The 72089-nt window shown below is 40.7% G+C and overlaps 1 protein-coding gene across 3 annotated transcripts; it reads left to right on the top strand.

Annotated features, from left to right (window-relative positions):
* The first annotated feature begins 16055 nt into the window (after positions 1 to 16055).
* ngfa (nerve growth factor a (beta polypeptide)) lies at positions 16056 to 60409 on the top strand. 3 transcript variants are annotated; one of them, XM_067446862.1, is made up of 3 exons: positions 16056 to 16213; positions 56650 to 56766; positions 59424 to 60409. In XM_067446862.1, exon 3 carries the CDS (start codon positions 59435 to 59437, stop codon positions 60122 to 60124), a length of 690 nt encoding a protein of 229 aa, XP_067302963.1. In that variant the 5' UTR covers positions 16056 to 16213; positions 56650 to 56766; positions 59424 to 59434; the 3' UTR covers positions 60125 to 60409. The 3 variants fall into 3 exon arrangements, with proteins under 3 accessions (XP_067302963.1, XP_067302964.1, XP_067302965.1); XM_067446863.1 differs by having other exon boundaries at positions 59421 to 60409; XM_067446864.1 differs by lacking the exon at positions 16056 to 16213 and adding an exon at positions 55896 to 55970.
* Positions 60410 to 72089: the final 11680 nt, after the last annotated feature.

Genomic DNA, 72089 nt, shown 5'->3' with positions numbered 1-72089 from the left:
AATTGATGCAGTATGTGGTCTGGCACTATCATGTTGGAAATTTTCTGCAGGGTTGTCTTTGAGCTCTTTAATCCAGATGTCATACCATCCCAGTTTTCCAAAAATAATTTAAAATGTTGATTTGTCTGACCACAGAACAGTTTTCCACTTTGCCACAGTCAATTTTAAAGGATCCATGGCCCAGAGAAAACACCTGCGCTTCTGGATCATGTTTAGATATGACTTCTTTTTTGACCTATAGGGTTTTAGCCGGCGACAGTGAATGGCACGGTGGATTGTGTTCACCGACAATGTTTTCTGGAAATATTCCTGAGCCCATGTTGTGATTTCCATTACAGTAGCATTCCTGTATGTGATGCAGTGCCGTCTAAAGGCCCGAAGATCACAGGCATCCAGTATGGTTTTCCGGCATTGACCCTTACACACAGAGATTGTTCCAGATTCTCTGAATCTTTGGATGATATTATGCTCTGGAGATGATGATAACTTCAAACTCTTTGCAATTTTTCTCTGAGAAACTCCTTTCTGATATTACTCCACTATTTTCCAAAGCAGCATTGAGGAATTGGTGATCCTCTGCCCATCTTGACTTCTGAGGGACACTGCCACTCTGAGAGGCTCTTTTATACCCAATCATGTTGCCAATTGACCTAATAAGTTGCAAATTGGTCCTCCAGCTGTTCCTTATATGTACATTTAACTTTTCCGACCGCTTATTGCTACCTGTCTCAACATTTTTAGAATGTGTCAATATTTGGCATGAGATTTCAAAATGTCTCACTTTCAACAATTGATATTTTATCTGTATTCTATACACTCTAAAAAAAATGCTGGGTTAAAACAACCCAATTTGGGTTATATTGGCAACCCAACTGGGTCAAATATGGACTAACCCAGCGGTGGGTTATTTTAACCCAACTGGTTGGGTTAAATCTTTGCCCCAACATGCTGGGTTGTTTTATTTAACTAAACTATTGATTAAAAATTACTACATTGCTGGTGAAAAAAAACCTGAAATATGTTTGAAAATAATGAGTGCAGAGAATTACCAGAGGAAACATCAATTACCAAAAGGAGAATATTTATTAATAAGAAAGAACATCCAAATGTAAGATAAAAGCAATATTTTCATGCTCAATGAACAATAAAACATTTCATTCCAATTTGTTTAGATTTTTTTTTTAAATAACAACGATAAATTAAATTAGCTTCACTTTTTTCATTTTCATTAAATAAGGTAATCAAAGTGGCACAAGTGCTTTATATATTAGTTTGACACCCCTTCATTTAAACTCAGCTTTTCAGAGAGTAAGGTTAACAAAGTGGCACAAGAATACAGTGGCACATGTAAAATGCTTCAGATATATGCATTAGCCTGACAATTTTCCTCTTCATATAAACTCATAACATTTTAGAGAGGGTTAGCTGTTGTGGTTCCAGTACTGCTTAACATGACAAATATCCACGGAGCAGTCTTACTGAAGGGGATTCCTTTCCTGGGAGTTTATAGACAACAGTCTGCAAAATTTCCCACACAGGTACGCACTGCATTGGGAAATAGATGTCCAAAACATAAAAAGTTTAAAACGTGTCCACAGCACCAAGGAGAGTGTTTTGCTGTAGTGCCTGTTTGCCAACAATTACAAAGGCCTGATGGCACTGATTGTCATCTCCAAGACCAAGGACAAAGGGGAAGGGTTTAGTGAGCCCAGCCTCCTTCAAGTATTCATCTATGTTGGTCCCAACCTGTTAAAAACAGAAGAATGTTAAAAACTCACAACACAATGCAGCATTATATACAAAATTAGGGGTGGGACAAAATCACTGCTAAAACGTTGTTATTTTTTTGAAGGCAAAATCACTAAAAGACAAAATTGATTGAATGTTGATATAACTAGATTTGCACCGCCCGCTCTGAGCGGGGCTCGAACTCAAGTCTTTTCCGTCACGGGAGTCTGACGCTCTAACGATGAGGCCAAATGCTGCGTAATTTTCCAAAGGCCACTAGACGAAGTGAGCGTCTCTTGAAATGACGGGAGTTTACCTGCACAGTTCTCATTAGCTCGCCTCTGTTACACTGAAAGATACATTTCAGAACCAGCCGCTATCAAAACAATCTGTCAGATTCGGCAGATGCGGGCGTGGGCCAGATATTGTCGCTGGCGGGCCACTTTTGGCCCGCGGGCCGCCAGTTGCCGACCACTGGTAGCATATAAGTAAAACTGCATATTATTCCGTCTGAAGAACATTGTAGTCGGCGCTACTTCTCTCTGTTTACAGATATTATATTTTACATATGTTAACTAACGTTATAGGTAACTTAACTTACTCGTCTAAAATAACATTACTCTGAAGTAGCTCGTCCAACAGGTCTTAAGTAAGACTATAAACAAAAAAGGCGATTTATGCTCGCCTTGTCGTGTGCGCTGGGAAGAAAGAACAGCAAGATCCAATAGCGAAAATAATAATGATTTATTTCTCTCAGTCACGTAGCAAATAACAGTATCTCTCATGAAAGTCAGGTAGATCGGTCTCAGGTGGTAATCAGGCAGTAAGGCAGCGCAGTCCGTGCGGGGAAGCCGGCAGGCACAGATGATCCGTGAGCAGGGAGGCAAGGGCAGACGCGGTTGGCGGAACCGTAACCGGAGCGAAGCAATCCCACGAAGAACATGAACACACAGGAACCCACAAGACACACTGCAACGATCTGACACAAGACTGAGTGAGACACAGGAATATATGAGCCCGGTAATGAGGTGCAGCAGGTGAGGGTGATCGTTGATGAGTAATCAGTGACCACGCCTCCAACAACACCACACAACACAGGCAGAAGGAGACAGTAGGCTTGTTCGAGATCCATTGGCGCTGCGCAGACCGATCGGTGCATGACATCAAAGTACCGCGAGAGAGATTCAAAAGCATAAGGAGTAGTTTGCTCTACAATCGTTCTCGCGGTTCTTTGATGTCATATGCTGATCAGTCTAAGCAGCGCCAATGGATCTCGAACAAGCCTACTGAATTCATGAACCGTGACACGCCTGACGCGAGTTTCGCATCATAAAGCAAACGACGCTTGCATATCGACTATCGACCTTAAAAAAAATATATATAAAGACACATAACGTTAGCGAACTAAATGACTCACATAAGTCACATATTTTAGGGGAAGTGTTGGCCAAAAGAGGCATTTTAATTATTCAAAAGGCAGGAAAAAGCTGTATAACAAAGTATATGCCTAACAATCCAACGAATGATGCTAGAGGTTACCTTTTAAGACTGTTGTGTCGTGTGAATCACCCTATTTTGGAAACTTTTGCATTTGTCTGGGGTACAGTAATACTTTTCTAGATTAAATACTCTAAAACATACCTTTTTTGTGTTTTCTTTTTTTCTCCTAGCGCTGTCCTCGCTGAAAAACGATACATTGACGTTACCTCCTGAGTCCTGAGGTGATTCAAAATGTCCGCAAAGATGATGGGGGAGGGGTGAGTTCTGTTTCAACTGTCAGTCCAACCAGTAACCCAACAATTGGGTTACACAAAAAAAACAACCCAACACTATAAAATAACCCAATAAAATGACCCAACAGTCTCAACCCAGCAGTTGGGTTAAAAAAATAACCCAGCATTTTTTAGAGTGTAGTGAATAAAATAAAATATAAGTTTATGAGATTTGTACATTATTACATTCTGTCACAGACACGCCAGGCTCCAACGCTACCCCCTCACAGCGCACACCCTCTTCTGAGTTCACCACCAGCACAAAAGACACACACACACTCTCAGTCACTGTCAGGTCTTGTCTTGAGAAGGTACTAAATATCTCTGTTTTACCTCAGGGACTCCTGTGAAGATATCTTTTATCTCCAGCTCCATCCATGCGCCTTCTTATCCCGGAAGTTCAGCCCGGCGGAGGTCAATTATGACATTCGAAATCGGGAGTTACTGGCCATCAAGATCGCCCTTGAGGAGTGGAGGCATTGGATGGAAGGCACTCAATACCCCTTCCTGGTACACACAGACCATAAGAACTATTTGAGTATTTGAGAGACGCCAAGCAACTGAACCCCCATCAAGCCCGTTGGGCCCTTTTCTTTACCCGGTTTAGCTTTACTATCTCATATCGACCTGGGCCCAAGAACTTGAAGGCGGACGCTCTCTCACGCCTGTACGCTTCCAAAGAGCACCCCGAGCGCACAGAATCCATACTACCCAGTAATATTTTCATGAGTCCCATTTCCTGGTCCGAGGTGACCCTGCCTTCCTCCAATGCCTCCACCACCTGTCCCCCCGACTTCCAGTACATCCCACGAGCACGACGCACACCCCTCATTCACACCGCTCACACTTCATTGGGCACTGGCCACCCTGGGGTCAATGAAACCCTCTTGCTGCTGCGATATCACTTCTGGTAGCCCAACATGGGAGGAGATGTCAGAAGATACGTGAGAGGGTGTCGGGAGTACGCCATGTCCAAGAGTCCCCGGCACCTCTCTGCAGGAAAGCTGCCCATTCCCAACCGTCCATGGTCACACCTAGGAGTGGATTTCATCGCCGACCTTCCTGTCTCAGATGGTAATACTTGCATCCTAGTGGTAGTTGACCGTTTCTCTAAGTCCTGTCGTCTCATCCCTCTGAGGGGCCTGCCCACAGCCCTAGAGACAGCAGAGGTGCTATTCAACGCCATCTTCCGATACTATGGGATTCCTGAGGACATTGTGTCGGACCGAGGCCCACAGTTTACATCCAGGGTATGGAAAGCCTTTTTTACGCTCCTAGGTTTGACCGTGAGTCTGTCCTCAGGCTACCACCCACAGACCAACGGGCAGACGGAGAGGAAGATCCAGGAGATAGGTCGATTCCTCCGTACCTTCTGCCATGGTCACCAGGACTCCTGGAACCAGTTCCTGGGTTGGGCCGAGTACGCCCAAAACTCCCTCCGACAAGCCACCACGAGATTGACCCCTTTCCAGTGCGTGCTCGGCTACCAACCTCCCCTGTTCCCCTGGTTGGGAGAACCATCAGATGTAACCGCCATCGACTACTGGTTCCGGCAGAGCGAGAGGGTCTGGGACTCAGCCCACCACCCACTTCAGCGAGCCTTGCGCAGGCGCAAGATGGCAGCCGACCTTCGGAGGTCCAACACTCCCACCTTCCAGCCGGGACAGAAGGTTTGGCTGTCCACCAGGGACATCAGGATGCGTCTGCCGTGCAAGAAGCTGAGTCACAGGTTCATTGGCCCCTATAAGATCCTGAAGCTGGTCAACCCGGTCACCTATCAGCTCCAAATCCCCCCTCAGTTACGCATACACCCCACATTCCATGTATCACTCCTCAAGCCTCACCACCTTTCTGTTCTTCCCCCCACAGAGCCTGGCGTGACCGAAGAGAACCCCCACTCATCGTCGAGGAAGGGCACCGTGGTGGTCTCCTAGAATACTTGGTGGACTGGGAGGGCTACGGTCCGCTCTTGGGTACCCAAAAATGACATTCTAGATCCCACTCTAATTGAACATTTCCATGCCTCTCATCCCAACAGACCTGCACCACGAGGCCGACCACCACGACATTGGGGTCCACGGCCCTCAGGAGCCTGTAAATAACCCAATAAAATGACCCAACAGTCTCAACCCAGCAGTTGGGTTAAAAAAATAACCCAGCATTTTTTAGAGTGTAGTGAATAAAATAAAATATAAGTTTATGAGATTTGTACATTATTACATTCTGTCACAGACACACCAGGCTCCAACGCCACCCACTCACAGTGCACACCCTCTTCTGAGTTCACCACCAGCACAAAAGACACACACACACTCTCAGTCACTGTCAGGTCTTGTCTTGAGAAGGTACTAACTATCTCTGTTTCACCTCAAGGACTCCCGCGAAGATATCTGTTATCTCCAGCGTCTCTTGTCAAGTCTCCCTGTGTTTCTAGTCCAATGTGTGTGTCCCAGCAAACTCTCCATCGAACTCTCCAGCAAACTCTCCAGTGCACTCTCCAGTGATCCCCCTCACAAGACATACCTCTCACCTGTTCACCTGCACTTCACCCCGTTATACTCTCTGGTGCTCAATAAACTCTGCTAACTAACATCTTTGTCTCTGCAGTCTCTGTACCGGTGACATTCCTTTTTTATTCACAATTTGTACATTGTCCCTTTTTTTGGAAACAAGTCTGTAGACCAATCACAACAGTCTAGGCCATCTGACCAATGAGAGAAGAGTAGACCAATCACAACAGACTGGACCATCAGACCAATCAGAGCAGAGTAGGCTCGAGGAAAGGAGGGGTTTAAAGAGATTGAATGTTCAAACAAACTGTTTTCAGACTTGCTGAGAAATGAGTTGATGTGCAATTTATATTATGAGAAAATGTTTTTAAAAAAATTATACCTTTCTTATATACACTCACCTAAAGGATTATTAGGAACACCATACTGATACTGTGTTTGATCCAATTTCACCTTCAGAACTGCCTTAATTCTACGTGGTGTTGATTCAACAAGGTGCTGAAAGCATTCTTTAGAAATGTTGGCCCATATTGATAGGATAGCATCTTGCAGTTGATGGAGATTTGTGGGATGCACATCCAGGGCACGAAGCTCCCATTCCACCACATCCCAAAGATGCTCTAGTGGGTTGAGATCTGGTGACTGTGGGGGTCATTTTATTACAGTGAACTCATTGTCATGTTCAAGAAACCAATTCTAAATGATTCAAGCTTTGTGACATGGTGCATTATCCTGCTTGAAGAAGCCATCAGAGGATGGGTACATGGTGGTCATAAAGGGATGGACATGGTCAGAAACAATGCTCAGGTAGGCCGTGGCATTTAAACAATTCCCAGTTGGCACTAAGGGGCCCTAAAGTGTGCCAAGAAAACATCCCCCACACCATTACACCACCACCGCCAGCCTGCACAGTGGTAACAAGGCATGATGGATCCATGTTCTCATTCTGTTTACACCAAATTCTGACTCTACCATCTGAATGTCTCAACCAAAATCGAGACTCATCAGACTAGGCAACATTTTTCCAGTCTTCAACTGTCCAATTTTGGTGAGTTTGTACAAATTGTAGCCTCTTTTTCCTATTTGTAGTGGAGATGAGTGGTACCCGGTGGGGTCTTCTGCTGTTGTAGCCCATCCACCTCAAGGTTGGCGTGTTGTGGCTTCACAAATGCTTTACTGCATACCTCGGTTGTTACGAGTGTTTATTTCAGTCAAAGTTGCTCTTCTATCAGCTTGAATCAGTCGGCCAATTCTCCTCTGACCTCTAGCATCAACGAGGCATTTTCGCCCACAGGACTGCCGCATACTGGATTTTTTCCCCTTTTCACACCATTCTTTGTAAACCCTAGAAATGGTTGTGCATGAAAATCCCAGTAACTGAGCAAATTGTGAAATACTCAGAATAGCCCGTCTGGCACAGACAACCATGCCACGCTTAAAATTGCTTAAATCACCTTTCTTTCCCATTCTGACATTCAGTTTGGAGTTCAGGAGATTGTCTTGACCAGGACCACACCCCTAAATGCATTAAAGCAACTGCCATGTGATTGCTTGATTAGATAATTGCATTAATGAGAAATTGAGCAGGTTTTCCTAATAATCCTTTAGGTAAGTATATATATATCTATTGTAGGAAACTTTCAAAACAAAATTAGGAACTTTTAAAATAACATAATAGGGTCAGGTTAAATAGCATTATTTCCGTAACAAGTATCCTTTTTAAAAGTATGTTAAAGAGCATTATCCCTGTGACAAGAAGACATTAGGTATTGAGTAAGTCATTGATAGCACCACGCACAGTATGTGAATGAGAACTCCCTATTTGCCCTGCAGGATTTGTGGGTTGACTAGGCATTTGAGGAATGCGTCTAATTGCTGTCACTTTGACTCGGCTTGTCTGTTCTGAGGCAGTTAAATATGCCAAAAACCCTGTGTGTGACGCATTTAAGTTTATTGTTTAATAACTGGTAATAAATACAGTGCTTCACAATTTATAGTAAACAATATTTTTATTCATAATTGACTCTGTCAGTAAAGTGCTGCATTCTTGAATAAACTAACATCATAGTTATACTTTATTGAATCCATAGCAACCACAAAAACACAAGCGAACATAATTTCAAAAACATTTTTCCTTTTTTTTCTTTTTTTTTGTGGTTACCTTTATCTAAATGTTACTGAGAACAACAGTGATGTCCCACATGTTTCTTGGTTTTGGAAATATTCTTTCCCTTAATTTTCTCCATAGGGGTTTTAAAAATTCTTCCTCAGACAGTTATGAACTTTTAACCAAACAACCCAGCTCTGAGATAGAGTGCAACATTGCAAACTGATTTGGGGTGATGAATAAACTGAAGGGGTGATGAATTGAGACATCAACTTTCCCTTGAGCTTTTGATATATAAAGGGTCATGGTATTATAATAATATCCTGTAAGTTTCAGAGCTGAAAACATCCTTGTTAGTCAAAGAAAAGCTTTTATAGACACCAGGCTAAGCAAACGGTCTTGTGCTTCATACTGACGTCAGTGCGCGACGAAACACACTCCTCTACCGCGCGTCTAATCCAGTAACCGACTCATGGAGGGCTTGTGCTAGCTGGTCAACAGCAATAAACATGCAGAGGAAGATTAAGATATTGAGCTATTCCTGGTTGTGGAAGAACACAGTCACTGCATAAACTTCCTTCGGATCCTAATATTAGGAATGAGCGGTTGAACTTTATTTTTAATGAAGTTCCAGCTCACGTGGGGAAGACGTTCACTTCAGTTCACTGCGGGATCGTTTGTAAACAAATCTTTGGTCGATGCTGGATTTGGATCCGACAGGAATGGTGCAACACACTTATGTGAGTAAAACGTGCTTTTATATGTAAGTTCTGCATTGTTATAGATTGTTTTTCTTACGTGTACGTGTCTAACAGAACATACCTTTAGCACGCTGGACTCAGGCACGTATGGGCCAGGGCTCGCAAAGCCCGGCAGACCGATCAATCTCATTATATTCCGTTCATGATCTGCTATTCTCTCTCTCTCTCTCTCTCTCTCTCTCTCTCTCTCTCTCTCTCTCTCTCTCTCTCTCTCTCTCTCTCTCTCTCTCTCACATTGACATCTGAAGGGCGGCGCGCACATAAAAACCACACAAACATCCTTAGTTGAAATCAGACAACAGTAAAAAATATATAAGTATAAAAAAATTAAAAAGCCAGTCCATGACAACTTTAAAGCAAAAAGTATATATCATGACTAAATAAATGATTAAATTAATAAACATAACTTTTTTACGTCAAATTAATTAAAAAAATAGGTCTGCACTGAAAATGTTTGTTTATAAAGGTCTTTTAATTGCTATGTGTCTAAAATAATATGACTTGCATTGTCTTTGTTGTATTTGTTTATTTAGCTTAATCCTTCTATCCGGCAGTGTCTGGAGAGCAGGCGAATGTGAAGAGCTCAATGGGTGTGTGGAGGAGGGTGTTTGTTCTCTGCTGCCGGCCTTGGCGGGACAATAGCGAGCTTCTGAAGCGCAGAGTGGTGGGATGAAGAAGATGAGGAGTCAATGAGTGAAGAGGAGGCAGCGATATGTCAGCTCTTGACCTAGCCATGAATGTAGGAGGCATGATTCAATTACACAGTACAACCCAGGACTGGAATATGGGATACATATCCTGGTCATTATTTTGCAACAAATATCAGTTTCCTGTTTTGTTTTGTTGCAATTCGACTTAAATATGTTGATGAAGTGCAACACTGTGGCGCTATTAGAAATGACACACACTTTAAATGTGTCCATTATTAAGTGGATAGTTCACCTAAAAATGAAAATGAATGTGTCATTTACTCACCCTGGAGTTTTTTTAATAGAATATATGATATGTGTAACATCGGATCATTAAGTGATAGACATCTTTTTTCAAGCTTGATTCTGGTCGCTATTCACTGCCATTATATAGATAAGCTAGAGCGAAATTTTGTTTAGTTTTTAAATTTCTCATTTTGTGGTCTAAAAAAGGAAGAAGGCTGCATTAGAACAACACCAGGGTAAGTAAATTATTATTTAATTTTCATTTTGAAGTGAACTAGCCCTTTAACGGTATGATAAAACATTAACCCCCTGAAATCAATTTGATTTCTTTTGAAAAAAAATAACCGTACATAAATTATATAGACTCCCATCACACTATTTTTTTTCATACATGTGTCATTTTCTAAGAGGTTTGCTATATTGATACCAAAATATATTAGCCTTGAAATCTAGACGTACCCTAGCGGCAGCAAATTTAATTCATCTAGCAACTCTCAATACCCTTCTGAGCTGTAATCGCCTAACTCTTGTCGGACCAATTACATCGTGTATAGAATCGGTGGGCGGGGCCATAATGACCCCTTGTTTGTGTTTGCGTGCTTCTAGTAAACACAGAAGCAAGCGAACGGTCTTTCGAATCAGCTTTGACCGCGACTCTGGAAGACTTGGAGTTAAGCTTTTCTCTAAGAAAAGAAAAAAGAACGGCACTGAAGTAATTCTTAAGAAGGGAAGATGTGTTCGGAGTTTTGCTGACCAGAAACGGCGAATGTTTAATCTATCAATAAGCTCTGTTTCACTTTCGTTGCTCTGATTGGTGTAGCGCTATCCTATTGCGTGCAGAGGGAGTTTGAAAGACCCGTTTATCTGATCTGCCCCTCGGATTGAGCCCTGCCAATGGTGAGTTTCCAGACCAAACATCTTGTTGTGGGTCTGGCTTGTCCCTGAAAAGTCTGAAAAGTTGGACTGAGTTTGAATACCCCAGCAGAAACCATAAAAAGATTGTAGAATTTCTCAAATGTATGTGTTTGCTGCAAGGAAAAGATTACACCATTTGCTTAAAGAGATATCTCTAAGACAACATCTTCGCATTTTAGTTCATTCATACACTGAGGAGTTTCTTCCACAGTCGATCGCGATTCCATTGTCTGGCATCAGAGCCGAGAAAGAACTGCAGGAGATCTGAGATCTAGCATGAAAGATCTTCATCACGGACTAGTTTTTTCTCAGAATCTTCCTTTCGTTGCCTCCAGCTCTCTGGGCATGGAGCCAGCACATGGAAGCCATAAACATGAAAACACCTTGGGCCTCTCCCTCTGCCTTGATCCTTGAATCAGAGGGCTTGTGCCTCCACGCCCCACTGACGTTACAAACCGCTCCAACCTCAGCCAGTGACTCAACCTTATGGCCCAATAGGAGTTACAGTGTTTGAATACAATCAATGACTTACTAAGGTAAACCCCCTAGAGAGAACTCCAGGCTTGAGAATATTGATTGGCAGGTTGTCAAATTCGCATGCTCGACTACATTGTGGAAAAAAAGTGCGCATTCAGGTTCACATACCCTAAAGACTGTAATGTGCATCGCCCACATCATTCGGGGGAAAACCTGTCCAACCACTTTCATTAACCACAACCCTCACTGCAGTGAATATTGCATATGCTCCTTGTGGTATAGCAGTTAAGGGGACAATAAGACTTAGGACAATAAAGCTTCTGTAAAGTGAATCTCCATCCATGTTCTGATGGGACATGTGCATGTAAGACTGTTTTTACACTTGTTTTGATTGATTTGTCTAAACCCAAGTTTATTTCCACCCCCTCCGCTAGTCCCACTGGTCTCGTTTCACATTGTACGTTTTGGTCCAAACTACAATATTGCAAAAGAATGCAAAGAATTCAAGCTGCTCTGCAAGGGCAGTTTATTCTGAAACATTCTTCTATGAAAAATGCTTTACTATACTATAATGCAGGGATGCAATTTAAAAGTTAATTTTGCGATTTAAGACATATTGCATTGATAACAACTGTGACTTAACAACTGTACCCAGACCACCTCTTTAAGTGCACTCAGTTCATTGGTGCACACCCCAGTTCATGTAGCTCAAACAGTAAGGCATGGTGCTAGCAATGCCAGGGTCATGGGACTGATTCCCAGGGAATGCATGGACTGATATATGAACAGCTTTGAAGTGTAATGGATAAAAGCACCTCCTGAATGCATGAATGTAACCAACCAAACTCTAAGGAATAATAGGCTTGGGTCCTTGCCAAATGTGAAAGCACTATTTGAATTAAAAGTCAGTCACATGGGAGTGTCTTTAAATCCAAGCATGCTTACTAAGATAAATATAGTGTGTGTTTTGCCATTTTGGGCCGATTACCATGGAGACAGACCTTGGTAATCCTCGGATGGCTAAAGAATTTTGGTTATCAAAGTTTAGTACTAAATCATCGTCCATAATGTGAAAACACACCTGGTAGGAAGTCTTCAAACCCAGCTGCTGCACTGCAATGGTTTTAGCAAAACTGTAATGCAGAGACACTTGACCTATGATGACATTGCTGTCTCCAACCACCCCTCCAACCATGAACCAGTGGGAAGGGTCAAGGGGTCTGCTTCGCAATCGGGTCACATTCCAACTCAACACCACTAAAATACCGGTCGTGTAAAGACAGCTCCCAACAATGCAATTGAAATGTCTTTGGTCTATTGCCCCAGAACAATAACAGCTCTCCTACAATGCCATAGACACGAGAAGAGCAAAGAGCAGCGTTCTAGACTGCGACCGAAATGGCTGCAAAAAGTTGACATGTCACACAGTCGCAATGGTACGAGTGCACAAGGCTTTTGTGTTTTGGCTGGCACTGAGCCAGAGACACGAGCTCAATGCTTGATGACAACTATTCAGTGTTTTCAACCAGATAATGTTTATTTTATATTTTACACATTTAAATAGCCTTAACAAGTACTAGCAAAACAATACATTTATAGTTTGTAAAATACACAGTGATATCTATGGAAGTGGCAATGCCAATCCATTGACGATGTAATATATTCATATCAGATACACATTGTCTAAGTAACCATAACGTTTACTCTATTCTTCTCCCAATTAAGCAGCCAAAAGCAATAGAACCCATTATAATCAGTAATGCTGTCTACACAGGATGCGGTACACACAATTTGCAACTTATTAGGCAACATGATTGGGTATAAAAGAGCCTCTCAGAGTGGCAGTGTCTCTCAGAAGTCAAGATGGGCAGAGGATCACCAATTCCCCTAATGCTGCGGTGGAAAATAGTGGAGCAATATCAGAAAGGAGTTTCTCAGAGAAACATTGCACAGAGTTTGAAGTTATCATCATCTCCAGTGCATAATATCATCCAAAAATTCAGATAATCTGGAAAAATCTCTGTGCGTAAGGGTCAATGCCGGAAAACCATACTGGATGCCACACAGTGGTAAACAAGACCTTGTGAACTTTTTTGAGATGTGTTGGTGCCTTGAAATTTTAAAATTATTAATTTTCTCAGTTTAAACATTTAATATGTCATCTATGTTGTATTCTAAAAAAAATATTGAAATTTGAAACTTCCACATCATTGCATTCTGTTTTTATTCACAATTTGTACAGTTTCCCAACTTTTTTGGAATCGGGTTTGTATTTATGACATACTGACATACAGACAATGCGACGGCCATCGCGCATTATAGATCAAATAACATGATCATTATATTTTTTAACAACAAAATACGTTCACTTACATGTATTTGAGAATTTAAAAATCAGGTAGTTGATGACATGGCCAGCAAGTTTTTTAATATTTTTAATAAAAAAGAACTGAAATAAAAGGGATACATCTGCCACACAGCGCTATTGCGGCTGCGGTGTGTCATGTGAATGGCATGATGCGTCGTCATGGGAATATTACTTTAATAAAATAATAACATCCATGGCAATAATACTTTTCATCAACATGCAAGGTCATTATGATTGAAATAAAAAAGGGTGTGACCAACTAAGAAAGTTAGTCAAACCAGAGTCTAGAGCCCTGAAGAGGGTCAGATGCTGCATCCAGCATGTGCTTATGCAGCTCCAGTGCAGCAATTGTCAAGTTTTGGAAGTTTTACCAGCTGTTGCTTTAAGTGCTTGTTCTTGTAGAGGTGCTACTTATTGATTTCATCAAAGTTTCATAGTCTTGGAGAGCAGCTTCGTTTGTGTTATGTTTACAGTAGCGCCATTCATATTCCAGCCAACACCATATCTACACCAGACACGACCATTGGCATGCTGTGCCCCGCTGAACACGTCAAAGCAATTTTTCAAACCCCAAATTTGTTCTGCTGTTGGAAGCATTGCTAATGTGTGTAGTACTTAAGAATAGAATCACTGATTATAATGTGTTTTCTTTAGTTTGTTACATTGTGTCCCGCTGCTTGTGTCCAGTGTCAACATGGTGTATGACTTATTAGTCGATTTAGCTGGTTTCCCAAGCTACCTAAGCTGGTTTTCAGTTAGTACTGTATGGTTGGTATCCAAGCCTGACCAGTTAAAAATTGCCTAAATCACGACTAAATGTCTCATACCGGACCAGTCTGAAAAGTGGAAACTAGTTTGGTGGCCAGCAAGGACACAATTGAAAGCTTCACAAATGCGTAGCATTATTCAATATGTTGACGTAATTTCCTCTGAAACTGGAAGACAGGGCAGGACATATCGGACAGCTGATCTCTGGACCGACGCAGACTATGTGCGTATTAAACTAGACTTAATTTGCCCCAATGGAAAGCATATTTACACTGTCTGATTTGTTCCCTATCCCCTATATAGTGTACTATGTACCATTCACCATGTAGAAAACAATAACAGTGTAAAAAATGACTGATTTTAGCCGCAGCTTCAGCAACTATTTGGGGGCGGGACACTTTAGATTCTAGAGAACATTTGATTGGACAGAAAATTGGATGAGAAGCTGAAGTGCTGAGTGATGTCATCAAAATCATTGATCATATTGGCAGAAGTAAGAGACTGAACATTTTGAACGCTTATATCTTCTAAATGCGAATTTTGACATTGTTTTGGAGTACATTAGCTTATAGGCTAACATATTTATACTAAAAGTAAAAAAAAAAATACAATACAATAACAATACAACAATACAACAATAAAGTCTCCTGGAATTTTATTGTAAGCAGCTAGCTATGTCAGTTCATATTTGAAGCTTTACTTCAATTTTTTGGTTGATTTAAGGTTATATTTGAGTTGTATATTCTTATTTGCATTGAATGTCCGTACGTGATTTCCCTAAAGTCAAGAGAGTTAAAGGAAAGACAGTGGTAAAAATGATACGAGACCCCTCTGTTATGATATACGAGTGGACTGGCCCAGTTCAAAGCTGGGTGTGTGCTGTGTATCAAATAGCATTATATATGCTTTTAAGTTGAACACCCAAAAGGGACATGGATAAAACAATGGAACCACTGGATGAACTTTAATTTGAAGGGATGTACATATCTGCGTGGGAATTTCCTATCCAAAATTATTAATGCCAGGTTTTTGTTCGCTGTGAGAAAACTCCCCATGTCATACTCACTTAGTACAATCGGCCAACTGCTCTTCCTGTGAGCGTAATTCTTCTTTAAATTGAATTCAACTCAGGGCCTCTGAACTAAAATTGGAGCCCCTATCAAAGCGATTCCATCTGCTGGCTTTTATGCTCCTTCTTGGTTCTGTCTGTGGGAGTTGGACTAAAAAAAGCAACGCCATTTCTGTCATTCTTTTATTGTGTTTTTCATTTTCTGCATCTGCAATACACCGCCTCATATTTTCTTATGCAAATTCCTAAGGCGCTTTTGAGTTTCTAGAGCAAAATGGATCGTGACTGAATGACTCAAGAAAAGAGTTTGAAACAACTATCGAGGTAAGCAATTCCAACGATGACTAACAGGACTAGGGAAATGTCAAGATCTGAATGGCTGATACGGGCCAAGCAAATCACGACAGTGAATCATCCCGTGAACGGGGCCTAAACAAAGCTCCACTTTCCTGTTACTCTCAGTGCTACATGGATTCTTCAGCCTATAGACATGACGAGAGAAAGGAGGGGCAGAGAGGGAGCGAGGGAGGGAGGGAAAGGGGAGGCACTAGGATCTGTTGGCTCCTGCAGTGGAGGTCAGGGGAGTAGCTGTGGGACTCCAACTTTCAGAACAATCAATTTCCCTTAAGAGAGAGAGAGTGGGAGCAGTGCTGGAGTGGATGGCACAGGACCTGGATACTCGCATTTTGTAATATTGAACAAGACCGGGCTTTGGGGATAAACCTGTGGAGAGTTTGAGAGCTGGAATACAACTAACTTGGGGTTTTGACATTTCACAAACTTGAGAGGAGAGCAGCTCTGAGGTAAGCAGCACTGGGTGCTGATGTCTGAAATTATGAGTTTCGTGGAATGCTTGTGAATGGACGTGCTACCTGTCAACAAGCAAAAGAGAAGCTTTTAATCTGAAATGAGCCCGTATCCTATGACAGGAAGACTCAAGGTGCTGTTGACAAGAAAAGCAATGCATGCATTGAAAAGAAATAACTTGAGTGATATACTAGATGGTATCTGGAGGGGAGAGGACCAGCAAAAGTGGGGCTTACTTCATCAACTTCAAAAAGTTAAAGCACTGAAAAAAGGGGAGGAAAAAGTAGCAAAACCCAAGCTGTTTCTGAATGAGTTCAAAACCAAATTGTGTGGTTTGGAAAAGCATAACATGTGGTATTATGAAAACTCGAGTGTTTTAGGGTGTGAGATGACATGTAGTTGAAGTATGAAGATATGTGCTAGGAGGTCTGATAGGTGATTGGGACCTCCAGACTTCTTAGTATTCTTTCCTAAGGTAGAGACTCATAAAAGATCAAACCTCTAACTTTCCATTTCTCTTTTTCTTTCCATCTATCCGTCAAGCCACTCATGTTACACAACCAGAGGGTCTCACTGTCGTTGCCTCATTCCTCTCTGAGACATGGAACACGTTACAGATTTTTATCATTTTCATCTGGGCAGGAGCTGTGGTTAGCATGTCAGTCGGCTTGAGAACCACTGTTGTAGCCTGAATACGTGAACAGCAGGGAGAAATCAACGCAGACGTGCAGTGGGGTTTTATGAATATTTTGGCAGAATAATGTAATAGATCAGTTAAGTTGGAATACACAAATACAACTTGCCTCTTTAATACATAGGGAACTGAACACCATACTATCCAGAGCAATAGAGTTTGGGCAATATAGTCAACATCTGTAAAAGATGAAGTCCCTCTTAAAGCCAGAGAAGCAAAAATAATACAATGATAGGTGTGATTATATACTGCATAATGTATCTCTTGAAACTCTCCCAGAACTGTATACGTCCAAATGCAAGCCGACGGCCCTCTTGAAATCGGTTTGGACACAACCCAAAGTTTACTTGACACTGAGTGAGTGAAGCCTTTCAAATTCCCAGATGCTCTCTTGTCCTGAGGCAGATGGACAGTGCTATTTTCCTTCCATACAATGATGTTGGCTATTATTATTCATGAGCAGGGTCAGGTTTCCCATTGAGCCTGAATTAAAGGTTTCTCTCTGTAGATCTGTGCTCACGTAGCGTAGCGTGCCGCTGTTGTAATGAGAGGTAATGAGGGCTTCTAATGAGGCAGGTGGGCCACTGCCAGCAACTCCCCTGGGTGTTTAAGTTACCCAGGCCGACGACTTGAGCCTATGGTTTAGTACCGGCAATGGCCGTGTATATATAAAACAACCCATTGACTCTATGGCCCGATAAGACCACACTGACCATCTGGCCAAACAAAATAGATGAGGTGGATCTAGTTCTACTCACCCAACATTCCACGTTCACTTACAGAATACTTTTGCAGACCAATAGCTCTGACAAAAAAAACTGACACAAACATGCACCAACTGAAATTATCTGGAATATATAGTATCTTCTGATGGATTTCAGAGTTTGGACAGCCCTAGAACTCTTGTGTGCAGTGCCAAGACAGTTTTATGAGTTTTTGAGCTTGCTTTGGAGCGCTTCTGTTTAGGATAAGCTGTGTTTGTTTGTGCAGAGAAGGCCGACCTCCGACAGAGAGCAAAATTTAATGCCCCCTATGGCCACACAAGAGCCCGAAAATTGTTCCCGTGGTGATTCACGCAACATTTGAGCTGGGAAGTGAAAGCGATAAATTAATAGAATGACTGTATAATGAGGTATGAAGCTGGAATCCATCAACGTCAGTAAAGAAGAGCTGATAGATAACAAAAACATGCTTGACAAGCATGACTGTTGGTATTTAAGACAGACAAATTCTTCTAATTAGCTTAGGAGTTTATGCATAACTATTTGTAGAAGATTGCAATGTCAGTTTAAACCCAATATTTCCTCTGGAGTAGGGGAGTGTTTGGATCATGTAAATTAGATCATGCAATAACATCTAAATTGTACGAAGAAGAGGATTGTTTACATGCCCAGACAGATGCTTGAATGCATTCATGAAATCATCCGCAAGAAGCCTATAAACTCACTCCAAAAATCTGTGTCTCATTTAGAATCCTGATGCAGCTTTGGTCAAAATGTTTATAGGATATTATTCCTCTGCTCCAAATACATCATACAATTATTTGTCAAGCTATGAATTTCATCCCAAGTGCTTGACAATACTCGCACTTTCTTGTAGTAATTATACCATTAAAATGTGCCACAGCTGTGTTTAACCGTGTAACTGATTTCATATTTCTGGTTTTCAAATAACATTTGGGCTGAAAAGTTTGAAACTATACTAAAAAGGTTTCTGTTTTACTTGCTGTAGGGTGGCGTTTTATTCATCATTAATTTGAAAAAGAAAGAAAATGGTAACACTTTACAATAAGATTTAATTTGCTAATGAACAATTAAGTAGTACATTTGTTACAGTATGTATAAATCTATGATAAGGTTAGTTAATAAAAATACAGCTGTTCATTAATTTGTTTATGTCAGTTCACAGTGCATTAACGAAAGTTAACAAATACAATATTTGATTTTAATAATATATTAGTAAATTCTGAAATGAACATTAACAACTATGAATAAATGCTGAGCAAGTGCAGTTCATTATTAGTTTGGACCCACTTTATATTAGGTGACCTTAACTATATGTACTAACATTTAAATAAATGATTTGATACAATGCACTTATTGTTTATATACATGTTGTTACATTACTTATATTTTTAAAAATACCTGCATGTAATTACATCTGTAATTAATTTCTGTTGTTACATTTATAATGACACTGTTGACATTTCCCTTACACCTAACCCTACCCCTAAAACCCATATGACCACACCTGACCCCAACTCTACCATTAAACTGACCCACACCCCTACACCTGACCCTAACTCTACCCTTAAACTAACCCATACCACCACACCTGTCCCTAACTTTACCCTTAAACTGACCCATACCACCACACCTGTCCCTAATTTTACCCTTAAACTGACCCATACCACCACACCTGTCCCTAACTTTACCCTTAAACTGACCCATACCACCACACCTGTCCCTAATTTTACCCTTAAACTGACCCACACCACCACACCTGTCCCTAACTTTACTCTTAAACTGACCCACACCACCACACCTGTCCCTAACTTTACCCTTAAACTGACCCACACCACCACACCTGACCCTAACTTTACCCTTAAACTGACCCACACCACCACACCTTACCCTAACTTTACCCTTACACTTACCCACACCACCACACCTGTCCCTAACTTTACCCTTAAACTTACCCACACCACCACACCTGTCCCTAACTTTACCCTTAAACTTACCCACACCACCATACCTGTCCCTAACTTTACCCTTAAACTGACTCACACCACCACACCTGTCCCTAACTTTACCCTTAAACTAACCCACACCACCACACCTGTCCCTAACTTTACCCTTAAACTTACCCACACCACCACACCTGTCCCTAACTTTACCTTTAAACTTACCCACACCACCACACCTGACCCTAACTTTACCCTTAAACTGACCCACACCACCACACCTGACCCTAACTTTACCCTTAAACTTACCCACACCACCACACCTGTCCCTAACTTTACCCTTAAACTTACCCACACCACCACACCTGACCCTAACTTTACCCTTAAACAGACCCACACCACCACACCTGTCCCTAACTTTACCCTTAAACTGACCCATACCACCACACCTGTCCCTAATTTTACCCTTAAACTGACCCATACCACCACACCTGTCCCTAACTTTACCCTTAAACTGACCCATACCACCACACCTGTCCCTAACTTTACCCTTAAACTGACCCATACCACCACACCTGTCCCTAATTTTACCCTTAAACTGACCCACACCACCACACCTGTCCCTAACTTTACTCTTAAACTGACCCACACCACCACACCTGTCCCTAACTTTACCCTTAAACTGACCCACACCACCACACCTGACCCTAACTTTACCCTTAAACTGACCCACACCACCACACCTGTCCCTAACTTTACCCTTACACTTACCCACACCACCACACCTGTCCCTAACTTTACCCTTAAACTTACCCACACCACCACACCTGTCCCTAACTTTACCCTTAAACTTACCCACACCACCATACCTGTCCCTAACTTTACCCTTAAACTGACTCACACCACCACACCTGTCCCTAACTTTACCCTTAAACTAACCCACACCACCACACCTGTCCCTAACTTTACCCTTAAACTTACCCACACCACCACACCTGTCCCTAACTTTACCTTTAAACTTACCCACACCACCACACCTGACCCTAACTTTACCCTTAAACTGACCCACACCACCACACCTGACCCTAACTTTACCCTTAAACTTACCCACACCACCACACCTGTCCCTAACTTTACCCTTAAACTTACCCACACCACCACACCTGACCCTAACTTTACCCTTAAACTTACCCACACCACCACACCTGTCCCTAATTTTACCCTTAAACTTACCCACACCACCACACCTGTCCCTAACTTTACACTTAAACTCACCCACAGCACCACACCTGTCCCTAACTTTACCCTTAAACTGACCCACACCACCACACCTGTCCCTAACTTTACCCTTAAACTTACCCATACCACCACACCTGACCCTAACTTTACCCTTAAACTGACCCACACCACTACACCTGTCCCTAACTTTACCCTTAAACTGAACCACACCACCACACCTGAACCTAACTTTACCCTTAAACTTACCCACACCACCACAACTGTCCCTAACTTTACCCTTAAACTTACCCACACCACCACACCTGTCCCTAACTTTACCCTTAAACTTACCTACAGCACCACACCTGTCCCTAACTTTACCCTTAAACGTACCCACACCACCACACCTGTCCCTAACTTTACCCTTAAACTTATCCACAGCACCACACCTGTCCCTAACCTTACCCTTAAATGTACCCACACCACCACACCTGTCCCTAACTTTATCCTTAAACTGACCCACACCACCACACCTGACCCTAACTTTACCCTTAAACTTACCCATACCACCACACCTGACCCTAACTTTACCCTTAAACTCACCCACAGCACCACACCTGTTACTAACTGTACCCTTAAACTGACCCACACCACCACACCTGTCCCTAACTTTACCCTTAAACTTACCCATACCACCACACCTGACCCTAACTTTACCCTTAAACTTACCCACACCACCACACCTGTCCCTAACTTTACCCTTAAACTTACCCACACCACCACACCTGACCCTAACTTTTCCCTTAAACTTACCCACACCACCACACCTGTCCCTAATTTTACCCTTAAACTTACCCACACCACCACACCTGTCCCTAACTTTACCCTTAAACTCACCCACAGCACCACACCTGTCCCTAACTTTACCCTTAAACTGACCCACACCACCACACCTGTCCCTAACTTTACCCTTAAACTTACCCATACCACCACACCTGTCCCTAACTTTACCCTTAAACTGACCCACACCACCACACCTGAACCTAACTTTACCCTTAAACTTACCCACACCACCACAACTGTCCCTAACTTTACCCTTAAACTTACCCACACCACCACACCTGTCCCTAACTTTACCCTTAAACTTACCTACAGCACCACACCTGTCCCTAACTTTACCCTTAAACGTACCCACACCACCACACCTGTCCCTAACTTTACCCTTAAACTTATCCACAGCACCACACCTGTCCCTAACCTTACCCTTAAATGTACCCACACCACCACACCTGTCCCTAACTTTATCCTTAAACTGACCCACACCACCACACCTGACGCTAACTTTACCCTTAAACTTACCCATACCACCACACCTGACCCTAACTTTACCCTTAAACTGACCCACACCACCACACCTGACCCTAACTTTACCCTTAAACTTACCCACACCACCACACCTGTCCCCAACTTTACCCTTAAACTTCCTCACATCACCACAAGTGTCCCTAACTTTACCCTTAAACTTACGATACCTGTCTCTAACTTTACCCTTAAACTTACCCATACTACCACACCTGACCCTAACTTTACCCATAAACTTACTCACATCACCACACCTGTCACTAACTTTACCCTTAAACTTACCCACACCACCACACCTGTCCCTAACTTTACCCTTAAACTCACCCACACTACCACACCTGTCCCTAACTTTACCCTTAAACTCACCCATACCACCACACCTGTCCCTAACTTTACCCACCACCACATCTGTCCCTAACTTTACCCACACCACCACACCTGTCCCTAACTTTACCCTTAAACTCACCCACAGCACCACACCTGTCCCTAACTTTACCCTTAAACGTACCCACACCACCACGCCTGTCCCTAACTTTACCCTTAAACTTATCCACAGCACCACACCTGTCCCTAACTTTACCCTTAAACTTACCCACACCACCACACCTGTCCCTAACTTTACCCTTAAACTTATCCACAGCACCACACCTGACCCTAACTTTACCCTTAAACTTACCCACACCACCAAACCTGACCCTAACTTTACCCTTAAACTTACCCACATCACCACACCTGTCCCTAACTTTACCCTTAAACTAACCCATGCTACCACACCTGACCCTAACTTTACCCTTAAACTGACCCACACCACCACACCTGTCCCTAACTTTACCCTTAAACTTGCATCACCACACCTGTCACTAACTTTACCCTTAAACTTACATCACCACACCTGTCACTAACTTTACCCTTAAACTTACCCACACCACCACACCTGTCCCTAACTTTACCCTTAAACTTAACCACACCACCACACCCGTCTCTAACTTTACTCTTAAACTTACCCACACCACCACACCTCTCCCTAATTTTACCCTTAAACTCACCCACACCACCACACCTGTCCCTAACTTTACCCTTAAACTTACCCACGCCTGTCCCTAATTTTACCCTTAAACTCACCCACACCACCACACCTGTCCCTAACTTTACCCTTAAACTCACCCATACCACCACACCTGACCCTAACTTTACCCACACCACCACACCTGTCCCTAACTTTACCCACACCACCACATCTGTCCCTAACTTTACACTTAAACTCACCCATACCACCACACCTGACCCTAACTTTACCCACACCACCACACCTGTCCCTAACTTTACCCATACCATCACACCTGTCCCTAACTTTACCCACACCACCACACCTGTCCCTAACTTTACCCTTAAACTTACCACACCACCACACCTGTCCCTAACTTTACCCTTAAGCTTACCCACACCACCACACATTTCCCTAACTTTACCCTTGAGCTTACCCACACCACCACACCTGACCCTAACTTTACCCTTAAACTCACCCACACCACCACACCTGTCCCCAACTTTACCCTTAAACTTACCCACACCACCACACGTGACCCTAACTTTACCCTTAAACTTGCCCACACTACCACACCTGACCCTAACTTTACACTTAAACTTACCCATATCACCACACCTGTCCCTAACTTTACCCTTAAACTAACCCACACCACCACACCTGACCCTAACTTTACCCTTAAACTTACCCACACCACAACATCTGACCCTAACTTTACCCTTAAACTAACCCACACCACCACAACTGTCCCTAACTTTACCCTTAAACTAACCCACACCACCACACCTGTCCCTAACTTTACCCTTAAACTTACCCACACCACCACACCTGTCCCTAACTTTACCCTTAAACTTGCCCACACCACCACACGTCCCTAACTTTACCCTTAAACTTACCCACACCACCACACCTGACCCTAACTTTACCCACACCACTACACCTGTCCCTAACTTTACCCTTAAACTTACCCACACCACCACACCTAACCCTAACTTTACCCTTAAACTTACCCACACCACCACACCTGTCCCTAACTTTAGCCTTAAACTAACCCACACCACCACACCTGACCCTAACTTTACCCTTAAACTTACCCACACCACCACATCTGACCCTAACTTTACCCTTAAACTAACCCACACCACCACAACTGTCCCTAACTTTACCCTTAAACTAACCCACACCACCACACCTGTCCCTAACTTTACCCTTAAACTTACCCACACCACCACACCTGTCCCTAACTTTACCCTTAAACTTACCCACACCACCACACCTGACCCTAACTTTACCCACACCACTACACCTGTCCCTAACTTTACCCTTAAACTTACCCACACCACACCACCACACCTAACCCTAACTTTACCCTTAAACTTACCCACACCACCACACCTGTCCCTAACTTTACCCTTAAACTAACCCACACCACCACACCTGACCCTAACTTTACCCTTAAACTTACCCACACCACCACACCTGACCCTAACTTTACCCTTAAACTAACCCACACCACCACAACTGTCCCTAACTTTACCCTTAAACTAACCCACACCACCACACCTGTCCCCAACTTTACCCTTAAACTTACCCACACCACCACACCTGTCCCTAACTTTACCCTTAAACTTACCCACACCACCACACCTGTCCCTAACTTTACCCTTAAACTTACCCACACCACCACACGTCCCTAACTTTACCCTTAAACTTACCCACACCACCACACCTGACCCTAACTTTACCCACACCACTACACCTGTCCCTAACTTTACCCTTAAACTTACCCACACCACCACACCTAACCCTAACTTTACCCTTAAACTTACCCACACCACCACACCTGTCCCTAACTTTACCCTTAAACTAACCCACACCACCACACCTGACCCTAACTTTACCCTTAAACTTACCCACACCACCACATCTGACCCTAACTTTACCCTTAAACTAACCCACACCACCACAACTGTCCCTAACTTTACCCTTAAACTAACCCACACCACCACACCTGTCCCTAACTTTACCCTTAAACTTACCCACACCACCACACCTGTCCCTAACTTTACCCTTAAACTTACCCACACCACCACACCTGACCCTAACTTTACCCACACCACTACACCTGTCCCTAACTTTACCCTTAAACTTACCCACACCACCACACCTAACCCTAACTTTACCCTTAAACTTACCCACACCACCACACCTAACCCTAACTTTACCCTTAAACTTACCCACACCACCACACATGTCCCTAACTTTACCCTTAAACTAACCCACACCACCACACCTGACCCTAACTTTACCCTTAAACTTACCCACACCACCACACCTGACCCTAACTTTACCCTTAAACTAACCCACACCACCACACCTGTCCCTAACTTTACCCTTAAACTTACCCACACCACCACACCTGTCCCTAACTTTACCCTTAAACTTACCCACACCACCACACATGTCCCTAACTTTACCCTTAAACTTACCCACACCACCACACCTGACCCTAACTTTACCCACACCACTACACCTGTCCCTAACTTTACCCTTAAACTTACCCACACCACCACACCTGACCCTAACTTTACCCTTAAACTTACCCACACCACCACACCTGACCCTAACTTTACCCTTAAACTTACCCACACCACCACACATGTCCCTAACTTTACCCATATACCACCTCAATATCAATATCAATATTGTTTTACATCACAACATTTCTGTTTCAAAGTTTTAAACTCCCAGATTTTCAGTGTGGTTTAAGGCTTTTAACAAAATGTTTTCAATGCATTTTGGCTATTAATTTACACGAAAACAGCGTTTGGGGTAACTTAAAATGCAATCTTCTTAAAATAGGATTCAAACTGCACATTTTCGAAAATTATACCGTTATCGTCTCTGTGTGAACTACAAAATCGCAAATTTGTGAAAACGGTTAAGTCATGTGCATGTGTCGTGTAAAGTCTATAGACGCGTAGTGTTTCTTTAGTAACATCACCATCTACTGGCCTGGCATGAGTAATACCACATTTTTAGTCTGTATGAACTGGGAACGTTTTAATAACAATGTCGTCTGTTCATGAAAAAGCTAAATTAAAAACGTTTCTGTTTTTAGTACATTGTTGTCATGTAAACATACTCTTAGTCTTGGACTCCAATGTTTGTACTTCATATTTTGCAAACACTGTCATTTTCTTCATACTGTATGCTAAAGTTTAAATTCCTCTTCACAGATCTGAATGTTCCCTTTCGTTCAGCTAACACACAAGCATGTTTCATCTAATCCCTGAGAGCTGAGGATTTGGACATATGTGCACAAGTGACTAATGATTCATTTTCGGGTCGACAATCGCCACTAAAATAACAATTGAGAGAAGTTTGCTTAACAGATGTTGTATGCCCGTTCAGCTTGACCGCAGAACATGATGCTGTTACCTGTACTCCACCCACTGTATTTCTGTTTTCATTTCATGGACAGATGACATGTTTTGCAGTGCTTGTCTCTACATGAGGTTGTCTCCAAAACATACACAGAACTGACACACACAATCAGCAGGCTTTGAACTAGCCGCAACCACTTTCCCCTTGTGGGCCCTGACTTTACGTTACTGTACTTTGTATTTTGCTACTGCAGGTGGGTGAGTAGACATGTACTTTCATGTTTAAGATTAACAGATGATTCAGACAGCTGTGAGAATATTTACTGTTATCGCATAGCTTAATGAATTGCTTGCCAAATGCGTACATTGGTATCGAAAAACATGACGATTTTAGGTTAAATAGAATCCCAGCAAGCAATAGTCATTGCCTTTCATCGCCTCGGATAACTATAGACCCGATATATTCCAGCTATGAGTAACCCACTTCTAGTAACCTGTTGGTTTTTTGCCAAAATAACTTGTGAGATGTATGATATTCCATCGTGTCAGCAAAGTCAACAGTGATTACAAGGTGTTTGGTTTCATTTCTTTGACATGTTTATGCTTTAGATGACTACTCTATTATTGGGCTATGGTTAGGCTTCTATTCAATTTTCACTGACTGCCCAAATTGTGCCTTGTTTTAGCCTCGACTTCAGGGCTGTGTTTGGACAGCTATTAGACGTCTTTTAAACGCAAATTTGCTTGCTGGGTTGTGAATGTACATACGAATATCTTGAGGCTTATAACTGGTTCTTTTTGATAATTTTCAAATCACCTTGACTTGATTTTAAAACTTCAAATGCATTTTAATTTAAGTACAAATATGTCAGGGGCATTCAAATAAAATGGTCACAAAAGCTGATAGTTATATTAAAACAAAGCCAAATGTAGTTACACCGCAGAGCATGTCATCTACCCACATTCAAAGCATTCCTGTGATTCCCACAAATTCAAATCAATTTAATATGCAAATATACATATCTGCCACTGAACAGAACATGATAACTACTTCCTATAAAAACAGCTCCCATCATGCTTTTCATGAAGTTAGATCGTGAGTCGTGGATGATTCAGTTTTTTAAATAAAAATTGTGAATAGTCATAAAATGGAAAATTGCAGACAATTAAGGAGCTAAGAAGCGAAAACTAAGGAGCGAATTCAATAAAATGTGGTACCAGTTTTGTGTAACAGTTATTCAAACATGTTTCAAATTTGGGAACTTTTATATCACAGGGGTTGAATTTAATTAAAACAAACAGATTTTTTTAGGGGTTTTTTTGTTACATAAAGGTCGCATAAAAAGTTTAAAAAAACTTTTGGTAATTGTTTACAACCCCATTTCTCATTTATATTTACAAATCAAGGTTGTAGTTCTATTTTTTACCCTTTTCCATAGACTTTCAATCTTAAAAACCATCATAAAAATTATGATTACTTATCAGTGTAAAACTGTGATATCCAAATAAAGAACAAAATGAGTGTAAAAAGTTGCTTCATAATTTTTGACACAATTCACAATTTTGCCCCTAATAAAGATTTTGGAAACAGTTTACCAAAAGTATCAGTGAAGAAAAAAAGAGAGAAATCAAGGTAATACTTTTTTTATAATTATAATAATTATTATTTTACTAAATATTTATTATGCATCATTAAGCTGTCATTTTTATAAACCGTGCAAAAGTGTCAAAATAGCATTTAAATGTGTGCATATAGGATGCATAAAATGACAAACAAAGATAAAGGAGCCAGTCATTTTATTCAAAAGATTTTTTTTTCAATGTCTTTTTCATCCCCTTCATTTCCACCTTAGATTGTTATTTAACACGCCAACACTGTAAACCCTAACACTCAAAATAATTAATTAGTTTGAGTAGAGCCAACTCAAATAAAATAAAAATAGTTATAAACTTTCAGTGTTTAGATTTTTATAAACTTGTTTGTTTTAATTTAGACATACTTAATTTTACCTGAAACTGGGCTGGGATTTTTATTTCCCAGCAAGCTTTTCCATGGCTCTCGAAAGGGTGAGTAAATGCTATTTTGGGGATTAATGTGATTAAAGATTAATGTTAAGTGACTTAGTAGTGTGTAATGTTTTGTTATGCTAATTTGCCCTCTGTAGGGTTTCCATCACGGTGATGAGTGAAGCATAAGCTTAGTTTGAGAACAGATTTATGTTAAATATATTATATTGCCATATTCATTCAGCAAATGCTATGCTAATGTTATCTAAGCATTGTGTTACCAATTAGAACTTGCTGAATTAGCTAGTTAAAGCTAGTCAAGTTTCCACTACTTAAAATATTTAAATTGAGATTACATGGTAATTTTAATGTATGAATTAACTTTCAAGTTAATTGTTACTACACTAGTGTTCAGTTTTGAACACTAGTTCAAAACTGATATCTGCCAGTTCCACTTACTTAAACTTTATATTTGTTAACTTATATTTATGTAACTCAATTTTTTGAGTTTTGCCAACTTACAATATACAGCGAATGACATGCTAAAAAAATGTCATGACTTTTGGGAAAATAGGTGTGAAAATTACACAATCCTCCTGTAATGTCTGAATTTAATATCTCAAACATGCATTTTAGTCTGGACTAGCTTTTGCTTTTGGGGTCCCCCGACAGTTGGGAAACAATATTGTCCTCTCCTACTGTCGTAAACTCTGTCATCTACATCAGGGGATGCGCGCATTCATTTGTTGACATGACATCCATGATAGCCCTGAACAAGTGATGAGCGGGTTGTCTTCAATTCAATGTTTGAGGGGTAAGTAATAACCATAGCAAGCATGACAGCCGACTCCGCATCGGTCGGGCACTCCTCCTTCAGCTCACGCCAACCAGCAAACAATGGCCCAATGTTGATCCTCGTCCTGCCTTTAATCACTTTTTCGTTTCCTCTTATTTCTTTCATCCAACAAAACCTTTGCTTTCTTATTTTTCTGTACTGCTTCAGACATGACTATTACATCTGACAAACAAACGATAGTTGGGCTCGCATGTCCGAATGTAAGGAAGTGTGGGTGTTGGTGGAAGTGACGTATATGCCGTAAAGCAGTCGAATTTTGTAGTTCTTTTTGTTCTCGGGTTACTACCCGAAACCCGAAGTTTAAAAGTACGATTAAAAACTATACAGACCCCGTCAGGCTATGGCAGACGTGTCATTCAACCTATTGTAAGTCGATTTATCATCACAAGAGTCTTGAAAATATATTATGATTGTTGAAAAGTTACCTAGTGTTGATTTAAGCTAATCTAATAGTTAGATAGCTCAAGAAACGCCCAACTGCACCATGCAAGCAGCATTCAGTGTGTTTGCTGTTACGATTTTGTGCTTCCTTTAGTCAACGGCAGCACTGGTTACGGATAGACTCCACGGCTAGATTCCCTTCATAATATCTGATAATATGTGTGACTTCTTGCTAACTTCTCGCACAATGAATTCCACATTGGATTTATGGCCTCGAGATCTATGGGATCTACCGCAACCTCTCACATTCCCGCCGTGTGTGGCCTAAGAAGAATTATCACGCACCTTTACAGAGCATGTCTGGCCAGTCGTGTCTGCGTGAACCTTCAAGCCTGAGTCATTCTGTTGGCACTCACAGCTGCTCAGCATGATTGCTTGTATGGCTTTAGAGCTCATTTCCTGCAGTCATAAATGCTCACTAGCAACAACCTGTAGACGGACATGTGAAGCCTTCTACCTGCTTTCCCCTCCAACATGAAGAGATGTTGATAGATCTTGTAAATAGATGGTGTAATGATGAGCTTTCATTTTGTTGACCTGAAGAATGGAGTTAGTCATGCTAACCAATGGATCATTGAATTTCACTAGCTGGAACAAGTCATTTCAATAAGGCTAATTTGGTGTTTACGTTAAGCTGTTATCATTTTTACGACAGGGTTTCTATGCATTATCCAAGGTCAGAAATCTCAGAGAAAAGGTCTCTGACTCTGACTGTCATATAACAGCAATGCAGATGTATAGCTTAAGTTCACTTTCAGAAGCACCAGCTTGATTACAGCTTCAACATCAGCACTTTTTTGTTGTTATTGGGTGGCTGTCTGGAATACTTGATTCTGATTGGTCAGTTGTGGCAGTCAGATACTTAGAACTGAGTTCAGTTTAACTGCTGATGTATTTTTTTTAACTTTTGAAGTCCGTGTCACTGTTGTTGTCACATACTATGATTTTTCCCATCATATGAGGAATTAAAGATTAAAGCACCACCTTCATATTTTTGGTTGTCCACCAAATCAAAAACTTGACATTTCTAAGTATTAAATAACTAGATCACAAGCAAGCAATCAAACTCCAAATTATGCAATATAATGAAATGAAGCTATGCAGCGTTTTGCCAAAGTACGCAGATTTTTGTGGGAAAAGGTGCTTTTAAAAGCTGTAAAAATGTAATAAAAAATGTTTAAAGTAATCTTATCATCTTATCAAAAGACATGCCCTCTCATGAGAATGCAATTATCTCAGACAACTCAATCCAACTATTCTAATCAAATGTATATGTGCATACGAAGATAAGAATTATCCATGAAGGGATTAGCACATCTGCCACGCATCACTTTATCTCATATTTGCTGAAGTATGTATGAACAGCTGGGCCCAACCCTTGTGAAAAATAATTGGGCTTAATTGGATTGAATAATGTAAATTAAAAATAAATAAAAATAAAATGGTAAAAAATGTTATGAAGCCCATGCTTATAATTATTTATATCCCCATTTATACTTATGTATTACTACACTGTAAAAAATTATTTAGAAAAAAAGGTTACCTGGTTGCCTTAAAATTTTGAGTTAATACAATGAACATTTTTTGAGATTCGATAACCTTTATTAAAAGATTATTAAAAGATTTTGTAAGCATATTGGGTAATTGTGTGTGTTTTACTTCTGATGACGCAGTGAAACATGCCAAATAGTGCTATTTTCATGATTTATCAAATTTTTTATGTTGTTCAGATACAATAATATTTTGAATTTCTATTTATTAGACCAATTTCCTTCACTGTATCAACTCAAATTTTCAATTTCAATAAACTCAAAATTTTAAGGCAACCAGGTTACTTACTTTTTTAAGTTAAACCAACAAAAACCAACAAATATTTTTTACAGTGTATAAATATATTTATAAAGACTCATTAAGACCTATACTGCATTATAATAACAGTTATAGTTACATTTATATTATTTGTATAATTACTTAATTACTTATAAGTCATGGATTTGCATTTACAATGTGTATGATCATTTCCGTTACACACTAATTTTTAAGTATAAATTAGTCAGTCATATGTTTCCATGAAGGGAAAATTATGATTTATTTGAAATCTATATCTCCTATGCATGATCTTGCGTATAGAAGTTTGAAAATATACTTAAGAAAATAATGTTGCAGTGTTTACCTACTATGCAAGAATAAAAAACTATAATTGTATTAACTGTTTGTATTAATTATTCATATATTATTATTATTATTATTATTATTATTATTATTATTATTATTATTATTATTATTATTATTATTATTATTATTATACTACAGGAATTCTCGTTCATTAGTTGATTTACAAATAAACAAATTAAAATATATAATGAGCACATTTTTATGATTTCTTAACATTTGCTTTATTGCACCCTCTGTTTTCACGGTACTTAAAGCCATCAATGATGCATTTATAATAGTTAGTAACTGTATTATTATTACTCACAATTAGTAGAACACAACACAGCTATTAATAATAATAATATATTCACTTATTTGACATAAATATGAATTACTAAAAAGTATTTGAAACTATAATATAATAACACTATAGCAATGCAGGTTGAGTTTTTATAAATACATTCATGGAAGACTGGCTAATTAATAAATCATAATTATAAATCAGTGATTAATGGATTATGAGCATGTGCATTGAATAAGCCAATGCGTGACTTAGCTATAAGTAATTATGAAAATAATATAAATGTAACTATAACTTATAAATGTTCTTATAAGCAGCATAGGTTTTAAAGAATCTTTATAAACATATTTATAGAATAGTAATACTATAAGTTTAAATGGGGATATAATTCTTTATAAGCATAGGCTTCATAGAAAGTGTTACCATTATGTTTACTGCAGATGAATGGCCATCTAAGTTAACTTAAATAGGGAAGTGTTCTTAACACACTTAGGCACACAAAGTGCACTTTGTAATAATGTCAAATTAAAAGTTTTACTTGAACAACATTTTTAACTATTATATTTTAATAATCTTTTGTTGTGTTTTAAAGCGCACTTATTTTGATATGGTGACCAACATACTAAAGCTCAAGTAAAGTTCTTGATTATAATTTTAACTGTAGTGTGTTATTCATTATCACATTTAAAGTTAATATATTATAAATGTAGCAAAATGTTGTAATTACAAATATATTTAAATAAGTACACTTTAACCCTATTTCAAAGACAATACAAGTAATCGTTAAATTATGAGTCAAAAAAGCACTCTTAAGTTCAAGCAAATGCATTTTAATATAAATGTACATGATATAATACATTTTCATTAATTGTAAATAGCATGCAGTTAAGTGTCTGAAAACATTACATTCAGTCTGCACTTAAGTACATTCATTTAATATATATTATTTAAATAATCTTATCTTCTATAAATATGCTAAAGTGTACTTTTTCAAAAGAGAGCTCATCATATAACGCCACATTTTTGTTCAACAGCATCACCTTTTATCCATTGACGTACAGTGGATGTGCAGTACTCTCAATGTCGCAAAGATTACTACAACACATGAACTATTCCCTTTTAAAGTAACTTAGAAACCTCTGTTAGTTCACCAAATCCTGGAATCTTTGTGTCAGCCGTCTGGTTGAGGGTTGAGCACGAAGCCATATATATTTCTCGCTGTCAGCTATGGTAAATTATATTAAGATGAGTGCAGACAGCCGAAGGTTAAGTTTAAAGCAACTGTTTTGAACAGGAACGGTCACAATGAAAGATGTTAAACCCATTGAGACTAAGTCAAGAGGAACGAGCGCAGCTCTCCTCCCAAAAGCGCAACGACAAGAATTCCAGCTTGGCACGCCTGTCTCCAATTCCAGAGAGAACAATCAAATTCTCACCAACTGAGGGGAAATATGGTGTAGCATTAACTAAAACATAGCCATGTGTCATGCAGAAACTGTTGCATGTCAAGGCTGTAAAACTCCAGCGTTATGGAAAAGACGTTAGTCTGACGTTCAAGGTTTTCCCACCAGCAGTCATTCAGGAACTGAATAAAAACACAATTATGCATGTCAAACGGTGAGAAAGGGATTCCCGGTCAATTTTATAGCTCCCGGGGCCTGACTGGTTGGCTCTTGCGATGACAGTATGGGAGAGTTCATTAGGAGAACATTAAACGCCGTCACACTTCTGAAATTCACAGGCCATTGAGATGGTATGGGCCTCATGAGACAGGAGAGACAAACAAATGCGTTCCCAAAGAACATGAGCCAGGAACTTCCTGCCTCTGTGGTACGGGCTGAAGGATCAGGAAAGTTTGCGAGCTCAATGGGGTAAACTCACTTATCAGCTCTTTCACCTGCATCTTATTCAATAACCAGCTGAAATCCAGTTTAACCAGGAGCTAAAAGTGTAGACATAGTGCTGCACCACCATCAATGGCTATTGCTAGTCTGACGCATCCTATAGTCTGTGCAAAATAAATATATGATGTTATCATCAGGTGCAATTCATTCTTAGTGAATTCCTCCAGTGTTTCGTTCCTGACGTAGGTTCATTAACTGTGGCTTTATAATAGTTTCTCATGGATGTAGAACCAAACCTTGCTTGTGTTTTGAGTGTGATGGGTTTTCTCTAAAGCAACTACATCTAATTTGGAATCAAAATGTGGCATTAAATCACACTTGAAACGAAATATCATGGCTCATTTAAAGTTGAAATTGTTGGATGGTTAGATGGAATGTCTTGTACAGTGTGAACAGATAATCTAACAGTTAGAAATCAGACACCATTTGAATAATCTTTCAAATTGGGCTGTATTAGCTCATCTTTTCCTAATTACGCTGAATGTGATATCCATTGAGTTGTCAGTGAAAAATGACTCCCACTTCCTCATGCCACCATTCAATTTTAACCTCACTCAGACTTCAATTAGCAACGTAACAGGCTCTTAACGGGACATGCCAAAATCTCCCGAAACAAACCGATAAAACATTCGCCTTGGGCTTTAAATGTCTATCATTATGAGTTTAAATCAGCTGCTACTATTCGCCCTGGCTGTATTTGCTAATTACAGCTTTCTCTCAGAGCTTTGGTGGATTGGATAGTCAGGTCTGTTTAATTCAGAAAAATTGCTGCTCTGTAGAATTTTCTATATTTAAATGGAAAAAGTTATTTTTATATACACTAGATGACAATGCTAAATGTTTAACGTAAGCACAACTTGTAATAAGATCGTTGTGGTATACACTGCGAGGGTATGGCATTGTGCATACCATAACGTTTATTTTGAATTCCATGCATATAATCGAATTTGTATGAATTAGCAACGTGTAGGAAATACAAGTAAAGAGTTCTGTTTTATCCACTAGCGAATGATGTTGAAGAACCAGTCAGTGCGTTTCCACTCAATAGTTCATGAGAACACTGGTATACAACTTTTGGAACACTCCCCTTATTTGCTATTAGCTGATAAACCCATTAATTTTCCCATCAGTGATGTTTGTTTCATGTACAAATCATTATTTTAAGCTGGTGCACAACATTGAACTAAAGACTTTAGTTATTCAAGGACAGTGCTTTAATATTACTTTGAATAAGAGAAAGAACAATGCGCAAAAGGCAGAATAAGTTCTGCGTTTTAAATAAAGGAGTCAATTGGCGATTGGTAAAGTTGTTGCGTTACTGCAGCTGCCGCTAGACGCTTAGGTGTTTATAGAGACAGTCAGTGTAATGGCGCTATGCGCATTGGCTAATCCAGCCTGAAAAATTGCATGCTTATTGGCTCATTAGTTGCTGCATCTTGCGTCATGCTTCCAGAAACAGCACTAACAATGTTCAAACCTCTATCATTTGAGCCACATTGGTTCAACAATATAGGTCCATCATTATTAGGGGCTTTCGCACTGGAGGAACCATTTGATAGTTTCTAAAACTATTGGTGGAAGTGGCTAGCCTAGAAATCTAGACGCACCCTAGCGGCAGCAAATTTAATCTGCCCGCAAGTGTCGTCTAGGAACTCTCAATACCCTTCTGAGCTGTATTCCCCTAACTCTCGCCGGACCAATCACATCGTGTATAGAGTCGGTGGGCGGGGCCATAATGACGATGGCCGAGTTGCGTTTGCGTGCTTCAAGTAAACACAGAAACTGGCGAACGGCGGCGGTCTTTCGAATCAGCTTTGACCGCGATTCTGGAAGACTTGGAGTTAAGCTTTTCTCTGAGAAAAGAACAAAGAACGGCACTGAAGTCATTCTTAAAAAGGGAAGATGTGTTCGGGGTTTAGCTGACCGGATACGGCGAATGTTTAATCTGTCAACAAGCTCTGTTTCACCTTCGTTGCTCTGGTTGGTTGTAGCGCTATCCTATTGTGTGCAGAGGGAGTTTGAAAGACAACCGTTTATCCCACCCCTCAGATTGAGCTGTCTATGGTGAGTTTCCAGACCGAACATCTTGATGTGGGTCTGGCTTGTCAGGCTACACTCTAAAAAATGCTGGGTAAAAAACTACCCAAGCTGGGTTGAAAATGCACTAACCCAACAATTGAGTTGTTTTAACCCAATGGTTGAGTTGTTTTAACCCAGTGGTTGGGTTAAATGTTGCTTAAGACAACCCAATTGCTGGGTAAGAACAACTCAACCATTGGGTTAAAACAACCCAGTTGTTGGGTTAGTGCATTTTCAACCCAACTTGAGTTGTTTTTAACCCAGCATTTTTTAGAGTGTAGGAATTGGCCAGATTTTGGCGTGTTCACGTTGCAGGAACTAGGAAAGATTTTAGTTTTAGGAACTAAACTAGCTCGAACTTCAGAGTATTGTCTAACCCAGCACAATAGGAACTACCAGCGACGTAAATGTGCACTGACAGACAGAACACTTGTGAAACAACAGCACCCGCCATGTTTTTTTTTTGTTTTTTTTAAAGCTGTATACACACACAGATTATAGTCTATATATCTAGAAAATAACTCTACGAACATGGAAAACAGCGATAGATTGACCTCTCAACCTTTACGCTAAAGAGAAATACAACGCAACTTTCAGGGGTCCAAGAGAAACATGATTATGTATTTCTGCTCAGCTAGAGACATTAGACATTAACCACATGGCAAACGCTAGTACTTTTTCATATACTGTCTACTTTCTTTGTATAACACTTCTATCTGATAACATATTATACAGGACTGTTAAACAGATCGTAATCTAATTAAGATGTAGAATGTTAGCGCTGTGTGCTCAGACTCTGGCCTTCTCATTGCGGTCAAAATAAAGATATGCCACGCCGTCAAAATAAAAGTCACAAGAAAGGCTTACAGCACTTCAGAGTTCCTACTGGCGGTGCGAATGCAACCGGGAAAATTATCCTACGGGAACTTTTAGTTTTCCAAAGGTACAAGCCACTCAACATTTTCACTGGCCAAAATGTAACTGTTAGGAATTGTTTTTGTTGATTGTAACTGACCACTGTACACATCCAAATCAAGTCAACAAATGTATAACATGACAGGTCCTAAAATACGCCTATTTAGCTCTGATAAGTTTGTGTGTAAAAGCTCCTTAATCTACACAGAAAAACACAAACAGTTGCTTGCAAAAAATATTTTTTTGGTGTAAATATAATTTATCCTCAACCAATATTCTCATCAGTGTGTTCTATCAGCTATGACATATTTAACTCCAGCATGTTTTGACTATGAGCCCATAGAGTGAAATGCATATCCATATTTTTATGTGATTTGACAGTTTATTTTATACAAAGGGTACAGAAAGTATTCAGACCCCCTTTAATTTTTCACTCTTTGTTATATTGCAGCCATTTGCTCAAATCATTTAAGTACATTTATTTCTCATTAATGTACACACAGCACCCCATATTGACAGAGAAACAGAATTGTTGACATTTTTGCAGATTTAAAAAAAAAGAAAAACTGATATATCACATGGTCTTAAGTATTCAGACCCTTTGCTGTGACACTCATATATTTAGCTGTCCATTTCTTCTGATCATCCTTGAGATGGTTCTACACTTTCATTTGAGTCCAGCTGTGTTTGATTATACTGATAGGACTTGATTGGGAAAGCCACACACCTGTCTATATAAGACCTTACAGCTCACAGTGCATGTCAGAGCAAACGAGAATCATGAGGTCAAAGGAACTGCCTGAAGAGCTCAGAGACTGAACTGTGGCAATGCACAGATCTGGTCAAGGTTACAAAAAAATTCTGCTGCACTTAAGGTTCCTAAGAGCACAGTGGCCTCCATAATACTTAAATCGAAGACATTTGGGATAACCAGAACCCTTCCTAGAGCTGGCCATCTGGCCAAACTGAGCTATCGGGGGAGAAGAGCCTTGGTGAGAGAGGTAAAGAAGAACCCAAAGATCACTGTGGCTGAGCTCCAGAGATGCAGACGGGAGATGGGAGAAAGTTGTAGAAAGTCAAACATCACTGCAGCCCTCCACCAGTCGGAGTTATGGGAGAGTGGCCGACGGAAGCCTCTCCACAGTGCAAGACACATGAAAGTGTGTTGAAAAAAAAAAAAAACTCTGAAGGACTCCAAGATGGTGAGAAATGAGATTCACTGGTCTGATGAGACCAATATAGAACTTTTTGGCCTTAAAAAAACACCTGTCCAATACAGGCCCAACAGTGAAGCATGGTGGTGGCAGCATCATGCTGTGGGGGTGTTTTCCAGCTGCAGGGACAGGACGACTGGTTGCAATCGAGGGAAAGATGAATGGTGCCAAATACAGGGATATCCTAGATGAAAACCTCCAGAATGCTCAAGACCTCAGACTGGGCCAAAGGTTCACCTTCCAATAACACAATGACCCTACGCACACAGCTAAAATAACGAAGGAGTCGCTTCACAACAACTCCGTGACTGTTCTTAAATGGCCCAGCTATAGCCCCCGACTTAAACCCAATTGAGCATCTCTGGAGAGACCTGAAAAAGGCTGTCCACCAGCGTTTACCAGCCAACCTGACCGAACTAAAGAGGATCTGCAAGGAGGAATGGCAGAGGATCCCCAATATCAGGTGTGAAAAACTTTTTGCATCTTTCCCAAAAAGACTCATGGCTGTATTAGATCAAAAAGTTGCTTCTACTAAATACTGAGCAAAGGGTCTGAATACTTAAGACCATGTGATATTTCAGTTCTTTTTTCATAAATCTGCAAAAATGGCAACAATTCTGTGTTTGTTGTCATTATTGGGTGCTGTGTGTACATTAATGAGAAAAAAATGAACTTGACATGATTTTAGCAAATGGCTGCAATATAACAAAGAGTGGAACATTTAAGGGGGTCTGAATACTTTCCGTAGTACCCAGTGTATATCATAAATCTAAAGGGTGTGCATCACACCTGAGACCTAGATAAAAAAAAAAAAACCTTACAGTCGGTTTTATGACTGTAAGTCAGTCTCTTCAAATGCTAATGAAGTTAGAATCGTGTATACCGATGTCATATGTAACTTTAAAAATGGTCCCTAAAGTCACGACCACTGAACTTCCAACAGCAAGCCAATTTTATTCTAGAGATGCGCTTTGGTTCTCCTGCGATCTTTGTTTGAAACTATTTCTGAAATAGAACACAAACAGTCAAATCACTGTATGATGAATGAATCTTCTACGTAGATCTTCGCTTTGGTGTTTATGATGAGAGTGCAGATTTCAATGAGAGCGCGCTCTGGACAAAACACTGGCGTTTCAGCGATGACTAATCCGAACGCCTCTGATTATTTGCCATCGCATTCATAAACTCAACAGAATGACGTGTGATTGGTTACAATGTGCAACAGGATTGGTGGACGAGCGAGAGACGCGGGAGGAGCGAGTGAGGCTGGTGCGCGATTGAGAATGAGCATCACTCATTTCAAGTCCTCTCAGGCCCTGTCCCAAATGGCACCCTAAACCCTCACGGTCTTCCTCTGTGTCCGCACTTTCCCAACGTAATGCCGCTTTGACTTCCGGGAAGAAATCCACTGCGTAACCCGCATCAGTCCAGGCTCGGCAGAAGTGCGCATCAAAGGCGCATATCAACCTCAAATGGGGGCGCTCGCGAGCCCTTCCGAGACCTAAAATGACAAATGGGAAACCCTGCGGTCTGGTGCACAGAGGCCATTATAAGTCCACAAGAATGAAAGTGTACATGAAGTGTCATTTGGAACAGGGCCTCATTGTGTGGCACGTCCTTATATGCCTCCGATGCCGACTCGAGACTCAATAATTCACCGGTCTCACTCGCTCCTCCCACGTCTCTCGCTCGTCAACCTCGACACAACGATTACATGCCATTTGAAAAGACTGTAATAAAGTTCAACCCACCAAAGTGGGTAGTTAGAGTGACTGTGTTACACGCCACAGCTAAAATCCAGCGGGTTGGCAGGTGTTAATGTCAAGCCCTGGTTAGTAATGATGGAACTTGCCATAGTTGGCTAACCAAAAACAAAAAAGACTAATGTTTTGATAGATCCCCTGTGTTTACACTTTTTAGGTAGTCAATGTACCAATGGCTTGACTAAAGAAGTCTGCACTTTAAGCTGGGATATGAGAATATATTTTAACACTGAAGGAAATTACACATATCTTTTGAACAATGCGAACAATGAACTTTCTTCAGACTTTGCTACATCTGTGTTATTTTATTCACTGCTTAATGTAAATTTTCACATAATTTTCTTTTTTGTCCAAAATGCCCTTTTTCCCTAGCAAGCAGAAGTATTTAGTAACAAACAGCTCACGGCAAAATCGGAAACACTTTCTCAACAAAAAAAAAAGCAACGAGTCTATTTGGCTGCAGCACAATGTGAAAACAAATGAACTAATGTTCCCATCATTTAGTGTTGGCACCAAACACAAGGCTCAAAGCCATATCAAATTAACTGTTCAGAGTGGGAGTTGTGCGTTGCAGCCGTGCTAATGCTTTAGATTTAATCAAGAAACGCTTACGTAATCCTAAAAGCAGTACTCTGAATTCTGACCAAGACCCATCCGACTTGACTTGAACAAGGGACACAAATGATGTACAATGCTCGCTTACAGCCCTTGTCCTCTCGTCTCCATCTGTTTAAATTGTTTGGAGGAAAGTCTCTAAATGATCTTAGCTGTCAGCCTATCCAGGAAGTCTTCAGGTTTGTTTGGGAAACATTTGGCTGTCCTGTGAGCTATTGGAGAGCTCACCTCAAGTGATTCCTCATGCCTGAGAGCTTTTAGAAAGACAACAGCCTGTACAACCATCACTGACCCAAAGAATGTGCTGTATACAAAACAACCTTCAAAATTAGCCTATTTTATCAAAATAAAATGAAAAATAACTGTGATTCCATGTTTTCATTTATTGCACGCTAATCATTTCTGTGGGTTCACTATCAAATATTAAGAATAAAAAATCCATGGTAGAAGTTCGTAATTTTTGAGTTAATGCATCTGGATGGATTTTCATGTCTCCGCTTTCAGACAGTGGGAATTTTTGAGCAAAGTCTCGAGTCAAAAGGTAGATTTTTACCACAATGCTCTCACATCCTAAACAAATTTCACGCTACTTCCTGTTCACTGTTGTACTGTCTACAAAAACAGCAGCTGTGTTTAAAATACGATTTCACAGCTGTCCCAATGGTGGCTTTGTCTTCTGCCAAATGTACGATGTACAGACATCCATGTGTGTGTACGAGCTATATGTATCTGTGTCCATATGTGTTTGTGCAACTCATCATTAACATAATGATGCTGGTATTCCATCTGGAGGGTCTGATGTTTTTTTGTCAGCTCTTCAACCGAAATACATACAATCATTCCTCAAATTCAATGCAGCTTTTGGACACATCCTCTGCGGAAGTCTAAATTTCATGCATATTCCCCAAAGATAAGCGTGAAAGATTTACTTTATGCAATGTTTGATGGATGCCTTAGATCGTGGTGTAGACACAGGTCAGGGCAACGGTTTTACTGTAGTATGTACATTTTTCCACAGATTTAAATTTAATTTGTGAATTGAGCTTGATTTTGGAATTAAAACTAAACCAAGTGGTTTTAAATTCTACTGATTTTGCTAATATTTTTGTTTAAAAAATGAGAAAATTATAAAAGATTTATAACCTATGTCCCGATATTGTCACGTTTCTGTTTGGTTTTCCCTGCCTGTCAGCCTTTTCCTGAGAATTATTGTTAAAGATTTAGTTTGAGTCTTCACTCTGTTCCTGAGTACACTATTGTGACAGATAACAGATACATATTTCTATGGTTTCAAAAACATTTAGTAGTGATAAATCAAAAAAATATAATTTTTATTTTTCTAATGGATGGATGCACTTATTTGAGCTTCAAATTTAGGGCTCCCATTGACTGCCATTATAAAGCTTGGAAGAGTCAGGACATTTATTAATATAACTCTGATTATATTCGTCTGAAAGAAGAATGTTGTATACATCTAGGATGGCTTGAGGGTGAGAAAATCATGAGGTAATTTTCATTTCTGTGTGAACTAAGAGTGAGTAAGAATGTTTAACATTCTTCTCCTGCGTCCTATTCTTCTGCGATCCAGAATGGCAGCCGGTTTGTTTGGCCTGCACCCTCTACTGTAGACGCCAGAATTAGCATTTTATTTGTTGCATTTTTTGGAGAATTTTTTTTTTTTTTTACTGTACAAGCCAGAATTTGCACTTATTAGTTTAACTTTTGGAGTGAAAGGGCCTTTACATTGGCCAAAAACAAGAACTTTTTTGCTATTCAAAAACAAACAAGCAAGGTGAGAAAAAGTAACGCAAATGTAGCGTAACATTACCTTCAATAAAAAGTAGGGCCCTGTGATTTCCGCAAAGTGGAAAAAACAAACAGAATCGCAGAATCCAGACATAAACGGAATTTACTGTACAACACGGAATTTCACAGAATTTGTAAAAAAAATAAAATAATAATTATGAATTGATAAAAAGCTGGTCAGTTCACTTAAAACAAATTGCGATATAGACTAGTGTCTGTGATGGCTCGTGGTGTTTTCAGCCTCTGCCGCCTCATATGAGGACATGAACTTTATCTCCAGAGCCACTCTGAGGGTCACTTCAGCAGCATTTTCATAAACACACAGAAATGCAATGCTCTTCCAGTCCAAAAACATTGAAATGGGAAGAAAAAAAATGGAATCCTGAAAAATTCATAATGGGAAAATAAACGGATTTGGGATTTTTCATAGGCCTTGTATAAAAAGTAACTAAATAATACAATAATGCAAAAGAGAGACATTTTGAAGAATATGCACGTACAGCTCTTTTCCACATAACAGTTCACAATTTCCACATCTCTCAAGCTCAAAAAACGAAACAAAACAAAACATAATTTTAACAGCAAAATAGATTCATGTAAAATTTATTGTACTTTTATGGTGCTTTTTTGTCCATTTCAAGCTTGACAGATGGTCACTATAACTATCATTGTGGAAAAGAGATGCTGTGTACTATTACAAAATTCTCCCTTTATATTCTACCTGTTCACCGTGGAAGAAATAACAGCATACAGGCTTAGAAGGGCATGAGGGAGAGTAAATTATTCTATTACTAGAATAAAAGTCAATAATAACAATAACACAGTGTATGTTGTCCTGACACTCGGTTTACTTATTGCCAGTAAATAAATCATAAGGTACAGGAACCATCATTTGATTTATGTTACAAATTTTGGCAATAAGAATGTCTTTCCTAAATTAAGAGTATTATTGTGCACATGTGCATATGTGAATGTCGTTTATATTCACAATTATCCAAATACTTAATTTTACAATTATTCCTTTAAAGGGGAATTGATTATGAGTTCATCCGTTTTTCACATTTATTGCAATGCAGTACGAACACAAATGCAACAGCATGTCATAAACGCAAGATGACAACATAAGTTATAACTGTAATTAAACTAAACTATACATGTTCTATCTTCATGCAGTATTTATAGATTATCATGACAAAATATGCTAATCAATGACTGGAAGATATTTAACTTCATATCAGCAGCATCAATTCATCAACTAACCATTCAGACGCATCCTGTCTCAGTCTACATGTTGTCACTTCTTCTGAAGTCTGAGCAGTTTCTGACCTTTTCAGTGCGAGTCTGCGTGAGGTAATCGGAGCCACTAGCAGGTGCTCTTGAAGCTCCACCCTCTGCTCGAAAGGGGTGCGGGTGCAGCAGCTCATTTGCGTTCAAAGAGAAGAACCAATCAGATCTCGGAAGCCATTAACTGTCATAGAGTGTGTGTGTGTGTGGGGGGGGGGGGGGTCTATGGTAGTGAATGGCTGCTGAAAACTGCTTGGTTTCAAAATTTCTTCCAAATATCTTCCTTTGTGTTCAGCAGAAGAAAGAAGGTTTGAGGGTGAGTAAATGCTGACCAAATTATTTTTGGGGGGTTAACTAATTACTAATCCATTTAAGGCCAGTTCACACCAAAAACGATAACAATAAAGCTAACTATATTAGCGTCCAAATCAACCGGTGATATTGTTCTGTTTATTCTAAGCATGTGCTTGTCTGCCGCTTTAAATGCGCAAGCTGTTGCAGCAGGATGGATTCTGATTGGCTGTCACCAGCCGGATAAAATCGCCACGTGATCTCAACGATGTTTCTCTGTGCAGTTATCATTATAGCTGTGGTCTAAACTCAGCTATTCTTTATTACTGAATGACTTTTAGAACTTTATCTTTATAGTCATTGTCCTTGGTGTTCATGTGCCTTTACAACAACAAAAAATTATTAAGAGTATAAAAATTCTGTCAACATGTGCTTGTCGTTAAACCTGCATGGAACACAAAAAGTAGACTTTTTAATGCCCTAGATGTCTTTCTAAAAACTGAGCTATAAGCACAAGTATCTTAAAAGTAGGCTACACTATTTTCCAAGTCTTCTGAAGTCATAAACTAAAATATTCCCCTCCTCTCTCCACACATAGGCTACTAATATGATGCCTCATTACGCAGTGGTAAAGTTTTTTATATGAATATGTTGGAAAATAGTCATATGAATTACTTTAATGACATTTTAATTGTGCTTATTGGAAAAAAAATGATGATCTTTGCTCTCATTTATTTATATTATATAGAAAAAAGTGATCACACATTTTTACACATTTCTCTTTCCACAGTTGAAAAGTCTTATGGGTTTGTAACAACATGAATGTGTGTAAATGATGACAGAAGTTATACTGTTGGCTGAACTATCCATTCCTTTAAAAGCAGTTCTGGCGTGTATCAGTTGAGCTAGAAACATCTGTGAAATGCTGTTATAATGATTACAAAGGACGGAGAGAATTATATAGGCCTATCAAAATAATAATCAGATGAGTTAACATTCACAAAGATTAGCGAACTCCATGCATCACTGTGTGTAAGTGTGAAATCGAATATGCATTGCAAAAAGCAGATCCTGCTGCTGCTACAACACACTTGCGTTGTTCTAAAAGCACATTTGGTTCCCTTTGCTGTTGTGTTTTCCGGATTTCTTTATATTAAACATATTCCATCCATTTTCAACACTTATAGGAGAGAAGGCTGTGCTGACAGGAGCTCAAATTATTTAGGTATTTTTGTAAGACAATAACTCTGTGAAGTCTGCCTCAGTCATTTCTCATTCTCAGTATCTAGTTCTCTCTCATTCCCATCGCTTCTCTTCGCCTTACTCTCATTCCTTTTGTCATTTGATGATAAAAGAGGCCATCAGTCTTTAGCGCTGCTTCATTATCTCTGTTGTGCTGTCAGCGCCTCACAAGAGATGTGTGCTTTGACAAAATACAATGTTGACACTCACTACCAAATCTTTTAACAGGTCGCTAAACCGACCGCTTTCAGTCAAAAAATCAAATAGCATCTGTCTGTACTGTCTGTACTTGATGTTACGTTACATAATTTGTGCTAAAGTGCACACTTGCAAATATGTAGAATGTGTGTGTGTTCTTAGCAATTTACAAAATCTTTTTGCACTTTTATAATTTTCCTTTTGCTAGGTTTTATATATCAAGTTTTGATAGCCGCACGGTATAAAGAGTGTTGGATCAATAAACAGTATGCAAAACGATACACACGTATCATGACTTACTACATTCATTCTTTGTGTCCAAGTAATCATCTCAGGAAAACACATTACTTTGCAGTTTTCTTGATGCACGTTACATGTATTTACTATAGTAATAACTATAAATTAGGCATAAATGCATACAACTAACCCTAAATAACCCTATAGTAAAACACATGATGTTAATTCATATTACTTAGCACTTAAATGTATAATAACACTGTAACAGGGACATGTTAAAATAACGTGGAAATATAAAGAGTTCTTTTTAGCAAAGCCCAGACGAGTCAGGAAAAGGATGTAAGAAATTGTTCTTAAAAATGTATGGCATTGCATTCAATTTGTGGGATACACTTCTCAGTGCACTTTACTTTTGTATACTGTACATTTGAGCAAGTGTAGCAAGTTATCCAGATATTGTGTGAATAACGTAAAATTGCATACCATACCGTTTTTAAACCAGATATAGTTATAATGAATTTTAAGGAAATTAATTTCATAATTTTTACTAATGCTTAAAGAGTTCACTTTAAAATGAAAATTACCCCATGATTTACTCACACTCAAGCCATCCAGGTGTATATGACGCTCTTCTTTCTGATGAACACAATCAGAGTTGTATTAATACATATCCTGACGTTTCCAAGATTTATAATGGCAGCGACGAGGCCATCGATTCGCTTCAAAAGGTCTTTATTAACTCCCCTGGATCCGTGTGGAGCACTTTTACAATGGATGGATGCACTTTTGTGAGCTTTATACTCAATGAAGCCATTATAAAACTTGGAAGCGTCAGGATATGTATTATTATAACTCTGATTGTATTTGTCTGAAAGAAGAGGGTCATATACAACTAGGACAGTTTGAGGGTGAGTAAATCATGGGCTAGTTTTAATTTTAAAGTGAACTATGCTTTAAATGTAAATGCAAACAGGGCTGTGTGGTACCACCAAGACGCAATTTTATAGCATAGCGAAAACCTGCCTACCATGTGCATATACATACCACGACATTGCACATTTGTCAGACTGTAGTTATGAACATAACCACAATGCTCCATGGCATTTAATATAGCAAAGTGTTTCAAAAAACATTATTGGAGAAATTCGATGTCAAAATAAGCACAAAGTTTACCCTCGTAAAAGAAAATGAATTCAACAACGTTTGCTTCGGCATAGCTGGTTATTAATGGAGAATTCCTCGTAGTAGATTTAAGAGCCTTGCTTTATGAGGCTCATTTGTGGCTTTCCCCATGTCATTAAGCATAAATTAAACCTCGTATGAAAACATGCCATTACTGTAGTTAAGTGTGGTGGGAATGATTTCAGGAATTATGGTTAAAGGGGAGTTCGGGACATGAAAAGTGGATATGTTAGGCTGTTTAACTGTCACCATTGCTTTTTAGTTTTATTTTTTAATCAGTTTTGTTGACATTCTACTGACTATAAGTATCTTTGCAACTACATGTCAAATTATTCTACTAACTCTAACTCTAACCCTAACACCTAAACCCAACCTAACAGTCTACTAACACTATAATGAGAGTTAGTGGAGTGAATGTCTAAAGTGGACTATTGAAATAAAGTCTAACCTGTTTTTGCTTTCACTAGTTTAATGTAAATGGTTTTGCTGTGTTATTTTTTTTTTGGTTACACTTAATTTCAATGGTCTACTTTAACATTTCTCTAAAACTTTATAACTATAACCATAGCAACTACGTCTTCTCTCTGTTTTGGTTTTCTGTTCACCCTGAGACTGTGTTTTTGTCAATGAAGATGAAGCTTTTTGAAAACGTTCTCTCAAGTTGATACATTTGACAACGTTGTTTTTGCGTAGTAGCGTGGACTGTGAAAACAGAGGCATTCGAAAACGACTACGTATGTTTGTCATGCGACGAATATTGTACATATAATATCTATGATTATACCAGCATTGTTGTGCTGCTATATACTTTCATACGTAGTGTAGGCTAGAGATTACAGTCCTGCAAAGACGAGAGAGAATTTACAGTCAATTGCTGTCCGGCGGCAAAACAAGACGCCGTCTAAGACCGTATGATTTTGAGCGCAACCCGGACGCAACAGTAAATGCTGGGATATTTTTGGGAAAATAAAATGATCGGGCCAGAAGACTAGCGTGAGAACTTATTGTGTCCGCTCTCTCTGTGTCATCTCGTGAGCTTTTATTGTGTTTTACATATGGTAAGGGGATTTGAGAATTTTTAGACAATTCAGTGTGGATGAGCAACATTTGGAAAACGAATAAAACCCCGGACGGGAAGCGTTTTGAAACGAAAATGACATTTTCAAATGTATCTGGATTAATGTAGACATATAGCCATATAGTAGACTGTGTGATTAATATCTGTTAACATTTTATATTGATTGTCCACTTTAGCCATTCTGCTGACTAAGGCCACGTCCACACTAATATGTTTTCATTTGAAACCGTATATTTTTCTCTCCGTTTTGGCCTTCCGTCCACACCGAGACAGCGTTTTAAGTCAATGAAAAGTATCATTTTGAAAACGCTCTCCAAAGCGGATCAATTTGAAAACGCCGTCTTCGCGTCGTAGTGTGGACTGTGAAAACAGAGGCTTTTTAATACGATGACGCATTTTTAGTATGATATTTAGCCATGTGATGCAGTCATGTGACCAATTAACGCCGTATTTATTTTGGCACGTCTCCCAGTCTACATTTTCACTTGCTTTTAGCAATTTATATTCATGTGTTACTCGCAGCAACAACTCCACCGCACTGTCAACCCATTTAAAAAACTCAGTGCCTTTTCTCGACATTGCAGCACAATTTTAAAGAGTAAATAAACGAGTAGCGGAAATGACGCAAGTCGAAGCGTCTTGGATTTGCTCATGCGCAGTACGGGATGTAAGCGTTTTCAGACGTTTCAGTGCAGATGAACATTTTTTGGAAAACGGTTGAAAATGATAGTGTGGACGCGGAGCGTTTTTAGACGAAAACTCCGTTTTTAAATTTATCCGGATTAGTGTAGACGTAGCCTAAGTAGCTACACTCACCTAAAGGATTATTAGGAACACCTGTTCAATTTCTCATAAAATGCTATTCTATAATCAACCAATCACATGGCAGTTGCTTCAATGCATTTAGGGGTGTGGTCCTGGTCAAGACAATCTCCTGAACTCCAAACTGAATATCAGAATGGGAAAGAAAGGTGATTTAAGCAATTTTGAACGTGGCATGGTTGTTGGTGCCAGACGGGCCGGTCTGAGTATTTCACAATCTGCTCAGTTACTGGGATTTTCACACACAACCATTTCTAGGGTTTACAAAGAATGGTGTGAAAAGGGAAAAACATCCAGTATGCGGCAGTCCTGTGGGTAAAAATGCCTTGTTGATGCTCGAGGTCAGAGGAGAACGGGCCTACTGATGCAAGCTGATAGCAGAGATGGGGACTCGAATTTGAGACTCGGACTCGAGTGCGACTTAAGTCGCACACACAGTGAATTCAGGCTCGACTTGAGACTCGTCCTCAAAAGACTTCAGACTCGAGCTGCACGACTCGTGAACAATGTTTATTTTTATTAGGGCAGTCAAAATTAACGCACTAAAAACGCGTTAACTCAAATTAATTTTGACGGCACTAATTTTATTAACGCAGTGCATATATGGGGGATAGGGAAAGATTCAGACAGTGCACTATATAGGGGATAGGGAGAGAATCAGACAGTGCACTGTATAGGGGATAGGGAAAGATTCAGACAGTGCACTATATAGGGGATAGGGAGAGATTCAGACAGTGCACTATATAGGGGATAGGGAGAGAATCAGACAGTGCACTATATAGGGGATAGGGAGAGAATCAGAGAGTGCACTATATAGGGGATAGGGAAAGATTCAGACAGTGCACTATATAGGGGATAGGGAGAGAATCAGACAGTGCACTATATAGGGGATAGGGAGAGAATCAGACAGTGCACTATATAGGGGATAGGGAGAGATTCAGACAGTGCACTATATAGGGGATAGGGAGAGAATCAGACAGTGCACTATATAGGGGATATGGAGAGAATCAGACAGTGCACTATATAGGGGATAGGGAGAGAATCAGACAGTGCACTATATAGGGGATAGGGAGAGATTCAGACAGTGCACTATATAGGGGATAGGGAGAGATTCAGACAGTGCACTATATAGGGGATAGGGAACTATTCACACAGTGCACTATATAGGGGATAGGGAACAATTCAGACAGTGCACTATATAGGGGATAGGGAACTATTCACACAGTGCACTATATAGGGGATAGGGAACTATTCACACAGTGCACTATATAGGGGATAGGGAGAGAATTAGACAGTGCACTATATATGGGATAGGGAGAGATTCACACAGTGCACTGTATAGGGGAAAGGGAGAGATTCAGACAGTGCACTGTATAGGGGATAGGGAGAGATTCAGACAGTGCACTTTATAGGGGATAGGGAGAGATTCAGACAGTGCACTATATAGGGGATAGGGAGAGATTCAGACAGTGCACTTTATAGGGGATAGGGAGAGATTCAGACAGTGCACTTTATAGGGGATAGGGAGAGATTCAGACAGTGCACTATATAGGGGATAGGGAGAGATTCAGACAGTGCACTATATAGGGGATAGGGAGAGATTCAGACAGTGCACTTTATAGGGGATAGGGAGAGATTCAGACAGTGCACTATATAGGGGATAGGGAGAGATTCAGACAGTGTAAACAAGTATAAATATATTATACATATAAAACATTATTAAATGTTTTGGATGGGAGATATTTAAGTGATTTTTAAAATGTTTATTTGCCCTGAAAACTCAAAGTAAATATCTGCATTTACACGTGCAGATCGCCATGATGTCTTGTGTTATTTTTACCATTATAATAAACAGAATGGATAACAACCACAAACCTCAAACCACTGTAATCTCTCACAAAACCCCTCCTGTCATCACCAATTTCTGGCAGAGACCGTTTCAGGTACCAGCCTGTTCTTTAATGTCATGTGATGAATGTTGTATGTTATGAAAGTCTGTGAGTGAGCGCTATGGGTTGGAGAGGTCTTCAGTAAACCATTCTGACCCTCGGTGGCTGCGCTGTGCGGTGTGTTTATATAGGTTTCGCCCAAAAGGGAGTTCGCAGCTAATTTATGTAGCATTCGAATACAAAGTGTACTCAGCGCTAAAGGACTAGAGGGCTCATCGTTGTGTATCGGTTTGATGAGTGTGTGTTTATACATGCTGCACATGTGCTGGTGGGGATTTTTGTACCGGTACAAGAGAGCTGCAGCTCCATATCTTTCCAAATAAGAATCGTAACATTTTAGGATCAGGTTACTTAAAATGTGTTGAGATCAAAAGTGCAAGTCGCAGTCAAAATGTTTCTTCAGATTGTGACAAAGGTTATGAAAGAAGTTGACAACCTTTTCAGCCTTTTAGAGAAATGTTTCAGGTTTAAAACATGGTAAGCTCTATGTACAACATCTGTATTGTAACACAATTATAATGGCAGGGAATGGGGATCGTTTCTGGAGAGCAAAAGTATTTAGCTTCACTCCTCGGATAAAATGTGTGTATTATTTGAACTGTACAACTGCATCGTCACGTTTATGGTTGTTTTAAGAGGGTTTAGGTGTTGTCATAGCAAAGAAGTTGCCCTAATATAACATGATTGCATCTTGTGGCTATACTTTTGAAACAGTATTTTAAAAAGTATATGTAAAATGAGTGTGTGTTATGGAAACAATTTACTTTAAAAGAATGATTGCGATATGTTTTTTGGACATTTTAATTGCATTTGTTAAGCACGTATCGAATGATATCAAATGCAATAAGTTGAACTTAAGTGTGCTTTCTGACCAACATCTTTATGTATTTTACTATTTTGCCTATGAAATATGGTAAGCATATTAAATATGCTTTAATGTAACTTCTATTGTATCTTGTATATTATGAATTAACATATATTTCTAATTATACATTTGTAATGAGGGGCTTGCAATGCTGCACATAAATTCACTTTAAGTGTGATAGTGAATAACACATTATAGTTAATTATAATCAATAATTTTCATGTACTTTGGTATGTTATAAGCACGACATAAGATTATTAAAACATAATCATTTAAGATGTATTTTAAAAGTATAACTTTTAACTTCAAATTGCAAGTTTCAAAAGTGCACTTAAGATTACTGTCAGTAGCTTTTTATTTCATTAATAATTATAATATTATCTGCAAGTAATGATATAGAGTATGCATTCCATTATCCAATGAGAAAAAATGTACGTTAAAGATTCAACGAGACATTCAACACAATTAAGCACACTCCTTTTTCACAGGGGCTTCCATTGTAAGTGCCTCGCTGTAACCCAGATTTCCAGATTTTTTATTAATAAATCATTTTAAAAAACTGTGAAAATTAACTTAGTAGCATTACACTGTAAAAAATGATATGTTCAATAAGTTATGACAACATGTTTTTACATTGTTTTAACTCATCGAAATAAGTTAAGCAATGTTAAACTTGTTTTTATTAGTTATACAAGATGTAACTCATTTTTTAAAGTCAGTTCAACAAAATTTAAGTTGAAATAACTTAAACATCCAAGTCGATTGTACTGCAAAAGTTCAAAATTTGCCCTTTTTTTTGGTTACAGTGTAGGCTACTGACCATTAACTACGGCTTTTGACTCAGTAAACTCCTAATTACTGCTTATTAATAGTTAGAATAGTAGTTTTTAAGTTTATGAATAAGGGATTTAGAATATCGTCATGCGGCATAGCTAAGGCATTAGCCTAATATGTGCTTTATAAACAGCCAATATCCTAGAAATATGCATGCTAATAAGCAGCTAGTTAAAAAAATAATCAACATATTACACAAATGCTGTTGAGCTTAACTTGTAATGAACCTGATATAAGTTATTCCTCGACAGGTTTAATTTAAAACTGCGAAATAAATGTTCAAACACAAAAATTAGCCCACACACAGGCTACCTCATTTGATGTAAACAAAAGCTTTTATTAATCTTATCATGGCACTACAAACTACATTAAATTGTCATTGTATTATTTAAAAAAAATATTGTCGTTCATACACGGAGGCCCTTAAGGCCTTCTCCTCCTCTCCGTGTGTGACAAACTGCAGTCTGAAAGCACAGCGCTAGGTGACATCTGGGCAATCTCCTGCGTGTGTGAGTGGCTCCAGACGCAAACAATGGGTGTGGCCTCGGCCTGTGAGCAGAATCCCTCAGCTGCACAACATACAGGCAAACATATACAGTCTGTGTGCGGCTGCCTCGCTTTATTGCTTTAGTTTCTGGTTCCGTCCTGTTTGTTTGCTTGAGAGTTTAGTCTATGCCTCGCTGCATGTGCAGAGTTGAACCGGTGGCGGTGAATGCCTCTCCTGTCTCCTCACTCTCTGCCCAGATGTGTGGATGAACGCTAGTGCAGCTTTGCCCTCTAGTGGTGACTGAACTAAGCGCTCCATCTCTGTCTCGCTAACCATTTTAATTCTATCTATCTATCTATCTATCTATCTATCTATCTATCTATCTATCTATCTATCTATCTATCTATCTATCTATCTATCTATCTATCTATCTATCTATCTATCTATCTATCTATCTATCTATCTATCTATCTATCTTGGTTTTATGATTCTATCAATCATCCATTCATCCATCCATCTATCCATCCATTTATAATTCTATCTATTCTATCCATCATTTTATTATTCTATTCATCCATCTATCATTTTATGATTCTATCGATGATCCATCATCCATCCATCCATCCATCCATCCATCCATCCATTGTTTTATGATTATATCAATCCATTCATCATTTTTATTATTTTATCCATCCATCCATCTATCCATTCCTCCATCATTTTATGACTGTATCCTTCCATCCATTCATTGTTTTGATTCTATTCATCCATAATTTTATGATTCTATCGATCATCCATATAATTATTTCTATCCATCCATTGTTTTATGATTCTATCCATCCATCATTTTAGGATTCAATCCATCCATCCATCCATCCATCCAGTCATTGTTTTATGATTCTATCCATCCATCATTTTAGGATTCAATCCATCCATCCATCCATCCATCCAGTCATTGTTTTATGATTCTATCCATCCATCATTTTAGGATTCCATCCATCCATACATCCATCCAGTCATTGTTTTATGATTCTATCCATCCATCATTTTAGGATTCAATTCATCCATCCATCCATCCATCCATCCATCCAGTCATTGTTTTATGATTCCATCCATCCATCCATCATTTTATGATTATATTCATTCATTCATCATTTTATGATTGTATTTTTCCATCCATCCATCCATCCATCCATCCATCCATCCATCCATCCATCTATCCATCATTAATTTTATGATTCTATTCATCCATCCATCCATCCATAATTTTATGATTATATTCATTCATTCATTCATTCATTCATTCATTCATTCATTCATTCATATGATTCTATCTATCCATCCATCAGTCATTTTATGATTCTATCCATCCATCATTTTAGGATTCCATCCATCCATCCATCCATCCATCCATCCATCCATCCATCCATCCATCCATCCATCCATCCATCCATCCAGTCATTGTTTTATGATTCTATCCATCCATCCATCCATCCATCTATCATTTTATGATTATATTCATTCATTCATTCATTATGATTTTTTTTTCTATCCATCCATCCATCCATCCATCCATTATTCGTTTTATGATTCTATTCATCCATGTATCCATCCATAATTTTATGATTATATTAATTCATTCATTCATCATTTTATGATTATATCTATCCATCCATCAGTCATTTTATGATTCTATTCATTCATCCATCCATCCATTCATCAATCCATCAGTCATTTTATGATTCTATTCATTCATCCAGCCACCCATTCATCCATCCTCCAATCCATCAGTCATTTTATGATTCTATTCATCTATCCATCCATCAGTCATTTTATGATTCCATCCATCCATCTATCCATCCATCCGTCATTTTATGATTCTATTCATTCATTCATCCATCCATCAGTCATTTTATGATTATATCCACCCATCCATCATTTTATGATTATATTCATTCATTCATTCATTCATTCATTCATTCATTCATTCATCATTTTATGATTATATCCATCCATCCATCTATCAGTAATTTTATGATTCTAATCATCCATCCATCCATTTGTCTTCAGATAGAAGAGAGCTATTTTTGATAATGTTGTAAATTAATTAGTTTTGAGGATGCTTAGATTTTTTGTCTATGGATAAAAAACAACACCAACATTTTATTTATTTTTTGCAGTGTAAATGGCCTGTTTCTGTTTTTTACACAAGTACATTCGCACATAGTCATACAAACCACACACAAAAGTGTGATCAGCTGAAAGCAACGGTGTGCAGATTGCAGACCATCTGCTCACTATTCTCCTGATCATCAAAGTTGAGGGTTGCATTTTAAGTCCATGCTTATGATTTGATTGTGAGCATTGCACGTTATTAAAAAAATATCCCACCAAAGTGTTATGAATCCTGCATAGATGCTTTGCGGTGCATTTAGATTATTACTATTATTGCACAATAAACATTGCTAGATTGCACATAGGACGCCCATGTGATTATGCCAGCACAGATTTGGCATCACGCCTGTTCGTTGGCTTTACCTTATATAAGTGGCAGTGTTTACTCTCTGTGCTCAATATGACACCGTTTTACAGTACACTGGATCTTCTTGTAAACGTGTTCATAGGCACAGGGTGACCAGGGTCTCTTTTTTTGCGCACAAAAAATATTGACTTTAAATAAACCTGTTTACTCGATTCCTTTTGTCACAATAAATTTTGTATGGATGCTTCTTATTTGTGGTGTAAACATAGAAGAGGCTGATGTTGGCGGGGACTAGAACTAAATTGCTTTGGATTGCTTTCAGAAATTGCTTTTGGCTGTTTTGCTTATAAGCTGTGCAGGTAATATTAATCATAATCCAGTTGGCGTACCGATTTTAGACGTTATTTATTGTTGTTGACACAATAATAAGATCTGTTGGTTATTCAATTCCTTGTTTATTTCTATCTCTATGAAAGCTTCCATATGTGGAGATTTTAATGTCAATTCAGAAAGCTCAGCCTGATGGATGGTTTCTAATGAAACACTTTCTAGTGTGTGGTTCAGATGGGGCAGAGGTCTCATTATGAAGTGTAAAATATCACACTTTTAATGGAAACATACTTAGGGTGGTTAAATATTGCAGGCAGCTGAAGTGACGCATGGTCTGGGAGAGAGTATGGGTAAATTGACCTTTTTTTCAAAAAAATATTTTCCTCATTTATTTTAAAAACAAAAAAAAGACAAGAAGCAAACCAATCAGCTCCACCCAATATCTAAACTTAACAACTACCTCACGAAGTATTAATAATAATAATATTACGTTTATCAGTCAATCATCAGTTAACAACCAAAATTGTTTTCTCTGCGATGATACTGAGAGAAAACTGTGTTTGCCGGTTCTAGACTGTAAACACTTTAGAAAATGTATACCTTGCTCATCATTGACCTTATGCAGCTTTGAAGATTATATTCAGACCACTGAATGCATATCCTTGGATGTTGTTGTACCTAAAGAGCAATGGTGTGTGTGTTTTACAGGGAAAAAAAGCAGGCATACAGGCCAGTCCTGATGGCAGGCGCTTGGGGGTCAGCCTGCACTGGACTCTGGCTCTAGCAGCCCATTGGGCCCTCACTTCAACTCTGAACATTTCACAGGTCAGTGTGCAGAGATATACACACACACGTGAAGTTTTATTAACTAATTTCGGGAGGAGCACGTTCAGATAATTAAACAAAGGAGCATGTCTGATAACGTAACCTAATCAAGCCAGGTGGAGCATGTCCAGACAATTAAACCTAATCAAACACGAGTGGAGCATACTTAACTAATCAATTATCAATATCAGGTGGAGCGCATATATACAGCTGCCTTACCTTCCTTCATTTGACAGTTTCTTAGCATCCCTCCACCACCCCATCTCCTCACTGTGATTTAATAAAACTCCTATCAGACTTCTACTTAATCCAATCTAATACAGACTAGTTTTTAGACTATCCCTATCTCGGGCGGGATACTCTGGATTCGGGCAAAAATCAGAGCCCGGAGCCCTCCCCTGGACAGCACGCCAAATATGCATAATCTTAATTTGATGTAAGTGTGAACTCGTGAAACACACACACAAATGCACACACGTTACCAGATTAATGACATTTCTTGCCTATCACTGTAAACCCTAAAGCTAAAAATGATGAATTGGTTTGAGTAGAGCCAACTCAAATTAAACAAATTAGTTCAAACAAATGACTTTTATGAGTATTTAGGACTTTTTCTTTTGAGTTCTCTATTTTAAGTAATCTAAATTGTTTCGTTTTGAGTTTTATGAACTTGTTTTTTTTTTTTAGACTAACTTAAATTTTACAATAAACTTAATGTTTTGTTATGCTAGTTTAGAAGAGTTTCTGTTTCCATCATAGTGACGAGTATGAGCTTAGTTTGAGAACAGATGTTAAATGTATTATATCGCTGTCCTTATTCTGCAAGTGCGATGCTATGCTAATGCTACCAAAGCATTGTGTAACTAATTAGAAAAGTAGCATTTATTGAATGAGCTAGTTAAAGCTAGTCAAGTTTTGCCCGCTTGTTATTCAGATTTACAGTGAACCCCTATACCTACCCATCACAGAAACATGTGCAATATACTAGATATAAATAAAAACATAATTAAGCTTAATAAATTATAATAGACTTTTTAAACTAGAGAGGACCTGTAAAATATCCTCACTGGTTGATTGTCATAATATTTCACTACATAAGTGTATATATTTGGTTACTCCAAGAATAGTTAAACAAGTACTCAAACATACATGGGGAGACTGAGATAGAGAGATAGAGAGAGAGAGAGAGAGAGAGAGAGAGAAGACATAGAAAGCATAATGTTAAAAATGCCAAAAAAATAATAATAATAATAATTTAAGAAACACTAATGCTGCGTTCATTACGCATGCAAATGACGCAATAAATTGTGCTATTCGCGCGAAGTTGGTCGCGTGAACATTTTGAATCCATTCGCTTCATTCGCCCGTGACATTCGCTTAATTCGCGCGTGACATTCGCTTAATTCGCGCGATATTCGCTTCATTCGCGCGACATTCGCTTCATTCGCGCGTGACATTCACTACACAGCAGACGTGAATTTGCGTCATGGGAGGGGCTTCTGCCAGGCAGTCGGCAGAAGCACTATCCGAGTTAAGGCTGCTCTCACCGGGGTTGATGAGCGCTGAGCGCCGCTGAACGTCTGGGTCTCACACCTCTGAAAACGGCAGATCAAATTTTCAAATAGGAGCTCTCTTAATAAATAAGCCACATATTTGAGCTTTAAACATCTACATTCTCGCCTGAAAAACTAATAAAACTACATTTTGTGACACAATAACAGTAGTATTTTTAAATTACTCTGGCCTCTGGGTTTCCCATCCGTCACTTCACCACGTGCAAGCAGGCTCCTCATTGGTTAACGCGGCGCGAATATCCGCCAAAGTTCATTTTTTTAAAACGCTCAGTTCGCGTGATCCTTGTTGCGTCATTCGCGCGAATCGCGCCGCAGAATGCCTATTCGCGTCTCTATATTGACTCAACATGTAAATCACTCGCGTGAATCGCGTCATTCGCGTGCGGTGTGAACGCAGCATTACACTATTATTCAGCAAAGACGCATTGATCAAAAAACTAAAGTAAAGACATTTACATTGTCATAAAACATTCTTGATCATCAAATCTTGATTCTGAAGGATCATGTGACACTGAAGACTGGAGGTAAAATTCAGCTTTGATCACAGGAATAAATTCTATTTTAAAATATATTCACATAGAAAACATCTGTTTTAGATTGTAATAATATTTCACAATAATACTGATTTTACTGTAATTTTAAGCAGATAAATGCAGCCTTGATGTGCAGAAGAGACTTCTTTAAAAAACAAAAACATTACAAAAACCCTACCTATTGCAGTGTAACTATAATTAAAAGTAATTTTATTTATAAATCTGTTTAATTCATTTTTATCTGGTTAATATTCATTTAAATAGTCTAAGAAGAAAATAAACAAGCTTCATTTTCTTTAATCAAAATATTTCCTTTTTTATATATATCTGGGTGAAATATGCCCCAGGCATGTTCTCGACAGGTTGTGTGAAATGCCAGATTCTTCCATGCATAGCTCAGTAATATCTTCAAAATGAACAGTTCTTTATTCCCGCTGCCCTTTTAACCAGTCAGGAATCCAGGCCGCCTTACTAAAGTACAGAGATAATCATTTAAGAGATGAATATGCACACTTTCACGATGATGATTGTTTTGTCTCTTCGCCAGCAGGACGAGTGCCCATGAGGTCGTTGACGCTGGTCCTGCTCGTCCTGATCAGCGTCCAGGCTGCACTCATCATGGGAGACCACACCCAGGCGCAGGGGCCGGCCAATCAGCACGCAGCAGCACAACACTCACCCAGGCTTCACGGCCAATCCAAGCAGAACTCGCATTATGAAGACCTAATCCCTGACGTGGACCCCAAACTCTTCAACAAGCGCCGTTACCGCTCGCCCCGCGTGCTGTTCAGCGATGTGGTCCCCGCGGAAAACGAAACGGGAGGCTCCAGACGCCCCCGTGTCCGGCGGAAGGCCAATGAGTTCTTGCATCGCGGCGAGTACTCGGTGTGCGACAGCGAAGAGCACTGGGTTGGCAACCTGACCCGTGCCACAGACTTAGCGGGCAATGAAGTCACCGTGCTGCCACACGTTCGCATCAACAACGTTGTGAAGAAGCAACTCTTCTACGAGACCACATGCCGTGTGACGAAACCCATCGGGGCCTCCAAGCCAGGTCAAGGAGCCAGCGGCGTTAAAGCCGGAACCTCTAGCTGCCGTGGGATTGACAACAAGCACTGGAACTCGTATTGCACCAACACGCACACCTATGTGCGGGCGCTAACGACCTACAAAAACCAGATCGCCTGGAGGTTCATCCGAATCAACGCCGCTTGCGTGTGTGTGCTCAGCCGCAACTCATGGAGGCATTGAGTGATGTATTGACTGGTGTCTCAGCCAACCCACCGCAGCCTCCTGCCGTAAGCCCCTCCCACCCGTCAATAATAACATCCGCAAACGCTGGTGATCCGAGACTCCGCCCCTTTTCTGTTCTGTTCATGACATCGCAACCCAGTCCCCTCCTACCCTACCTCACTCTGTAAATTATTGGTTGTTTAAGTTATGAGGACTGCATGACATATTTATATAGTTTATACGGTCAGAATATAAATATAAATATATATATATGTGTATATACAGTATACATAAAGCAAGCTTTTGTTGTGTTGTTGATGCTCTTATTTATTAAACACCTCACTTCAGTATGTCAATGCAAGGCTGCTTCTGTCGCAATCTCATTCACAATGCTCATTCAAACTTATTTTCCACAAAAGCAGTTTCTATTTTACCAGATGCCGATTTCCTATGAATTTGCATGAAGTAGGGGTCCAGCCATAAACTTAAATGTCAGTGAGCAGTACGTGGAACATTTGAAAACATACAAATGAGATATGAATTAGCCACCAATTTCCCAAAACATAAAAATAGTTGTGTAATTGTGCTGGAAGAGCTGCATATAGAATAAAGCTGTGTCCCAGTTCAGAGGTTGCATTCTTCGAAGGCGGCGAAGGTTGGACCGAGCGTTGTTAAATTGGACGGTCTAGCCTTCGGAGGACTGTTCTTGTCGCCTAGCAACTGTGACAGCTGCCATTGACGAGTGGCAGTACCGTTTGTACTTGACTTTTTTGAAAGTAATAGTAAAGCTAGACTATGTAACGTTTCCATTCAAAACAAAGGCGTAGTTTGATGATGCCAAGTTTGAGGGCAGAATCTTGGGACATGTGGTCTTCATCTCACAGCCGGTGGGAAAGAATCGGGATAGGACTCTGGCAGAAATCATGTTCATGGATGTGATTATCAACGTTACTGTAGTGTGAAGCAGAGCAGGACCGAGTGTTGAGGAGCTGAGCAAGGCCGCTGGAGCGATTGTTAAGCAAACACACTCCTCGCGAGTAGCAGGACTTTTATTATGACGGGACACAGTAGCCAGCGCCATTTCCGCTTTTTCAGTCATGAGTATGAGGTAACGCAGCTCTGTTTATCATATTAGATACCTCTGAGTGTGTTTAAAATGATGTTATGACGTTACTCTGTGCGTTTGCTCAGCGGCTGCTGTGACACTTGTTCACACTGCTAAGAGTAAAGCGCTTCTGCAGAATAAAACCGTAAACCGAGAGTAGCGCAGATATGATGCAACTGACAGGCGACTCCCTCAGACGTCCCGGCTCATTGGTTAAAATAGCAATTTTCTCACAATTTACAAATAGTTGGAAACATTTGGGATATTGTAAGAACTCAACTGAGCAAAATATATAACACTGGTCTGGTGGTTTTTGGATATTTTACTGCAAAAATTCTACATATTGCACCTTTTAACTGACTGAAAGCAAAACAAGGTTCACAAACTCCAAGAAATATGTCTAAATAATCCAAAAAAGTAGTTTCTATTTTACAAGATGCCGATTTCATATGAATTTGCATCAAGTAGGGGTCCAGCCATAAACATAACTGTCAGTGTCATGCGGATATCAGCATATGCAGATCATATGAAAATGTACGAATGAGATACGAATTAGCCACCAACTCATTTACCAACACGTAAAAGTAGTTGCCATGTGATTGTGCTGGAAGAGCTGCATATAGACTAGAGCTGTCCCAATTCAGAGGTTGCATCCTTCGAAGGCGGCAAAGGTTGGACCGAGCGTTGTTAAATTGGACGGTCTAGCCTTCGGAGGACTGTTCTTGTCGCTTAGCAACTGTGACAGCTGCCATTGACGAGTGGCACCGTTTGTACTTGACTTTTTTGAAAGTAATATTAAACTGACTGAAAGCAAAACAAGGTTCAGAAACACTAATAAATGTCTAAATATGTTCACCATGGTCCATTTCTGTATATAGAGGTGAAATCACGGTGAATGGGACACTTTTTCCTAGTTATCTCAATGGCAAAACAGTGTCCCAGTCAACCTGAATTCACCCTAATTAATAGTATAAACTATGTATAAATCGCATCTTAGTAAGATATAAGTCAACATTTGAACAGCTTACTTTTATTTTCACATTTGTGTCATTAGATATTTCAGTAAGTTAAAACCCAATACTTACATTTAAAAGTGTAATTCGGCTATTTCACTCAAAAAATATCCTGTCGTCCCTTGAACGCAATGTATCCTGGGGTAGGCAAGGCTAACTTATAACTATAACTTATTTGGAGAAGCCTTCGAATTCAATCAGCCTTAGAAGGATGCAGCCTCTGAATTGGGACGCAGCTATAATTTAACCTTCACTTTGTGAATAATTTAACATGTCTTGGGTGTTCTATTTATTTTCCGTTTTTATAAACTTTATACTTTTTATTAAATCTATGATTAAAGATTCAAGTTTGAAAATCTTGCACTGATGGAATGTTTTACAAGTAGGCAGCTTATGTTATGTGTGGAAAGAGTCAGTGTTTGTATTGAAACACTCCTTACACGGGCTCCTTAGAGTGAAGTCTCCGTTTTGCGCTGTCATGTTTCTTGCCATTCGCAACCTCACCGCTAGATGCTACTAACATTTACACACTTACACACTCAACCTTTAAAAGTACAAAACTGTACTTAAGATAATAATATTGCTAAAATAAAAGGCCAAATAAGTGCACTTAGAGTGTACACTTTAAATCCTGTCATTAATTACTCACCCTCATGTCATTGGACACCGGTTAGACCTTCATCTTCAGAACACAAAAGAAGATATTTTTGTTGAAATCCTCAGAAAGGCCTTCATTGGAAGCAATGACCTTTCCTCTCTCAAGACCCATAGAGGCACTAAAGACGTTGTTACAAAGCTCATCTCACTACAGTGGCTCTACAATTATTTTATGAAGCCACGAGAATAGTTTGTGTGCGACAAAATAAATAAATAAGGACTTATGGGACGATTTTAAAACACCGCTTTCTGAAGCGTCGGAGCATTATAAATCAGCGTATTGATTCATGACTCCGGATCGCGTGTCAAACTGCCTAACTGTTGAAATCACGTGAGATTGGCGATCCGAACTGTTGAATTGATTTTTATTTTTCAGTTTAATGAGTTAAAAATATTTAATGCAATTAATACAGCATCCGTTTTCTGTCATCCTTTGGCTAGCATTGCATCATATGATCACGCTCTTATTCATGCAAATGCTTTTAAACTATTCAAGCGCATCAAGACGAAAGAGAATAGTCTTGTCTACACCGTGTGCAGAATTATTAGGCACGTTGATTGATCTGATCATATTTTTTTCCAGGTACATTTGACCAATTCCCAACCACATTAATCTTAATAACTACTATTAATTTTGTATTTAATAATTTATAAGCTATATAATATAGAATGATACAATTGTGCATGAAGGCTGGAAAAGAAAAACAGCTTAAATTCAGGTGTGCAGAAATATTAGGCACGTTTTCCTTTACTGATAACATGAGCCAAAAAAGAGATTTTTTAAAAAATTATCAAATGCCCATGGGAAGGATACAATACGAATGCAATACTAGACAATGCAGTTAAGGTATGACCATTGGACAGTGAAACACTCTGCGGGGTGCCGCCACCATTTTCCTGCAACCTACCTGGAGTCTCCAGAAGTGCAAGGTGTCAGGATCTCAGAGATTTAAGTTAGGTAAAGAATCCTAAAAGATGACCCCACTTAATAAGAATCACAAGAAGAAGTGTTATAAAGTACATGAAGACTTTTTTATAGGCTTTACAGACAAATAGGTTGAGAGTGACTCTTGAAAGACCAGCACCACATCCTCTTGTACCACTGTTTGAAGAATTAATCTTCCAGAATCTGGGAGTAAGTTTTGGGAGTACATTTTTGCATCTTTGCAAAACTTGATGATGATGTGTTATTAATTAGTTAATTTTGTTAATCGATTGACAGCTCTACAAAATACAGATAAAGATGCACTCAAGTCTTTAAGTAGGACAAAAATCACTCTAAAGTTCAACTAACTGTAGTTTATATAAATTTAAAGTATAATACATCTTCATTTAATTGCAATTATCATTACATACAGTTCCCTCGTTTAAAAAGAATGCAAAATTGTTCTTCGCTTTCCTGAGGATTTATTTTAAAAAGGGAAAACAATACCACAAATCCTTGTTTTTTCCCTCTAAATCCTCTGCACCAGCCAACTGGGTTTGTCTGGTTACTTTTAGTAAGTTAGTCCCTATAAAGCTAATCAGTTACATCGTACTGATAGCCGAATTCAGGTAACATACTTCCAGCACTGTTGAGATGAAAGAGAATGCCAACAGATAGCTTTTAAGTACTTAAAACTTCACTACTTTTAAACAGCTTTAACACTATTCACTTGAGTAGTCCTGGAAAGCAAATCTCATTTGGAAAACTATTACAGAATTTTGGCAATGTCATGATGAAAGCAATCCAATTGATTGTTGATCTAATTGGTCAAATTGAAGAGAGTCGCTGTTTGCAACGCATAGCAACAAGTGTTGTTCTTATACAGTGCCGACAGATGTGCAAGGGTGTATCATAAGTTCATCCACTGACGTAGAGTTGGCACTCAAAAAAAGCATCTCCTGTCTGTTTCCCGCTCAGCGATGAATGTATTGTCTGGAATAGGCTACTAAGGGACTAGCTGGGATCCCTTGTGTTCTTTCCTTTCCAATCTATGTTGGATCATAAAAATCAAATAAATGAGACGAAACTTGCACTCATAGTGAAACCAGCCTTGCAATGTGACCTGGAACATCTAGCAGACATTTCAGGCTAATCCCACTCTGGATCTTTAGGTCACGTCAAGAAGATATACAGTGGGAAAGACAGATCATCATCAGCAGCACAACTCCAACCATAAGGTAGTGTAAAACCGAAACAGCTGTCTTGCCGGTGGTAAGGAGCACACGCTGAATGACATCTGGAAACGTGCACGGGCATCGTGAATTAATGGAGGTCCTGGCAGCAGTTTGTGAGAGAGTGTCCCCACTGAACCTCTGTCATGTTTATGTTTTCTGATTGGAGAGTTTACACGGAGAGAGAAGAAGAGCATGGGAGAGTCAGTGTGTGAGTCAGGTGTTGACCAAATGTCACCTTGAGGATAGTTAAAGCCTGCATTGTGGGCACCGTCCAATGGTCAACTTGATAAAGGGATTAAAATGTCTCAATTATAAAACAAAAAATGCAAAAAGGTTTATTTGAGGCAGTGTTTTTATGTTTTTGAGGCAGAGCAAGAAATAAATATATAATTTTGCAAGACTGCTTTTGCATTCTTACATTATTGACGTGTAACTGTCACACTGTAAAAAAAAAAATATTTAGAAAAAAGTTACCTGGTTGCCTTAAAATTTTGAGTTCACTGAAATTTAAATTTTGAGTTAATACAATGAACATTTTTTTGAGATTCGACAGCCTTTATTAAAATATTATTAAAAGATTTTGTAAGCATATTGGGTAATTGTGTGTGTTTTATTTCTGATGACGCAGTGAAACATGCCAAATAGTGCTATTTTCATAATTTATCAGATACAATAATATTTTGAGTTTCTAATTATTAAACAAATTTCCTTCATTGTATCAACTCAAATTTTTAATTTCAATAAACGTCTCGGTTACGTATGTAACCCTCGTTCCCTGAAGGAGGGAACGGAGACGTTCCCTTTCAGTCCGACTTAGACCGACGAATTGGGATCCCTATGGAAAACGCCACAGTTACTACCACTTCCAGTGCCCTGCGGGCAGGGAATTTCCTGCAGGGAGAGTCACGCTGCTATCCCACAAGACCCACACAGTGGACTATCGGATAACGCTGGGAAAGCGTGCCCCTGGAGGCCGCTGCGAAAGCCACACTACCCCGAAGGGGATACCATGTGGAAATACATGTATGGACTGGCCGCAGGCAGTGCTACATTCGGGAGTCCCAGGGGTGGCCCCGGCCCTCTTGGGCGGGGGACAGTCACCGCACTGAGACGGCAGAGCGGGCTCTGCCAAGGGAAAGACACGGGCTCGCCGCAGGGAGCCGTACCATGGAGAATACACATATGGGACCGCAGTGGGGGCCACTACATGTGGAACCCAGCCTAACTCAAGTTCCACACTGCATACAAATGTTAGACCTGGCGTCAGACACTCCGCTACGTCTGACTGCCGCAGGTTGCGGAGGACTCGACAGGGTTCACCATACTGGGGAACTCGACTGGAGCATATAAGCGCACGTATCCGTTCCATGAGGAAGATAGTGGCGCAGCAAGCCGACACTAGAACAGGCACTTCGGTGCTACCGACTATGAGAAGTGAGTACACGGGAAGATACCGGTTCTACACGTAGGCTATCAAATCTAGCGAACGTGTTGGGTGTCATCCAGCCCGTAGCTCTACAAATGTCTGTCAGCGAGGCGCCACGAGCCAGCGCCCAGGACGAGGCTACACCCCTAGTGGAGTGGGCTCTAATCCTGAGCGGGCAGGGCACGTCTTGGGATTCATATGCCAAGACAATGGCATCCACTATCCAGTGGGCCATCCTCTGCTTGGAAACAGTCTTTCCCTTCTGCTGTCCTCCGTAACAGATGAAGAGCTGCTCTGAGGTCCTAAAGCTTTGCGTTCTTTCGACATAAGTCAGAAGAGCTCGGAGAGGACAGAGAAAAGGCAGGGCTGGGTCTGCCTCCTCCAAAGGCAGCGCTTGCAGGCTCACCCCCTGGTCCCGGAAGGGAGTGGTGGGAACCTTGGGCATGTATCCAGGCCGGGGTCTCAGGATTACATGAGAGTAGTCCGGCCCGAATTCCAGGCACGATTCGTCGACCGAAAATGCCTGCAGGTCCCCTACTCTCTTGATAGAGGCCAATGCAGTCAGGAGTACTGTCTTTAGAGACAGAATTTTTAACTCTACTGACTGTAAAGGCTCAAAGGGAGGTCTCTGAAGTGCACTGAGCACCAGAGACAGGTCCCAAGATGGTATAGAGGGGGGGGGAGGCGGATTTAATCTCCTCGCACCCCTCAGGAACCTGACGATCAGGTCATGCTTCCCCAAAGACTTACCTTCTACTAGTTCGTGATGGGCAGCAATTGCGGCCACATACACCTTGAGGGTGGAGGGAGACAGCCTTCTCTCCAACCTGTCTTGTAGGAAGGAAAGCAAGGCCCCAACCGAACGTCTTCGGGGGTCTTCTCAGTGAGAAGAGCACCAGTCGATGAACAGGTTCCACTTCAACGCATAGAGGTGCCTCGTAGAGGGAGCTCTAGCGGAAGTGATGGTGTCTGCCACAGCCTGCGGCAGGCCACCTAGAACCTCCGCGTCCAGGGACCAGACATGGAGTTTCCAGAGGTCTGGACGCGGGTGCCAGAGGGTGCCCCGTCTCTGAGTCAGGAGGTCCTTCCTCAGAGGAATGGGCCAAGGAGGTGCTGTCGCAAAGAGCACTAGTTCTGAGAACCATGTCCTGGTGGGCCAGTATGGCTCCACCAACAGGACCTGCTCCTCATCCTCCCTGACCTTGCACAGTGCAAGAAGGCTCACTGGGGAAAACGCATATTTGCGAAGGCCCCGGGGCCAGCTGTGTGCCAGCACATCCGTGCCGAGGGTCCCCTAGGTCAGGGAATAAAACAACTGGCAATGGGCCGTGTCCAGGGCGGCAAACAGGTCTACCTGTGGGGCCCTGAAGCGATCCCAAATCAGCTGGACCACCTGGGGATGGAGTCTCCACTCTCCCGGAAGCACTGGCTGCCGTGAGGGCTCGATGGCCGCATGATTGAGCCAGCCCGGAATGTGAGTGGCACGAAGTGACCTCAGATACTTCAGACTCCATAACAGGAGGCGGCAGGCGAGTTGTGACATGCGGCGGGAGCGTAGACCACCCTGTTTGTTGATGTACGCTACAACCGCAGTTCTGTCCGTACGGACCAGAACGTGCTTGCCCTGGAGCGGCGTCTTGACAAGGCTCGGCTCAGGGTAAGACTGAACTGCTAAAAACTCTAGGCAGTTGATGTGCTATTGCAGTTGTGGCCCCGTCCGCAGACCTGAATCCACAAGCTCGTTGTACGTGGCACCCCAGCCGGTGGATGAGACATCCGGGGAGACAATCGGATGCCTGGATACCTGTTCTAGGGGCACCACCGCCCGTAGAAACACAGGGTCCGACCACGGGCTGAAGGTTTAGCGGCACCTCGATGTAACTAAGACACGGAGAGATCCGCTGTGCCATGGCCACCTCGGGACTCGGTCGTGTAGCCAGCGTTGTAGCGGTCTCATATGGAGCATCCCAAGCGACGTGACCGCCGCCACGGAAGCCATATGCCCCAGGAGCCTCTGAAATTGTTTCAGTGGGACCGCCGTCCTGCGTTTGAGCGAATTCAAGCAGTTCAACACTGACTGGACGCGCTCCATACTGAGGTGCGCCGTCAGGGCGACCGAATCCAGCTCCAAACCGAGAAAAGAGAACCTCTGCGCCGGGCAGAGTTTGCTCTTCTCCCAGTTGACCCGAAGCCCCAACTGGCTGAGGTGCTCGAGCACCTTAAGCTTGGAGGATGGGACCTCGTACTGATATGCTCGTCTGTCAAACACAGAGTGTAGAAACGGTCTGTGTCGCGGGAGAATCGAGACATGAAAGTACGCGTCCTTTAGGTCGATAGCTGCAGACCAATCTTAGGGACGGATGCATCTGAGGATGCGCTTTTGCGTTAACATTCTGAACGGTAGCCTGTGAAGGGACCAGTTTGAGAACCGCAGATCCAAGATCGGCCGTGACCCGCAGCTTTTCTTTGGTACAAAGAAGTACAGGCTGTAAAGGCCGGTCTTCATATCGGCTGGAGGGACCAGCTCGATCGCGTCCTTCGCCAGTAGGACTGTGATCCCCGTCTGAAGCACCGGGGCACGCTTCTTCAACACAGAGATGAAGTGAGCGCCCCTGAGCTTGGGGGGGACGCCGGGCGAACTGAGTCGCATAGCCGAGTCTGATGGTGCGGATGAGCCTGCGGGACGGGCTGGGGAGTGCTACCCAGGCCCCCAGCGACTGCACCAGCGGGACTAACGGCACCACAGACGTACCCGCAGCGGGGCAGTGCAGCGGCATGCAGGGACCCGACCCGTACGGCGTGGAGGCGGCCCGTGGTGGGGTCTGTGTGCGCGTTGCAACACTTACCTGCTTCCGCCTGTGGGCGTCCCACATACCCCCTGCTGGCGATTGGAGAGGCGCCTGAGGGTGACAAGGCATGAAAGCGTCGAACACCACCAAGCGCCCTCTCTTGGCACCCAGAGATTTTGGAATCTTCTCTTTTTGTGAGGTTTTGGGTACCACTGGCTGCTGCCACTTCCTGTCAAGCAGTATCCTCCATCTCTGGGTGGCCCATCTCAGGGTCTCTTACGACGACGCTTGCCACCTGGCTTGGCAGCCGCCTGAGCTGGCTGGACGTCCTTCCCGCAGCCGGCTCCTCGCCTACGCCCCGGGTGGAGGCTGCTGCTGGGCTGCGGCGGGAGCGGTGGCGTGCAGACGCCCTCGGCGACGAGCAGGCGGGGTGGAGGCAGCAGCGGACCGCCGGGGCAGGATGTGCCAAATGGCCTCTGTTTGCTTCTGGGCGGCCAAGAACTGCTGGGCAAAGCTCTCGACCGCGTCGCCGAACAATCCAGCCGACGAAATAAGGGAGTCCAGGAACCGGGTCTTATCGGTCTCCCTCATATCGGCCAGGTTGAGCCAGAGATGCCACTCCTGGACCACCAAAGTGGACATCGCCTGGCCTATAGTATGGGTGGCGGTTTTCGTTTTTCTCCCGGAGGAGCTCTGGGCCAGGACTACCCTCATGCATGTCCATGAGTGCCTGTGGTTGATGCACCTGAAGTAACATCATGGCATGCAGGGCGGACGCGGCCTGGCCACAGGACCTGCAGGCCTTTGTGGTCAGACCGGAAGAGACTCTACAGGCCCTCGACGGGAGCTTCGGGTCCCCGCTCCAGCTATAGGCGGACATCAGACACAGTTGCATCGTGACGGCCCACTCCACCGACGGGAGACCCTCATTCCCCCTGGCCTGCCCGCCGTCAAGGGTAGTGAGGAGGGAGGAGCCACCAGGTCGCCCGCTAAACGGTGCTTTCCATGACCTAGTCAGCTCCTTATGAACCTCCAGGAAGAAAGGCAACGGAGCGGGACGCTGAGAACCAGCGCGGCCCGCCCCGAGAAACCAATCGTCCAACCTAGAAGGTTCGGGACGTGGTGGAGGGTTCCACTCAAGCCCGACCTTTTCTGCGGCCCGGGAAAGCATAGTGGTCAACTCCGGGTCCGACTCGACCTTTGCCACTCTCCCAGAGGGAGGCAGTACAGCCGAATCTTTATCCCCAGAGGACTGAAACTCCCCCTCCGATGCAGCGATCGACATCTGCTCGTCCGCGGGTGCCCCAAAAGACACCGTCGGCCGCGCATGTGGGGGGCCGACGGGGTCCTCCGGAAGCACCACCAGTTGCCGCGCTTGTGAGGGATTAGTTGTGGGACATTGTGCCTTTTTCCTTTACGACTATTTGTTTAATAATTTTAATGGAACCGGAATCGGAACCGGAATCGTTAGGCGGAATCGGAATCGGAACTGGAACCGGAACCTTTCTCACGATTCCCAACCCTACCTATGAGTTTATTAATCAGCTGATGGTGTTATTCAGTGCTAGATTTTTTTCAAACGTTTGGGGTTGGTATAATTTTGTATGTTTCTTATGCTCTCCAAATCTTTAGTAAAATTAATGTATTTACTGTCAACTGAATGTGTCTGTTAAAAAGTATTAAAATCCTTTAGAAAAATATCTTACTGACCCCAAACTTTTGGACAGTGTGTGTGTGTGTGTGTGTGTGTGTGTGTGTGTGTGTGTGTGTGTGTGTGTGTGTGTGTGTGTGTGTGTGTGTGTGTGTGTGTGTGTGTACATAGAAATACTCTAAAAAGCATCTAACATTAATGAACTAATAGCAATGAGGTTACTGACTGTGAGTTAACATAACCTCGATAAAGTGTTGCTATTGTTTCACTTTAAAGGACAACTATATACTAATTTGTAATGTTATAATGTATACAATGAGTTTCATAAAGCATAAGTATTATTTAATAAATGTGTGTATAACAGAAAGTTGCTGAATGAGACCATGCTGTCAAGATAGCTGTACCCAGGGCACACAAGCACTGAAACCGAAACGTATCTTATGTAGTAATTATAGGGTCAATGGCATCCTAAATGGATTAAACCCTTAAAAGCATCACAACGAAGTGCACCTGAGATGATTACTTGTCGTGTGATGTTCAGACACACAGTGTGGTGTTGGGCTGGACAGACTGTTGCAGCTGCACGGCCGGTGAGAGAGACACTGTCAAAGTCTCAGTGTCACGCTAAACAATAGCAGGTATTAGATAACATAAAGACTGCAGAAAACACGCGCCACTCTTACTTTCTTTTTCTGTGAATGTGAGAATTGTCATGCCGAGACATGTCTTTGAAATGAGAAAATTATCTGATAGACATTCTCTGAATTGCCTAGAGCCGGATAATTCTAAGAAGTTTGATACACTCGTATACTGGTTTGGTTACATATTGGTAACATAATAAATGTCCTATAGTTTTCCATGATCATCGAGACTGAAGAATTTGTATTATTTTATATGTGCTTAGTTCATAGCTCTGATAGGCTTTTTCATCATCAAAATTACATCGGCTAAAAGAGCCCCGTGCTTGGATGTCAGAAGAAACGGTTCTTAAAGTGCTGTTATTATGCTCCTCCTCAGAAACCGTGTTGTTGATCAGAGTTTGAAGACTATGATTTTCATGTAAATAGTGAAAGTGTGCCATCTTGTGGTCAGAAATATGTATGCAACCTGTAAATGTTAGATGACAGGTGAATCTCACAAAATGTCTTGGCTGTATAATACTCCCAACAGTTAAAAATAAAA

Source organism: Pseudorasbora parva, chromosome 6, assembly GCF_024679245.1.
Source record: "Pseudorasbora parva isolate DD20220531a chromosome 6, ASM2467924v1, whole genome shotgun sequence".
Taxonomy (NCBI): Eukaryota; Metazoa; Chordata; class Actinopteri; order Cypriniformes; family Gobionidae; genus Pseudorasbora; species Pseudorasbora parva.
Note: the sequence above shows the minus strand (reverse complement) of the source record. Positions and strands in the feature narration are given on the sequence as shown.

Coding starts and splice junctions, on each gene's coding strand:
- ngfa (XM_067446862.1), top strand. CDS start 59,435: ATGAGGTCGTTGACGCTGGTCCTGCTCGTCCTGATCAGCGTCCAGGCT.